Here is a 72,089-nt window from a genome sequence, read left to right as displayed (position 1 = left end):
TTCCTTTTTTTTCTTTCGTCCGGAGTCTCATCTCGACTTGTGGGGGAATCATAGTCTCCATCATCCTTTCCTCACTTGGGAAAATGCTCTAATAATGATGATCATCACACTTTTATTTACTTACAACTCAAGAATTACAATTCAATACTTAGAACAAAATATGACTCGATGTGAATGCCTCCGGCGGTGTACCGGGATATGCAATGAATCAAGAGTGACATGTATGAAAGAATCATGAATGGTGGCTTTTCCACAAATACGATGTCAACTACATGATCACGCAAAGCAATTATGACAATGATGAAGCGTGTCATAGTAAACAAAACGGTGGTAAGTTGCATGGCAATATATCTCGGAATGGCTATGGAAATGCCATGGTAGGTAGGTATGGTGGCTGTTTTGAGGAAGGTATATGGTGGGTGTATTATACCGGCGAAAAGTGCGCGGTATTAGAGAGGCTAGCAATGGTGGAAGGATGAGAGTGTGTATAATCCATGGACTCAACATTAGTCATACATAATTCATATACTTGTTGCAAAAATCTAGAAGTTATCAAAGCAAAGTATTGCGTGCATGCTCCTAGGGGGATAGATTGGTAGGAAAAGACCATCGCTCGTCCCCGACCGCCACTCATAAGGAAGACAATCATAAATAAATCATGCTCTGACTTCATTACATAACGGTTCACCATACGTGCATGCTACGGGAATCACAAACTTTAACACAAGTATTTCTCAAATTCATAACCACTCAACTAGTATGACTCTAATATCACCATCTTCATATCTCAAAACAATTATCAAGCATCAAACTTCTCATAGTATTCAACATACTCATAAGATTTTTTTTACTAATCTTGGATGCCTATCATATTAGGACCAATTTTTATGATTAAACCAAATTACCATGCTGTTTTGTAGGACTCTCAAAATAATATAAGTGAAGCATGAGAGAACAAAAGTTTCTATAAAACAAATCCACCACCGTGATCTAAAAGATATAAGTGAAGCACTAGAGCAAAAACTATATAGCTCAAAAGATATAAGTGAAGCACATAGAGTATTCTAATAAATTCCGAATCATGTGTGTGTCTCTCAAAAGGTGTGTACAGCAACGATGATTGTGGTAAACTAAAAAGCAAAGACTCAAATCATACAAGACGCTCCAAGCAAAACACATATCATGTGGTGAATAAAAATATAGCTCCAAGTAAAGTTACCGATAGACGAAGACGAAAGAGGGGATGCCTTCCGGGGCATCCCCAAGCTTTGGCTTTTTGGTGTCCTTAGATTACCTTGGGGTGCCATGGGCATTCCCAAGCTTAGGCTCTTGCCACTCCTTGTTCCATAATCCATCAAATCTTTACCCAAAACTTGAAAACTTCACAACATAAAACTCAACAGAAAATCTCATGAGCACCGTTAGCGAAAGAAAACAAAACACCACTTCAAGGTACTGTATTGAACTCATTATTTATTTATATTGGTGTTAAACCTACTTTATTCCAACTTATCTATGGTTTATAAACTCTTTTACTAGCCATAGATTCATCAAAATAAGCAAACAACACACGAAAAACAGAATCTGTCAAAAACAGAACAGTCTGTAGTAATCTGTAACTAACGCAAACTTCTGGAACTCAAAAAATTCTATCAAAATAGGACGACCTAGAATATTTGTTTATTGCTCTACTGCAATTGGAATCAGTATTTTATCGCGTTCTGGTGATTTTAAACAATTGTTTTCGTGAACAGAAAGTTTCTGGAATTTTCAGCAAGATCAAATAACTATCATCCAAGAAGATCCTATAGGTTTAACTTGGCACAAACACTAATTAAAACATAAAAAAAAATCTAACCATAGGCTAGATCAAATATTTATTCCTAAACAGAAGTAAAAAGCAAAAAACTAAAATAAAATTGGGTTGCCTCCCAACAAGCGCTATCGTTTAACGCCCTTAGCAAGGCATAAGATTTCAACGATGCTCACACGAAAGACAAGAACTGAAGCACAAAGAGAGCATCATAAAGCATGTGAGAAGCACATATAAGTCTAGCATACTTCCTATGCATAGGCATCTTATAGGCAAACAAATTATCATAGCAAGCAAAAACTAGTATATACAAGGAAGCGAAAAGAAACAATAGCAATCTCAACATAACGAGAGGTAATTTAGTAACATGAAAATTTCTACAATCATATTTTCCTCTCTCATAATAATTACATGTGGGATCATAAGAAAATTCAACAAAATATCTAACACATAAAATATTTTCAACACGATCCACATGCATGCAAAGTTGACACTCTTCCAAAATAGTGGGATTAACATTAACTAAAGTCATGACCTCTCCAAACCCAATTTTATCAAAAATTTCATAAGATTGAACATCCTCCAAATATGTGGGATCTAAAGTTGACACTCTTCCAAACCCACTTTCAATAATATTGCAAACACTATTATTAATCTCATATTCATCATGGGGCTTAAATAAATTTTCAAGATCAAAAGAAGAATCACCCCAATCATGATCATTGCAACAAATAGTAGTCATAGCAAAACTAGCATCCCCAAGCTTAGGGTTTTGCATATTATTAGCACAATTGACATCAAGAGAATTTATAGTAAAATCATTGCAATCGTGCTTTTTATCAAAGGAACTACCAAGTATGGGTGCAATAGCAACGATCTCATGTTTAACATAAGGAACCATAGCAAATTCATCTTCATAAATATTGGCATCATGGCCACAAGAATAGCAAGCATCATGTTCATCAAGGGATATTTCAATCAAATCATCGGAATCATCATTATCTATAGATTCATGCATATCATTATTTTCTTCCAAAGCAACGGTCATACTCTCAATAAATTCCTTAACATAGGCATTATGAGCATAGTTTTCATAGCAATATTTAAGTATGTCGGAATTTTCAGATTTGTAGAGAGTAATATCATACTTTTCAATCAAAGAAGCAACTTCATGAGCACCCTTAAAAATGATAAATTCTCAATTTGTTCGATATCATAGTAACTATAAACACCCTTTCCATAAGAAGACAAGATTTCATTATCATTAAACTCACATAGGTAGGGAAGGTGTTTTTTAGGGTTCTTAGAGCAACAAGTAAAATCATAAATTTCACAAAGATTCCAAGCATAGCATAGCAAACTATTTATTTGATACCATAAGAGCTTCCCCTTTTCAGACAAACAATGACGCACAAAATGAGCATGCTCATCTAAAGATTTCCCATCAACTAGGCTAGTTGGGGTTTCAGCACGAGCGCATAATCCAAGTAGAACACTTTAAGTGGATCCATATCAATAGATTTTTAGCAAGCAAAGATGCAAGCAAATAGAGGGCACATGGTAACACAAGCAAACAATAGATCTGGCAAGAAAAAGGCAAACGAAAAAAGAAGGCGAATAAAACCGCAAGGGTGAAGTGGGGGAGAGGAAAACGAGAGGCAAATGGCAAATAATGTAGTGCAAGGGATAAGAGTTTGTGATGGGTACTTGGTGTGTCTTGACTTGTGCGTAGACTCCTCGGCAACGGCGCCAGAAATCCTTCTTGCTACCTCTTGAGCACTGCGTTGGTTTTCCCTTGAAGAGGAAAGGGTGATGCAGTAAAGTAGCATAAGTATTTCCCTCAGTTTTTGAGAACCAAGGTATCAATCCAGTAGGAGACCATGCACGAGTCCCATGCACCTACACAAACAAATAAGAACCTCGCAACCAACGCGATAAAGGGGTTGCCAATCCCTTCACGGTCACTTATGAGAGTGAGATCTGATAGATATGATAAGATAATATTTTTGGTATTTTTATGATAAAGAGTAAATAAAGATGCAAACTAAAATAAACGGCAATAAAAATAGCTAAGTGTTGGAAGATTAATATGATGGAAGATAGACCCGGGGGCCATAGGTTTCACTAGTGGCTTCTCTCAAGAGCATAAGTATTACGGTGGGTAAACGAATTACTGTCGAGCAATTGATAGAATTGAGCATAGTTATGAGAATATCTAGGTATGATCATGTATATAGGCATCACATCCGCGACAAGTAGACCGAAACGATTCTGCATCTACTACTATTACTCCACACATCGACCGCTATCCAGCATGCATCTAGAGTATTAAGTTCATAAGAATAGAGTAATGCTTTAAGTAAGATGACATGATGTAGAGGGATAAACTCATGCAATATGATATAAACCCCATCTTTTTATCCTTGATGGCAATAATATAATACGTGTCATTTCCCTTTCTGTCACTGGGATCGAGCACCGCAAGATTGAACCCAAAGCTAAGCACTTCTCCCATTGCAAGAAAGATCAATCTAGTAGGCCAAACCAAACTGATAATTCGAAGAGACTTGCAAAGATAACCAATCATACATAAAAGAATTCAGAGGAGATTCAAATATTGTTCATAGATAATCTTGATCATAAACCCACAATTCATCGGATCTCGACAAACACACCGCAAAAAAGAAGAGTTACATTGAATAGATCTCCAAGAAGACCGAGGAGAACATTGTATTGAGATCCAAAGAGAGAGAAGAAGCCATCTAGCTAATAACTATGGACCGAAGGTCTGAGGGTAAACTACTCACACATCATCGGAGAGACTATGGTGTTGATGTAGAAGCCCTCCGTGATCAATGCCCCCTCCGGCGGAGCGCCGGAAAAGGCCCCAAGATGGGATCTCACGAGTACAGAAGGTTGCGGCAATGGAAATAGGGTTTTGCCTCCATATCTGATGTTTCTAGGGTATATGGGTATATATAGGAGGAAGAAGTACGTCGGTGGAGCAACATGGGCCTCATGAGGGTGGAGGGCACGCCTGGGGAGGTGGGCGCGCCCCCCTACCTCGTGCTCTCCTCGTTGATTGCTTTACGTAGACTCCAAGTCATCTGGATCACGTTTGTTCCAAAAATCACGTTCCCGAAGGTTTCATTCCGTTTGGACTCCGTTTGATATCCTTTTCCTTCGAAACACTGAAATAGGCAAAAAACAGCAATTTGGGCCGGGCCTTCGGTTAATAGGTTAGTCCCAAAAGTAATATAAAAGTGTATAATAAAGCCCATTAAACATCCAAAACAGAATATAATATAGCATGGAACAATCAAAAATTACAGATACGTTGGAGACGTATCAATTTGCTCCAGTAATTCTTAAATATTCCATAAAAAATCTCCGTGAAGTTTCAGCTTATTTGGAGCTATGCAGAATGGGTAGCTCTGACGTGGCTTTTTTGGTCCAGAATTCGAGCTGCCGGTATTCTCACTCTTTGTGTAAACCTCGCATATTGTGAGAGAAAAGGCATTGAAATACTCCCAAAAGCGTAATTATGCATAAAAATATTATAAATAACAATTGGAAAACATGATGCAAAATGGACGTATCGGACTACCATTCGGTTGTTGGATGCAGCAGAAGTCGGCCTTATGGCCGAAGCAGGGCGCGTGGTTCTTTGTCTTCTTAACCATAATCTCTCCACCCCGTTGGCCATAGATTAAGATATCACTGTCGAGAACACTCTTGATGTGTGTGTAATCCTTTTTCTATATGTTCTTCGACGAGTCCGAGTTAATTCTATGGGAGAATCAGGGGTAAAGAATGATGAGGACGACGCACCCCTCGTTGCGCAAAGTAAGTACACCTTGGTCCACCGTTGTGACCACCAGTCTTCCGGTGCCGAGCTAGTTTGGGCGTCGTACCCTCTTCGCCTTCGATTCTTTACCAGCTAATTCGCCAGCATCGGTGCCGGTGTCGGTGTTGATGCAACCCTCTAATGTGACACGGGGGCCTGCAACAACCGTTGTTCGTCCAGGTAGTCGAAAAAGTTGTGTGTCGCCTCGTAGACGTCTTGGCAGTAACTAGAACCCTTGCCTTCGTCGTTGTTAGTCATGTTTCCAATAATTAAGTGTGCTCATTTAATTCTAGACCTAATAAAATGAATAATGACATAAAAAGGGCCTATGTTTTGCCGGAATGTTGATTCATTCCCGTTTTGGCAAATCCCGGGCAGTCGATATGTCCTAGTTTCTAACACAAGTCATGCAGAAATCGACGGAAAATTTTGGCATGACCTTTGCTAAAAATTGGACAAATCGAGCACCTAAATTTGCCGGAACAGAAATGAATCAACATTCCGGCAAAACATAGGCCACACATAGTATCCCTGCAAACATCAAAAGGCCACTTGGGCACAATCAACCAATTCAAACTTCCATATAACAGGGCCACTTCAAGAAAATATAAAACTTGGGTCGACAGCAACTCTCTCATACTGTCCTAATTTGCAACTCTCTCATACTATCCTCAAATATATTCAGTTAATTACATTGGGTGCACAACAAGCTTATTTATATATTGAATTTTGCTCCAAACTAATTTTTTTCTCTAAAATGTATTTTTCAAACTTTGGATGAACTCTAATCTTCTGTCCACAGCAACTACAACTACTTGAGAATCTAAACCTACTTAAGCATCTATAACTACTTAAACATTTGATGAACCCTAGCTAATTTGATGAACCCTAAAATTGCATGAACCCTAGAAACCCTAGCTAGGTAGATGTCGGGGAGGAGGAGGAGGTGTAGGTGTGGTCACCTCGGGCGTCGGTGCACGGAGGTAGGGAGGAGGAGGTCGGAGCAGCCAAGGGCGCGACGGAGGTGTGGAGGAGATCATTGGCGCCGGGCATCAGGGCTCGAGCGCGCGGCGTCGGTGTCGGTGCTCAGGCACGTGGCGAGGGAGGGGGCACGATAGCGAAGACGATGGAGCGCCGACGAGGATAGCGGGGGCGCGACGCCAACGACGGCGACAAGGAGGAGTGGGGATTTGGGGGAGAAAGGAGAGGGAAGCCCCCGCGCTGAGGGGGGGTTAAGTCAAAATAGCGGTAGCGCGGGTTCCCAGCCCGCGCTATAGCTAACTTAGCTACAGCACGGGTTTGATACCAGCGCTACCAATGTAAGTAGCTATAGCGCGGGCTTGTAACCAGCGCTACTGCTATTCCTTTCCTTTCTTTGTTTCTTTTTCTTGTTCTTGTTCTTTTCCTTTTCATTTTCCTTTTTCCTTTCTCATTTTTCTTTTCTTTTCTTTTTATTTTTATTTTTCTTTCCATTTTTCCTTTCGCCTTTTTTCTTTTTTTTCTTCACTTATATTTATTAGAGCGTGAGCATGGTATTTTGTATATAGAATTAAACTCTCTTGCTTCACTTATATCTATTTAGAGAGTCAACGTGAATTGGTCATTTGCACGGTTAGTCATAAAATCCTACATAAAACTTGTGGATCACTGAATATGATATGTTTGATTCCTTGCAAGTTTTGCGATATAGAGATGATAATATGTGGGAGGTACTAATGAATGCTTGTGTTTAGTAAGAATATTGGTGTTAAGGTTTGTGATTCCCGAAGCATGCACGTATAGTCTCTGATTACGCTATGAAGTTGGAGCATGATTTATATTGATTGTCTTCCTTTGCGTGGAGGTCGGGGGCGCGCGATGGTTAACTCCTACCAACCTCCCCCCTAGGGGCATGCGTAGTAGTACTTTGCTTCGAGGGCTAATAAAAGTTTGCAATAAATATGTGAGTTCTTTATGACTAATGTGAGTCCATGGATTATACAAACTCTCACCCTTCCGCAATTTGCTAGCCTCTAGCTACGGTACCATGCATTGCCCTTTTCTCACCTCAAGAGTTGATGCAAACTTCGTCGATGCATCCAAACCCCGTTATATGATACGCTCTATCACACATAAGCCTCATTATATCTTTCTCAAAATAGCCACCATACCTACCTATTACGGCATTTCCATAGCCATTCCGAGATATATTGCCATGCAACTTCCATCATCATCATATACATGACTTGAGCATTCATTGTCATATTGATTTGCATGATCGTAAGATAGCTAGGATGATATTTTCATGGCTTGTCCGTTTTTTATATTCTTACTACGCTAGATCATTGCACATCCTGGTACACTGCGAGAAGGCATTCATATAGAATCATATTGTGCTAGGATCGAGTAGTAATTTTTCTGGGTTGTAAGTAAATAGAAGTGTGATGATCAGCATTATTCATTATTAGAGCATGTCCCAGTGAGGAAAGGATGATGGAGAGTATGATTCCCCCACAAGTCGGGATGAGACTCCGGACAAAATTAAAAAAATAGGAAAAAAGAAAGGCCAAAAAGAGCCCAAGAAAGAAAAAAGGAAAAGAAAAAATGAGAGAAGGGGCAATGTTACTATCCTTTACCACACCTGTGCTTCAGTGAAGCACCATGTTTTTTATATAGAGTGTCTCCTATGTTCACTTTCACATACTAGTGGGAATTTTTCATTATAGAACTTGGCTTGTATATTCCGATGATGGGCTTCCTCAAATGCCCGAGGTCTTCGAGCAAGCAAGTTGGATGCACACCCACTTAGTTTCATGTTGAGCTTTCATACACTTATAACTCTTAGTGCATCCGTTGCATGGTAATCCCTACTCCTCGCATTGATATCAATTGATGGGCATCTCCATAGCCCGTTGATCAGCACGTTGATGTGAGACTTTCTTCCTTTTTTGTCTTCTCCATATTAATCTCTACCACCATATTCTATTCCACCCATAGTGCTATATCCATGGTTTGCGCTCATGTATTGCATGGGAGTTGAAAAGCTAAAGCGTGTTAAAAAGTATGAACCAATTGCTTGGCTGACACCGGGGTAGTACATGATAAATACTTCGTGTTAAGAAGATGGAGTATGACAAGACTATATGATTTTGTAGGGACAGCGTTCTTTAGCATTGATATTTTGAAAGACATGATTGTTTGTTGGGATGCCGGAGTATTGATGTCTTTATGTCAAATTATAGACTATTGCTTTGAATCACTCGTGTCTTCATATTCATGCCATGATTATGAAGGAAATATGCCCTAGAGGCAATAATAAAGTTGTTTTTTACATTTCCTTATTCATGATAATGGTTTATTATTCATGCTAGAATTGTATTGATTGAAAACTTAAATACATGTGTGGATACATAAACAAATACCGTGTCCCTAGTAAGCCTCTACTAGACTAGCTCATTGATCAAAGATGGTTAAGGTTTCCTAACCATAGACATGTGTTGTCACTTGATAACGAGATTACATCATTAGGAGAATGATGTGATGGACAAGACCCATCCGTTAGCTTAGCATATGATCGTTCAGTTTATTGCTATTGCTTTCTTAATGTCAAATACATATTCCTTCGACTATGAGATCATGCAACTCTCGGATGCCGGAGGAATACCTTGTGTGCTATCAAATGTCACAACTTAAACGGTTGATCATAAAGATTCTCTACAGGTATCTCTGAAGGTATCTGTTGAGTTGGCATGGATCGAGATTAGGATTTGTCACTCTGTGTATTGGAGAGGTATCTCTGGGTCCTCTCAATAATACACATCACAAGAAGCTTGCATGCAAAATGACTAAAGAGTTAGTTACGAGATGATGTATTACAGAACGAGTAAAGAGACTTGCCGGTAACGAGATTGAACTAGGTATGAAGATACCGACGATCGAATCTCGGGCAAGTAACATACCGACAGACAAAGGGAATTACATATGTTGTCATAACGGTTCGACCGGTAAAGATCTTCATAGAATATGTAGGAACAAATATGGGCATCCAGGCTCCGCTATTGGTTATTGATCGGAGAGGTGTCTCGGTCATGTCTACAAAGTTCTCGAACCCGTAGGGCCCGCACGCTTAATGTTCGTTGACGATATAGTGTTATATGAGTTAGGTGATTTGGTGACCGAATGTTGTTCAGAGTCCTGGATGAGATCAGGACATGACGAGGACCTCCGGAATGGTCCGGAGTTAAAGATTGATATATAGGACGACGCTATTCGGACATAGGAAAGGTTTTGGAGCGTATTGGGTAGTCATCGGATCACCAGAAGGGGTTCCGGGAAGCCCCGGCAGGTTAATGGGCCTTATGGGCCAAGAGGGGGGAACACACCAGCCCACAAGGGGCTGGCGTGCCCCTTCCCTTGGCCGCTGACCCTAGGGATGGAAGGGAGGGAGGGCTAGCCTCTCTTTCCTTCCCTCCACCTAGGAGGAAGGAAAGGGGGGCACCACCTCCTCCTGCCTCCCCCCCTGCGGGCATACAAGGAAAGGGGCGGGGGGCGCCCACCCTTGGGGCGCCTAATATTAGCAGAATAGTTGTTCTGATAACACTTCCGCACTGCACGCTCAACGCAAGTGCACATCATTGTTTGAACCAAGTGTGATGTAGTACTTAGGCGAGTGAACTTCCCGTGCAAAAAAACTGCACACGTTGTTTTTTCGGTACCTTTTTCGCCCTAGTTTTTTAACCGCTTATCGGAACAACGCGTGTAATATACCGTTGAGAAGCTATGGATTAGGCGCATTTTCTCCATGTTGAACACTTTTCCAGATTCATCATAGTTTAAGAGCAGTTTCGAAAATTGTGCGGCTCACAACGAATGACAGCGAGCGTTTTTTTGTGTTTTTTTCAAACCGCTCGTCGGAATGAAGCAAATGATACACCATTGGAAACATATTGTCGAGGCGCATCTTTTTGATATGTATTATTTTCTCTAATTCGCTATGATTTAAGAGCAGATTTAAATTTAGTAAATCGCGGAATTCTGCTTTTTTTGGAAAAAAATTCAATTTTCCTATTGTTTTTGCTCCAGTTTTTTAACCACTTGTCTACGGACGAGACGCAACTTTCATATATTGAAATGTTTTTGAGATTCCTTACGGTTTTTAGTTAATTTTGAAAATCGTGCGGCTGACTATGAGAGGCAGCGGCCGTTTTTCGCGAAATTTTTGCAAACCGCTTGTCGAAATGATTCAAGTTATACGCCGTTCGAAAGATATCATCGAGCCGCAACTTTGTCATGTAGAACACGCTCTCTAATTCCTTACGGTTTAAGAGCAATTTTTAATTTACCGAAACGCGGACACTCTGTTTATCGCGACATCCAAATCGTCGTGTATACTGCATCAGACAGAAAACCGCACTGCTTCGGACTGAAAACCGCACTGCATGATACAGTCAAGTCAACTTCATGATTTCTTTTGTTGGGCGTAAGGCGAGTTTTTGTCTTCTTTTTTTCAAAAAAAAATATGAACGATAGTGGACCGCAGAGACAAGGGCAAATGAACCACGACATATATCGAAGTGAACCGCATTACTTTTTTGTTGTTTTGCTAAACAATTGCACTTCCATGTTGGGCAAGTGAAAATCGTCACTCTCAAAAGTGAACCACATCTGAGGACCAAACACACTGCATGTAATGAGAAGCGAGCTTCTTCTGAGGTGTTTTTGCTTCGCAGTACCGAGTGAACCACAAGGGAGTTTTATAGCGAACTGCGTGAGAGAACAAAGTGAGCTTCAAAACATACATAGCCACTCATTATTTTTACACAACCACACAACCATCCAATACACAACAGAATCAACGACACAATACCCAACCGAACTGCACTAGGCAAAGAGTATACAAAATGACCATCCATTCTTACCACTCTTTCTCTCTACGTTTTTCATAAACAACAAGATGGACTTCAAATGAACATTGATGTTCTCTTGTCTTTTCTTACTGAGTGCACTGCAAATGATTTCTAGAAGAAAAAAAGAGTGAGCTGCAAAATAACGCTCATCAGCGACGATGGACTACAGTATGGTCACCGGCAAAACGCAGGACATGCATGGTTAGCTGGCAAATCACAAGTGCACATAGAGGAGTTGCATGTTTTTGCTAAGTGAAGCTCTTGCTTTTTTACATAGAACTGCTTAGTTTTTTCTACTAAACCGCTTTGCAATCTCACACAAAACTGCACACTCAACTCCATGATGGAGTGTGTATGGCTTTTATTTGTCTTTTTCGTCAACCGGTGAATCACAAGTCACAAACCATCGTCATTTTGCCAACCAGCGCCACCGCACTGCACTCGACGCGCCACCGCACTGCACAGAGAAAAGGAGGATGTGCCGCTGGAACTGAACTGCTAAAAACGGATGGTCAGGAGGATGTGGTGGTTTGCAGGGGCAAAACGGGTGGCTGCCGGCGTTGGGGGTGGAGCCCGTGGCCCCATCAGCGTTCGGATGAGTGGACCGAACTACACACGCCCGTTTGGTCGAGTTGCACGCTCTTGTGGGCAGAACTACACCCCCGTGTGCACCTCGCTGACGTTGTTGGAGGGAGGAAGGAAGGACGCTGCAGTTGTAGGATGCGGTCCAGGTGGTCGACGACGTGGTCGCCGTGGTTCTCACGGGAAGGGAGGTGATGGTCGCCCGCAGCCACACTGGGACAAGGAAGACGCATGGGGATCCAGCCTCCTTGGGCACATGCGGGACCGCCGCCCACTCCCAGCCCGGGATCTGATCTCCACGGCGGTGGTAGGTGAGCCACCCGCCATCCAGCACAGGGCGCTGGTGCAGCCAGAGGTTGGACGGCGGCGCTGGTCAGGAGGGAAGGGGGCGCTGGAGGAAGATGTCAGCAGGGAGGACCGGTCGCGTTCCAGATCTCGGGCGCGTAGCCTTCAGCACCATCGCTGAGCTGTGCCTCCTTGATCTAGCGTTGGGAAGGAGGTTGGTAGCCGGAGAGGGGCGGCACGGTGGGAAGGAGGTGGGGCTCTGTGGAGAAGAAGGATGGGCGGTGTCGGTGGCGCAGAGGCCAATGGTCGCCGGGGAGGCGGATCCGGGCATGAGGATGGGATCATCCTGCGGGCAGGGGCGGCGTCCAGGCCGACGGCGTCGACGCAGGGCGGAGCCCAGCCACCATCGATGCAGGGCATGGGTGGTGCGAGCCCAGGCCGCCGGTGATGCAGAGCAGGGGCGGCGCTAGCCCAGGCCGCCGGCGGGTGGGTAGACGGCCGGCTGGGGGTAGGACGGCGCCTAGCAGACGGTGGGTCGGGGGAGAGAGGTGCGGCCCCGGCGGGGGAAGAAGTGGATCGAGGGTGGGGAGGCGAACCAGCAGAAGGTGCGGTGGGGAGGTGGCGCAGGGAAAGCGGGGGGAGGTGGTGGTGCGGCGGCGGGGGGAGGGGGAGCAGGGGAGTTGGTGGTGCGATGGCGAAGCAGGGGGGTGGTGGTGCGGCGGCGCGGGGGGGAGGTGGCGGGCTAGGAGGGGAGGAGAGAGAGGATCTAGGTGGGTGAGGAGGGGATCCCGGTGAGGAGAAGATAAAGTGGGCTCTTTTGCTGGATTAGTTTGTAGCTATCGGTTGCTCGGTGGTGTTAGCAGAGTAAGGGTTTGGTGTGCCGAATAAGACTCTAGAAGGTGTTATCATAATAGACCCACCCTATATATAGCCGGTCTATTATGCTAATATTAGCAGAATAGTTATTTTGATAACACTTCCGCACTGCACGCTCAACGCAAGTGCACGTCATTATTTGAACCAAGTGTGCTGCAGTACTTAGGCGAGTGAACTTCCCGTCGCAAAAAAACTACACGCGTTGTTTTTTTGGTACCTTTTTCGCTCTAGTTTTTTAACCACATATCGGAACGACACGTGTAATATACCGTTGAGAAGCTATGGATTAGGCGCATTTTCGCCATGTTGAACACTTTTCGAGATTCATCATAGTTTAAGAGCAGTTTCGAAAATTGTGCGGCTCACAACGAATGACAGCGAGCGTTTTTTGCGTTTTTTTTCAAACCGCTCGTCGGAATGAAGCAAATGATACACTGCTTGGAAACATATCGTCGAGGCGCATCTTTTTGATATGTATTATTTCTCTAATTCGCTACGGTTTAAGAACAGTTTTAAATTTAGTAAATCGCGGAATTCTGTTTTTTCGAGAAAAAAATTCAATTTTCGTACTGTTTTTGCTCTAGTTTTTTAACCATTTGCCGAAACGAGGCGTGTGATACGCTGTTGGAAAGCTACGGACGAGACACAACTTTCATATGTTGAAATGTTTTTGAGATTCCTTACGGTTTGTAGTTAATTTTGAAAATCGTTCAGCTGACTATGAGAGGCAGCGGGCATTTTTCGCGAAATTTTTGCAAACCGCTTGTCGAAATGATTCGAGTTATAAGCCGTTGTAAAGATACCGTCGAGACGCAACTTTTTCATGTAGAACACACTCTCTAATTCCTTACGGTTTAAGAGCAATTTTTAATTACCGAAACACGGACACTCTATTTTTCGCGAAACCCAAATCGTCGTGTATACTGCATCAGACAGAAAACCGCACTGCTTCGGACTGAAAACCGCACTGCATGATACAGTCAAGTGAAATTCCTGATTTCTTTTGTCAGGCGTAAGGCGAGTTTTTGTCGTCTTTTTTTCCAAAAAAAATGAACGATAGTGGACTGCAGAGACGAGGGCAAATGAACCACGACATATATCGAAGTGAACTGCATTACTTTTTTGTTGTTTTGCTAAAAAATTGCACTTCCATGTTGGGCGCAAGTGAACATCGTCACCCTCAAAAGTGAACCACATCTGAGGACCAAACACACTACATGTAATGAGAAGCGAGCTTCTTCTGAGGTGTTTTTGTTTCGCAGTACCGAGTGAACCACAAGGGAGTTTTATGATGAACTGCATGAGAGAACAAAGTGAGCTTCAAAACATACATAGCCACCCATTATTTTTAAACAGCCACACAACCATCCAATACACAACAGAATCAATGACATAATACCCAACAGAACTGCACTAGGCAAAGAGTATACAAAATGACCATCCATTCTTACCACTCTTTCTCTCTACGTTTTTCATAAACAACAAAATGGACTTCAAATGAACATTGATGTTCTCTTCTCTTTTCTTATTGAGTGCACTGCAAATGATTTCTAGAAGAAAAAAAGAGTGAGCTGCAAAACAACGCTCATCAGCGACGGTGGACTGCAGTATGGTCATCGGCAAAACGCAGGACATGCATGGTTAGCTGGCAAATCACAAGTGCACAATAGAGGAGTTGCATGTTTTTGTGAAGTGAACCTCTTGCTTTTTTACACATAACCGCTTAGTTTTTTCTAATGAACCACTTTGCAATCTCACACAAAACTGCACACTCAACTCCATGATGGAGTGTGTATGGCTTTTCTTTGTCTTTTTCGTCAACCGGTGAATCACAAGTCACAAACCATCGTCATTTTGCCAACCAGCGCCACGGCACTGCACCTAACGCGCCACCGCACTGCACAGAGAAAAGGAGGATGTGGCGCTGGAACTAAACTGCTAAAAACGGATGGTCAGGAGGATGTGGTGGTTTGTAGGGGCAAAATGGGTGGCCGCCGGCGTTGGGGGTGGAGCCTGTGGCCCCCCATCAGCGTTAGGATGAGTGGACCAAACTGCACACACCCGTTTGGTCGAGTTGCATGCTCTTGTGGGCAGAACTGCACCCCTGTGTGCACCTCGCTAACGTTGTTGGAGGGAGGAAGGAAGGACGCTGCAGTCGTAGGATGTAGTCCAGCTGGCGACAACATGGTCGCCGTGGTGCTCACAGGAGGGGAGGTGATGGTCGCCCGCAGCCACACTGGGACAAGGAAGACGCATGGGGATCCAGCCTCCTTGGGCACATGCGGGACCGCCGCCCACTCCCAGCCGGGGATCCGATCTCCACAGCGGTGATAGGTGAGCCACCCGCCATCCAGCACAGGGCGCTGGTGCGGCCAGAGGTTGGATGCGGCGCCGGTCAGGAGGGAAGGGGGCACCGGAGGAAGATGTCAGCAGGGAGGACCGGTCGCGTTCCAGATCTCGGGTGCGTAGCCTCCAGCTGAAGGAAATATGCCCTAGAGGCAATAATAAAGTTATTATTTATTTCCTTATTTCATGATAAATGTTTATTATTCATGCTAGAATTGTATTAACCGGAAACATAATACTTGTGTGAATACATAGACAAACAGAGTGTCACTAGTATGCCTCTACTTGACTAGCTCGTTGATCAAAGATGGTTATGTTTCCTAGCCATTGACATGAGTTGTCATTTGATTAACGGGATCACATCATTAGGAGAATGATGTGATTGACTTGACCCATTCCGTTAGCTTAGCACTCGATCGTTTAGTATTCTGCTATCGCTTTCTTCATGACTTATACATGTTCCTATGACTATGAGATTATGCAACTCCCATTTACCGGAGGAACACTTTGTGTGCTACCAAACATCACAACGTAACTGGGTGATTATAAAGGTGCTCTACAGGTGTCTCCAAAGGTACTTGTTGGGTTGGCGTATTTCTAGATTAGGATTTGTCACTCCGATTATCGGAGAGGTATCTCTGGGCCCACTCGGTAATGCACATCACTATAAGCCTTGCAAGCATTGCAACTAATGAGTTAGTTGCGGGATGATGTATTATGGAACGAGTAAAGAGACTTGCCGGTAACGAGATTGAACTAGGTATTGAGATACCGACGATCGAATCTCGGGCAAGTAACATACCGATGACATAGGGAACAACGTATGTTGTTATGCGGTCTGACCGATAAAGATCTTCATAGAATATGTAGGAGCCAATATGGGCATCCAGGTCCCGCTATTGGTTATTGACCAGAGAGGTGTCTCGGTCATGTCTACATAGTTCTCGAACCCGTAGGGTCCGCACGCTTAACGTTCGTTGACGATATAGTACTATGAGTTATGTATGTTGGTGACCGAATGTTGTTCGGAGTTTTGGATGAGATCACGAATATGACGAGGAACTCCGGAATGGTCCAGAAGTAAAGATTGATATGTGGATAGTAGTGTTTGATCTCCGGAAAGGTTCCGGAATCCATCGGAAGGGGTTCGGGATGTTTCCTGAAATGTTTGGGCACGAGAACACTTTATCTGGGCCAAAGGGGAAAGCCCACGAGGTTTATGGAAAGCGCAAAAGGAAGTTTTGTGGAGTCCAGGGGCCAAACGCCAGGGTCCCTGGCGTCTTGGTCCAGACGCCGGGAACCCTGGCGTCTGGCCTTGGAGTCCGAGAAGGACTCTTGCCTTTCGGGTGAAACCAACTTTGTGGAGGCTTTTACTCCAAGTTTCGACCCCAAGGCTCAACATATAAATAGAGGGGTAGGGCTAGCACCCAAGACACATCAAGAAACACCAAGCCATGTGCCAGCAACCCCGTCCCCTCTAGTTTATCCTCCGTCATAGTTTTCGTAGTGCTTAGGTGAAGCCCTGCGGAGATTGTTCTTCACCAACACCATCACCACGCCGTCGTGCTGCCGGAACTCATCTACTACTTCGCCCGTCTTACTAGATCGAGAAAGGCGAGGACGTCATTGAGCTGAACGTGTGCAGAACTCAGAGGTGCCGTGCGTTCGGTACTTGGATCGGTCGGATCGTGAAGATGTACGACTACATCAGCCGCGTTGATAAAACGCTTCCGCTTTCGGTCTACGAGGGTACGTAGACAATACTCTCCCCTCTCGTTGCTATGCATCACCATGATCTTGCGTGTGCATAGGAATTTTTTGAAATTACTACGTTCCCCAACAGTGGCATCCGAGCCTGGTTTTATGCGTAGATGTTATAGGCACGAGTAGAACACAAGTGAGTTGTGGGCGATATAAGTCATACTGCTTACCAGCATGTCACACTTTGGTTCGGCGGAATTGTTGGATGAAGCGGCCCGGACCGACATTACGCGTACGCTTATGCGAGACTGGTTTTACCGCCGTGCTATGCACACAGGTGACTAGCGGGTGTCAGTTTCTCCAACTTTAGTTGAACTGAGTGTGGCTACGCCCGGTCCTTGCGAAGGTTAAAACAGCACCAACTTGACAAACTATCGTTGTGGTTTTGATGCGTAGGTAAGAACGGTTCTTGCTCAGCCCGTAGCAGCCACGTAAAACATGCAACAACAAAGTAGAGGACGTCTAACTTGTTTTTGCAGGGCATGTTGTGATGTGATATGGTCAAGGCATGATGCTATATTTTATTGTATGAGATGATCATGTTTTGTAACCGAGTTATCGGCAACTGGCAGGAGCCATATGGTTGTCACTTTATTGTATGCAATGCAATCGCCCTGTAATGCTTTACTTTATCACTAAGCGGTAGCGATAGTCGTAGAAGCATAAGTTGGCGAGACGACAACGATGCTACGATGGAGATCAAGGTGTCGCGCCGGTGATGATGGTGATCATGACGGTGCTTCGAAGATGGAGATCACAAGCACAAGATGATGATGGCCATATCATATCACTTATATTGATTGCATGTGATGTTTATCTTTTATGCATCTTATCTTGCTTTGATTGACGGTAGCATTATAAGATGATCTCTCACTAAATTATCAAGGTATAAGTGTTCTCCCTGAGTATGCACCGTTGCAAAAGTTCTTCGTGCTGAGACACCACGTGATGATCGGGTGTGATAGGCTCTACGTTCAAATACAACTGGTGCAAAACAGTTGCACACGCGGAATACTCAGATTAAACTTGACGAGCCTAGCATATGCAGATATGGCCTCGGAACACGGAGACCGAAAGGTCGAGTGTGAATCATATAGTAGATATGATCAACATAGTGATGTTCACCATTGAAACTACTCCATCTCACGTGATGATCGGACATGGTTTAGTTGATTTGGATCACGTGATCACTTAGAAGATTAAAGGGATGTCTATCTAAGTGGGAGTTCTTAAGTAATGTGATTAATTGAACTTAAATTTATCATGAACTTAGTCCTGGTAGTATTAGCATATCTATGTTGTAGATCGATAGCTCGCGTTTAGTTCCCCTGTTTTATTTTGATATGTTCCTAGAGAAAACTAAGTTGAAAGATGTTAGTAGCAATGATGCGGACTTGGTCCGTGATCTGAGGATTAACCTCATTGCTGCACAGAAGTATTATGTCCTTGATGCACCGCTAGGTGATAGAACTATTGCAGGAGCAGATGCAGACGTTATGAACGTTTTGACAAAAGCTCGGTATGATGACTACTTGATAGTTTAGTGCACCATGCTTTACGGCTTAGAACCGGGACTTCAAAAATGTTTTGAACGCCACGGAGCATATAAGATGTTCTAAGAGTTGAAATTGGTATTTCATACTCATGCCCGTGTCGAGAGGTATGAGACCTCTGACGGTACTTTGCCTACAAGATGGAGGAGAATTGCTCAGCTAGTGAGCATGTGCTCAGAATGTTTGAGCACTACAATCACTTGAATCAAGTGTGAGTTAATCTTCCAGATAAGATAGTGATTGACAGAATTCTCTAGTCACTATCACCCAGTTACTAGAACTTCATGATAAACTATAATATGCGAGGGATAACGGAAACGATTCCCAAGCTCTTCGTGATACTAAAATCGACGAAGGTAGAAATCAAGAAAAACATCAAGTGTTGATGGTTGAGAAGACCACTAGTTTCAAGAAAAAGGGCAAAAGGAAGAAGGGGAACTTCAAGAAGAACGGCAAGCAAGTTGCTGCTCAAGTGAAGAAGCCCAAGTCTGGACCTAAGCCTGAGACTAAGTGCTTCTACTGCAAAGGGACTGGTCACTAGAAATGGAACTGCCCTAGATACTTGGCGGATAAGAAGGATGGCATAGTGAACAAAGGTATATTTGATATACATGTTATTGATGTGTACTTTACTAGTGTTTATAGCAACCCCTTAGTATTTGATACTAGTTCAGTTGCTAAGATTAGTAACTCGAAATGGGAGTTGCAGAATGAATGGAGACTAGTTAAGGGTGAAGTGACGATGTGTGTTGGAAGTAGTTCCAAGATTGATATGATCATCATCGCACACTCCCTATACTTTCGGGATTAGCGTTGAACCTAAATAAGTGTTATTTAGTGTTTGCGTTGAGCATGAATATGATTTGATTATGTTTATTGCAATACGGTTATTCTTTTAAGTTAGAGAATAAATGTTGTTCTGTTTACATGAATAAAACCTTATATGGTCATACACCCAATGAAAATGGTTTGTTGGATCTCGATTGTAGTGATACACATATTCATAATATTGAAGCCAAAAGACGCAAAGTTAATAATGATAGTGCAACTTATTTGTGGCACTGCCGTTTAGGTCATATTGGTGTAAAGCGCATGAAGAAAATCCATGCTGATGGGCTTTTGGAATCACTTGATTATGAATCAGTTGATGCTTGCGAACCATGCCTCATGGGCAAGATGACTAAGACTCCGTTCTCCGGAACAATGGAGCGAACAACAGTTTTGTTGGAAATCATACATACTGATGTATGTGGTCCGATGAATATTGAGGCTCGCGGCGGGTATCATTATTTTCTGACCTTCACAGATGATTTGAGCAGATATGGGTATATCTACTTGATGAAACACAAGTCTGAAACATTTGAAGAGTTCAAAGAATTTCAGAGTGAAGTGGAGAATCATCGTAACAAAAATAAAAGTTTCTACGATATGATCGCAGAGGTAAAATATTTGAGTTACAAGTTTGGCCTTCAGTTAAAACAATGTGAAATAGTTCCACTACTCACGCCACCTGGAACACCACAGTGTAATGGTGTGTCCGAACGTTGTAACCATACTTTATTAGATATGGTGCGATCTATGATGTCTCTTACCGATCTACCACTATCGTTTTAGGGTTATGCATTAGAGACAGCTACATTCACGTTAAAAAGGGCACCATCTAAATCCGTTGAGATGACACCGTATGAGCTGTGGTTTGGCAAGAAACCAAAGTTGTCGTTTCTTAAAGTTTGGGGTTGCGATGCTTATGTGAAAAGGTTTCATCCTAATAAGCTCAAACCCAAATTGGAGAAATGTGTCTTCATAGGATACCCAAAGGATACAGTTGGGTAGACCTTCTATCACAGATCCAAAGGCAAGACATTCGTTTTTAAGAATGGATCCTTTCTAGAGAAGGAGTTTCTCTTGAAAGGAGTGAGTGGGAGGAAAGTAGAACTTGATGAGGTAACTATACCTACTCCCTTATTGGAAAGTAGTTCATCACAGAAATCTGTTCCTGTGACTCCTACACCAATTAGAGAGGAAGCTAATGATGATGATCATGTAACTTCAGACCAAGTTACTACCGAACCTCGTAGGTCAACCAGAGTAAGATCCGCACCAGCGTGATACGGTAATCCTGTTTTGGAGGTCATGTTACTTGACCATGACGAACCTACGAACTATGAGGAAGCGATGATGAGCCCAGATTCCACGAAATGGCTTGAGGCCATGAAATCTGAGATGGGATCCATGTATGAGAACAAAGTGTGGACTTTGGTTGACTTGCCCGATGATCGACAAGCCATAGAAAATAAATGGATCTTCAAGAGGAAGACGGACTCTGATAGTAGTGTTACTATCTACAAAGCTAGACTTGTCGAAAAAGGTTTTTGACAAAGTTCAAGCTGTTGACTACGATGAGATTGTCTCACTCGTAGCGATGCTTAAGTCTGTCCGAATCATGTTAGCAAATTGCCACATTTTATGAAATCTGGCAAATGGATGTCAAAACTACATTCCTTAATGGATTTCTTAAATAAGAGTTGTATATGATGCAACCAGAAGGTTTTGTCGATCCTAAAGGTGCTAACAAAATATGCAAGCTCCAGCAATCCATCTATGGACTAGTGCAAGCATCTTGGAGTTGGAATATACGCTTTGATAAGTTGATCAAAGCATATAGTTTTATACAGACTTGCGGTGAAGCCTGTATTTACAAGAAAGTGAGTGGGAGCACTACAACATTTCTAATAAGTATATGTGAATGACATATTGTTGATCTGAAATAATGTAGAATTATTCTGCAAAGGATAAAGGAGTGTTTGAAAGGAGTTTTTCAAAAAAAGACCTCGGTGAAGCTGCTTACATATTGAGCATCAAGATCTATAGAAATAAATCAAGACGCTTGATAAGTTTTTCCAATGAGTACATACCTCCACAAGATTTTGAAATAGTTCAAAATGGAACAGTCAAAGAAATAGTTCTTGCCTGTGTTACAAGGTGTGAGATTGAGTAAGACTCAAAACCCGACCATGGCAGAAGATAGAAAGAGAATGAAAGTCATTCCCTATGCCTCAGCCATAGGTTCTATAAAGTATGCCATGCTGTGTGCCAGATCTATTGTATACCCTACACTGTGTTTAGCAAGGAAGTACAATAGTGATCTAGGAGTAGATCACTGGACAACGGTCAAAATTATCCTTAGTGGATTAAGGATATGTTTCTCGATTATGGAGGTGACAAAAGGTTCGTCGTAAAGGGTTACGTCGATGCAAGCTTTGACACTGATCCAGATGACTCTAAGTCTTAATCTGGATACATATTGAAAGTGGGAGCAATTAGCTAAAGTAGCTCCGTCTAGAGCATTGTAGACATAGAAATTTGCAAAAAACATACGGATCTGAATGTGGCAGACCCGTTGACTAAACTTCTCTGATATGCAAAACATGATCACACCTTAGTACTCTTTGGGTGTTAATCACATAGCGATGTGAACTAGATTAGTAACTCTAGTAAACCCTTTGGGTGTTAGTCACATAGCGATGTGAACTGATCACATAAAGATGTGAACTATTGGTGTTAAATCACATGACGATGTGAACTAGATTATTGACTCTAGTGCAAGTGGGAGACTGAAGGAAATATGCCCTAGCGGCAATAATAAAGTTATTATTTATTTCCTTATTTCATGATAAATGTTTATTGTTCATGCTAGAATTGTATTAACCGGAAACATAATACTTGTGTGAATGCATAGACAAACAGAGTGTCACTAGTATGCCTCTACTTGACTAGCTCGTTGATCAAAGATGGTTATGTTTCCTAGCCATTGACATGAGTTGTCATTTGATTAACGGGATCACATCATTAGGAGAATGATGTGATTGACTTGACCCATTCCGTTAGCTTAGCACTCGGTTGTTTAGTATTCTGCTATTGCTTTCTTCATGACTTATACATGTTCCTATGACTATGAGATTATGCAACTCTCGTTTACCATAGGAACACTTTGTGTGCTACCAAACGTCACAACGTAACTGGGTGATTATAAAGGTGCTCTATAGGTGTCTCCAAAGGTACTTGTTGGGTTGGCGTATTTCGAGATTAGGATTTGTCACTCCGATTGTCGGAGAGGTATCTCTAGGCCCACTCGTTAATGCACATCACTATAAGCCTTGCAAGCGTTGCAACTAATGAGTTAGTTGCGGGATGATGTATTACGGAACGAGTAAAGAGACTTGCCGGTAATGAGATTGAACTAGGTATTGAGATACCGACGATCGAATCTCGGGCAAGTAACATACCGATGACAAAGGGAACACCGTATGTTGTTATGCGGTCTGACCGATAAAGATCTTCGTAGAATATGTAGGAGCCAATATGGGCATCCAGGTCCCGCTATTGGTTATTGACCAGAGAGGTGTCTCGGTCATGTCTACATTGTTCTCGAACCCGTAGGGTCCGCACGCTTAACGTTCGTTGACGATATAGTACTATGAGTTATGTATGTTGGTGACCGAATGTTGTTCGGAGTTTTGGATGAGATCACGAATATGACGAGGAACTCCGGAATGGTCCGGAAGTAAAGATTGATATGTGGATAGTAGTGTTTGATCTCCGGAAAGGTTCCGGAATCCATCGGAAGGGGTTCCGGATGTTTCCCGAAATGTTTGGGCACGAGAACACTTTATCTGGGCCAAAGGGGAAAGCCCATGAGGTTTTTGGAAAGCGCAAAAGGAAGTTTTGCGGAGTCCAGGGGCCAGACACCAGGGTCCCTAGCGTCTGGGTCCAGACGCCGGGAACCCTGGCGTCTGGCCCTGAAGTGCGAGAAGGACTCTTGCCTTTCGGGTGAAACCGACTTTGTGGAGGCTTTTATTCCAAGTTTCGACCCCAAGGCTCAACATATAAATAGAGGGGTAGGGCTAGCACCCAAGACACATCAAGAAACACCAAGCCGTGTGCTGGCAACCCCGTCCCCTCTAGTTTATCCTCCGTCATAGTTTTCGTAGTGCTTAGGCAAAGCCCTGCGGAGATTGTTCTTCACCAACACCGTCACCACGCCGCCGTGTTGCCGGAACTCATCTACTACTTCGCCCCACTTACTGGATCGAGAAAGGCGAGGACGTCATCGAGCTGAACGTGTGCAGAACTCGGAGGTGCCGTGCGTTCGGTACTTGGATCGGTCGGGTCGTGAAGACGTACGACTACATCAACCGCGTTGATAAAACGCTTCCGCTTTCGGTCTACGAGGGTACGTAGACAATACTCTCCCCTCTCGTTGCTATGCATCACCATGATCTTGCATGTGCGTAGGAATTTTTTTGAAATTACTACGTTCCCCAACACCAGCACCATCGCTGAGTTGTGCCTCCTCGATCTAGCGTTGGGAAGGAGGTTGGTAGACGGAGAGGGGCGGCGCGGTGGGAAGGAGGTGGGGCTCTGTGGAGGAGAAGGATGGGTGGCGTCGGTGGCGCAGAGGTCAACGGTCACCGGGGAGGCGGATCCGGGCATGAGGATGGGATCATCCCGCGAGTAGGGGCGGCGTCCAGGCTGACGGCGTCGACGCAGGGCGGGGCCGCACGAGCCTAGGCCGCCGTCGATGCAGGGTATGGGCGGTGCGAGCCCAGGCCGCCGGTGATGCAGAGCAGGGGCGGCACCAGCCCAGGCCACCGGCGAGTGGGTAGACGGCCGGCTGTGGGTAGGACGGCGCCCAGCAGACAGTGGGTCGGGGGAGAGAGGTGCGGAACTGGCGGGGGGAAGAAGTGGATCGAGGGTGGGGAGGCGAACCAACAGAAGGTGCGGTGGAGAGGTGGCGCGGGGAAAGCGGGGGGGAGGTGGTGGTGCGGCAGCGGGGGAGGGGAGCAGGGGAGGTGGTGGTGCGGTGGCGGCAAAGGCGAAGCAGGGGGATGTGGTGGTGCGGCGGCGCGGGGGGGGGGGGGAGGTGGCGGGCCAGGAGGGGACGAGAGAGAGGATCTGGGTGGGTGAGGAGGGGATCCGGGTGAGGAGAAGATAAAGTGGGCTCTTTTGCTGGATTAGTTTGTAGCTATGGGTCGCTCGGTGGTGTTAGCAGAATAAGGGTTTGGTGTGCAGAATAAGACTCTAGAGGGTGTTATCATAATAGATCCACCCTATATATATATATATATATATATATATATATATATATATATATATATATATATATATATATAGGGAAAATCCATCCTACCACTCGGTGGTAGTTACCCCATATGTCTCATATACTACCATGTGGAACTATATATACTACTTTATCATTTTAAATATATTCGTATACTATATCTAAGATACTTCAAAGCAAGTTACATGAAAAAATTGCATATGAGTCAATAGTTTTTGTTATATTTGTGAAATACGTACGTAAAAAAGAGCATACTCAAAACATGATATATAGTACCTAAAAATTAGTATATATATATACTACCTAATCATTGTTATATACTATATACTACACGTACATACTCTCGATTTCGACGGATACTACATACAACATACAAAATGCAAGTGGTGGTAACTACCACTGCTTGTAGGAAACATTTGTCCTATATAAATATATGAGGGAGGGGGCACCACACAACACCTACGACAATCTCTTAGCCGTGTGCGGCGCCCCTCTCCACAGTTTCGTCCCTCGGTCATATTTTCGTACTGCTTAGGCGAAGCCCTGCGGAGCATCACCACCATCGTCACCATGTTGTCGTTCTGCCGGAACTCATCCACTACTTCGCCCGTCTTGCTGGATCAAGAAGGCGAGGACGTCACCGAGCTGAATGCGTGCTGAACGCAGAGGTGTCGTACGTTCGGTACTTGATCGGTTGGATCGCGAAGAAGTTCGACTACATCAATCGCGTTAATAAACGCTTCCGCTTACGGTCTACGAGGGTACGTAGACACACTCTCCACTCTCATTGCTATGCATCTCCATGGATAGATCTTGCGTGTGCGTACAATTTTTTGTTTTCCATGCAACGTTTCCCAACAGATTAGACTATATGATCAAGATTATGCTAGGTAGCATTTCACATCAAAAATTATCTTTTTTATCATTTACCTACTCGAGGACAAGCATAAATTAAGCTTGGGGATGCTGATACGTCTCTGTCGTATCTATAATTTTTTATTGTTCCAACCCAGTATTCTACAATTTTTACATACTTTTGGCAACAATTTATATGATTTATTGGACTAACATATTGATCCAGTGCCAGTTCCTATTTATTGCATGTTTTTTTGTTTCGCAGAATATCCATAACAAACGAAGTCCAAACGCGATAAAACTTTACGGAGATTTTTTTGGAATATATGTGATTTTTTTAAAGAAGAATCAACGCAAGACTGTGCTCGAGGGGCCCACTAGGCACCAGGGCGCGCCAGGGGGGGCCCTGGCATGCCCTGATGGGTGGTGGGCACCTCGTAAGGCGGTTGTTGCCCTTCTTTCGCCGCAAGAAAGATTATTTATGGATAAAAATCCCCTCAAAATTTCAGCCCAATCAGGGTTACAGATCTCCGGGAATCTATGAAGCGGTGTAACTGAGGGAGTCCTGGACTAAGGGGTCCTCGGGCGTCCGGCCTGTTAGCCATGGGCCGGACTGATGGGCTGTGAAGATACGAAGACCGAAGACTGCCCCCGTGTCCGGATGGGACTCTCCTTGGCGTGGAAGGCAAGCTTGGCGACTGAATATGTAGATTCCTTTCTTTGTAACCGACCTTGTGTAACCCTAGACCTCCCGGTGTCTATATAAACCGGAGGACTTGGTCCGGAAAGGGGGATATTCATTACCATGGTCATACAGGCTAGACTTTTAGGGTTTAGCCATTACGATCTCGTGGTAGATCAACTCTTGTAATACTCATATTCATCAAGATCAATCAAGCAGGAAGTAGGGTATTACCTCCATAGAGAGGGCCCGAACCTGGGTAAACATCGTGTCCCTTGTCTCCTGTTACCATCGACCTTAGACGCACAGTTCGGGACCCCCTACCCGAGATCCGCCGGTTTTGACACCGACAGTAACACCTCTTCTCCCTGCTGTAATCTCTACTTAAACATGGTGCTCAACACTATATATTATTATCCAATGATATATGGTTATCCTATGATGTTTGAGTAGATCTGTTTTGTCCTATGGGTTGATTAATGATCATGACTGGTTTGAGTTGTATATTTTATTTTGGTGTTGTCCTATGGTGCTCTCCGTGTCGCGCAAGCATGAGGGATCCGCGCTGTAGGGTGTTGCAATACATTCATGATTCTCTTATGGTGGGTGGCTATAGTGAGATAAGCTTACGCCCGAGTAAGGGGGTTGTTGCGTATGGGAGTAAAGAAGACTTGATACTTAATGTATGGTTGGGTTTTACCTTAATGATCTTTGGTAGTTGCGGATTCTTGCTAGAGTTCCAATCATAAGTGCATATGATTCAAGTACGGAAAGTATGTTAGCTCATACCTCTCCCTCATATAAAATTACAATAATAATTACCGGTCTAGCTATCGATTGCCTAGGGACAAAATATTTCTCTTGTGTTACAAAAAGCTTTGTACTACACTTGTAAATTTATTATCTTGCAATTTATTTATAGTTTTATTCTCGCAAAGTCTAGTTTTATTCTTGTTCTAGGTAAAGCGAATGTTAAGTATGCGTAGAGTTGTATCGGTGGTCGATAGAACTTGAGGGAATATTTGTTCTACCTTTAGCTCCTCGTTGGTTTCGACACTCTTATTTATCGAAAAAGGCTACAAACGATCCCCTATACTTGTGGGTTATCACGGCGCAATCCTTATCCCCGAGCTCCTCTGTTCAGCGCCGTCCTTTGTCTCGGCGGCAAGCTTCCGAAGCACGCCCGCTTAGCGTCGGCGCCTTCCACTGCCCCTCGACTCTTCCTCTGTACGCCCCCATGGTGGGTTCCTTCTTTACTATTTTTTATGTCGGTGTTTTCGTGGCAATTGAGGCAGCCACACGTGCCATCGGCGTCCATCTCCTATTGTCTTTCTCCTGTGTCTGCCACCATGCCCTTGCAGCTGTAATGTGCATCCGTCCCTGTTTCGTACCTGAGATGCCTCTTTGTTTGACCCTCCCTTGATGGCGAAGGAGATTCGACAGAGATGATCGTGACCCTCCCATTTTGAAAATTTCCGTTTCTGTTTTCATAATTCCTCTTTGTTTTCATTTTTCCTCTGGAAAAGCAGAAAGTTTCCGCTCCACTTTCATCCCACCGCCATCCTGATAGTGATCCTGGGTGATACCGTGTAGCATACAATGTTTGTTGCGTAGCACGTTTCTCTATAGTGGTATCAGAGCAATTCTATGAGTAGATGCAGGTACGATTAGAGCATATGGTGAAATGTGGCATTGCACATAAGTGCGGGGGTGATTAGATGGTTCTAATTACCGGACGTTCATGTTGTAACCCTTATAATCTTGCGAGGTTTTGATATTGACAGCATGTTCGAGTTTTGTTGCAAAGATCTGGCTTGCTAAGGCCCCCCATCCATATTTGCGAGAGCGGAAGAGCAATGCAGATAATGATATACACGAGGGTCACGCGTAATGACAAAGTTTAATATGGGGCTCAATATTTTTAATTAAGTCTCGTGTTTCATACACCTGGAAAGTTAAACTAACAACATGAAGTGTCATGCTTATGGTTTGTAGGAAAGATAAAATTTTGCCAACTTAACCATAGCAGCCACGATAATTAGCAAAGGGACTAGAAGCGTCTAACTCGTTTTTGCAGGAGGTTTGCATGTTGTGGTATAAGCCTTTGTTTCCTCAGTATGTTTGTATGATAAGCGATATGTTGTAATAATTTTATCTTGGCATGCGAGCCATGGTACGACATGATAGCTGGAGCCATATGATTATCGTTTCTCTTATTTGTTGACCTGCGTGTCAACCTCGGTGACTTTTAAGAAGACAATATTTTGCAACGGTGGACCTCGACGCAAAGGGTGGGCGCGGAGAAGGAGTTCTACGGCGCCGGAAGAGGGATGAAGAAGATCACGGAGACGATGCGGACTACTTCATCGGAAAAGGGCTATACCACGTCACTATATTATAAACTGCCTGTGATGTTAATCCCTTTTCATGCACCATGATTGTGCAGTAGTCGTTATTAGGATGATCTCTCACTGAAAATATCAAGTTGATAGTGGTCATCCAATTGTAGCATCGTCCAAATACTAATTACTTCGGTATGCCATGTTGGTGCGTAGGCACTCCCTTAGGTTTTTAGCAACGCTCCCTCAGTGTGTGGCAGGCAGACTTTTTTTGAGAATCTTTGCTTTCTTTAGACACTCTCGCTAAGCTTTATTTATATCTCCAAAATGTTTAAAGGTAAGAGAACTAGCTCTCCCGGTTGGCCTAACCAAACATGCCGGCCAAAACCAAGAGTCAAAGCATGCTTAGCAAGACCGTGAGCCTCAAAACTCGAGTTCCTAAACTCATGAACTATGTTACAAGCCATAAAAGCCCTAGAACTATTTGTCGATGAATTGTTTACATGCCGTTCACCACCGTGTTGCAGTCCTATGCAATTTGCATTTGAGACTCATAGATATCCTCTGCAATGGCTAAACCCTCTCGAACAACTAAGGCTTCAAGTGTAGTTGGTTCCTAGATGAATCTCAAGATGATAGCTGGAGCACACAGAAAATTACCTCCCAGATCACGTCCTACCGCCGCAACCGCACCAAAGGATCCATCGTTAGATCCAACAACGCCAACATTTATCTTGGCAAACTCGGTAGGCGGAGGCTGCCATACGAGTGGCTGAATTCTGGTAATCTTGTTCACGCCTGCTGTCCTCTTCTCGCTGATCAATGTCCCTTAAGAAAAACATGATGAAAGAATGGACAAAAAAAGGACTTTCACATATCTCTTCATGGATAGCCTTTCTTCTCAATCGCCAAAACGCCCATAGTGTAACAACCATGCGAGTGAACTCACCATGTGATTAACTTGTCGTACATCACAAACAACCAAATCTTTACATCCATCGTCGGGTGTTCCATCATGCATTCTAATGTCTCTTTTGTCGAGATAGACCCAAACATCGTGCCACTACACAATCAATAAGCGCATGTTTCCTGTTATCTTGCGTTGCGCAAAGTGCGCAGACCCGTGTAGTGGACATGTTGCGATGATTTAATAGATCAACTATCGCAACGATTCATGGCATAATCTCCATGACTACCCATAGTGGAGTAAATAGGTGGTAACATCACACATCTCTAGGCAAAACCGATGATGTGGCGAGTAATTAATGAGGAAAGAGAGACATGTGATAACATAGCTAGTTACTGTAACATCACACATACCGAAACAAAATGAGTTTACAACCTAATAAATGAAGTGTTACATGACACCACACATATGTTACTCTCCATTATAGAGGTAGTAATATAGACTACTAACATATGCATGTTACTAGTCTAAGTTACTACCCATTGTGACTAGTCTAAGAAAACTCTCAGTTTTGAGTGAACTTTAATATTCCACAACGAGGACCAGTCCCTAGCCTCCTTTGTTGCATCAGATTGGCCCCCAACATCCTCCATTGCAGCCTCTCTCCGTAACTTCAACTTCAGCATTGCCGGAAAAAAGAACCCGTCAACTTCAGTAGAAAACGGCGGGCCTTTTTTGTCGCACCGTGCTGGATCGAAGTCTTGTGTAGCCCATCGCGCACGGAAGCCCGGCCCACCAAAATTCCATCCCAGAAACCGAAAGGCCGAAAGGAAACAATAAAATCCCATGACCGATCCCTCACATACGCACTCTCTCTCTCTCTGCCGTTTCCTCTTCGACCACTCTTCCACTTCCACCGTTCTCTTCCGGCCGTCCATCTCTAGCCGGAACTCGGGGGGCGTCGCCACGTCCGTTCACTTCCGGGCTACGATCTCAGCCGCCGCTGCGCCTGCCACCGTCACACAAGCCGACCGTCGCCGCCGGCCTCCTTACCCAAGCCTCGGGGTCCTAAACCGTACGCAGATCCCTCTTGGAATGGCGAGCCAAGAGAAGCCCATCACGCCGTCGCCAGCTCCTCCGGCGCCGCCCCAACCACCAACGCCCGAGGGAGCCCCCCGCATCCGCGGGTTCGGCGGAGGCGCGGCCGGCGGCGGGTACCCTAACCCTCCTGACGCGGCGCTGCCCGACGCGGCTACGCTGCGGGACCAGTGGCGGTTCGCGGTGCGCCAGTACAGCCGGTGGTACTCCCAAGCCTGGGGCACCGCCATCCTCGCTGGCGGCGCCTTCTTTGCCCTGGGCTGGCTCGTCAAGGGTTCCAACCCCCTTCCCTCCCGCGCCGATCCCCGTCCCCCCAACGACGCCAACGCGGACGAGGATAAAAAGTGACTGGTGAGATCTCACGATACTTGTCTGATTGCCTCCTCGATTTTCTTAAAAAAGAGCTCAAGCTATTGTGAATGCGAAGTTAACGCTGGAATGAGACATGATTGAACCGGTAAAGAGCAAAATTTGTGCAAGGTTTGGGTGTTTGCTTGTGTAAAACCGTAGAAGAGAAGTGTAGGGTGCTAGTTCTTACCTAGTAGTGTAACTTCAAAAAAAAAAGTCCTTTTTGCAGAAACTTCAGTATTTTGTTTAGAATTAATTCTGTTTCTGTAGAGATTATGAACCCTGTTATCAGCTAAAATTTTATAATAAGCTTACATGGGTACGTGAAGAGTGTAGGCCTGCTGCTCAAGTACTTGATACCTCCTCGGGTCATGCAGTTATGCATTGCATAATGTTGTGCTTTCGTCTGACTGAAAATTAGAAAGTTATGTCATATTAAAAAACCTTTCGTCAGATTAAACATAAAGAAACAACTCATTATTCAGACAATTAAAGTATTATTTATTGAATAATTTGAGCAAATAGTTTAAGCGATGAAAAGGATATCTGATAAAACATGCAAGTGTGATATTAAATGAAATAGTTATTTAAAATCCGCAAATTTAATTGGAAATATTTGTTTCAATGTATTGAGTTGTTGATGATTGGAACGACAAACATCAGGAGTCGTTTGATAAGTACGTTCTGAACATTTAGCTGCCAGTACCTCATGTTCAACCAGCAACGTTGATTCTTGAACTTAATTATTTTGAGTATTAAATTAAAATACATTTGAACTTCCAGTTAATTTGAGCATCTGAAAACTTCAAAGGGGAGGTGCTGTAATTGAATCATGAGGTTTGGAGGTGTGAGTATAGTCAAAGCAATTGTGATAGATTGTTTAATGTGACCTCTTGGTTATATACCTAGTTAGGACTTTGTCTACAACATTTATTATTTTCAGTAGATATTCTGGTTTATCATGTAGCTTTGTATACCATGGTGTTTTTCTCTGTTCTTGAGCATTAATGTATCACTAATTACACAAAGTACTATCTATCCCGAAGCACATTTTTCTTGGAAAAATGAGAAAGAATACCTAACATAGTACATAGTGCACTGTGTTCCATAGTTTTCCTGTTATTCTCACAGCTAAATATTTGTAAATATGCATCTCATTGGCAAGGCCAGGATGAAATGTCAAAGCATTTTAGTATATGTAATGTGAAAATAATTCAGTATGGCATGAGGTTTTTATTCTTGGTGAGACTTATGGCCAGAGATGCAATTTCAACTAATAGTGAATTCTAATAACTTGACAAAACTATCAGATAGACTAGATTGTCTAGCACAGGACAGGTAGTAGTTAACATTTTAGTTTATTATGTGAAGCTATGCGAGGCAAAAAAAATTGTAGTACAACAACAAAGGTGCACACTAGCACTTCACTATCTTTTGTTCTCTTCCTTAAGAGTTTATGCATGGCTAACATCACAAAATATTATCTCATCTTTTCAGATTGTCATTAAATCTGAAGATGGGAAATGATACTTTGTCTAGTTAGTATATTATACTAATGCTTAAGAACACAAAAGATACGCCATTGTATAACAAGCTTCGAGATACATTTGAGTTAAAAGCACTCTCTATTTGATTTTGTAAGACGTCTAGTATTTCAGGATTTAATTTTGGCTGACAATTACATTAACAAAGTTGTTTATTCGACAAAGAAATGGTATCATTGGGTTCATACAAAAGTGTTTTCCAATGATATTACCTTTTTTGTCAGGTAAACCATGTTTTATTGATCTAATTTTTGGTCAAACTTAAATCTTGTGATGCATGGCGTCCACATAAAGAAATGGAGGGAGTGAAAAACAACTAACTAGTTTGTTGTTTCTCAAACACCCTTGCAAACAAATAATAAGAGTTTATGCATGGTTAACATCACAAAATATTATCTGTCATATTTCCAATTGTCATTAAATCTGAAGAGGAGAGATGATACTTTGTGTGGTTAGTAATATACTAATGTGTAAGAACAGAACGATACACCATGGTATAACAGGCTATGAAATACATTTGTATATCAAGTGAAAAACACTCACTCGGTTTTCTTTTTGTGAGATTTTTTAGCATTTCATGATTCAAGTTTGGCTGACAATTAGATTAATGAAATGTTGTTTATTTGACAAAGAAAATGATATCATTGGGTTCGCTCTTAAGCGTTTTCCAATGGTATTATCTCTTTGTCATATAATCCACGTTTTATTGATCTAATTGTTGGTCAAACTTGAATCTTGTGATGCATGATATCGTGCTTAAAGAAAGGAGTGGAAAATAACCAACTAGGTTTGTGGCTCAAGAACAAATCCTGATAGTTTCTTATTTCCATTACTAATAAGAAATATTAATTCATTTTCTTTACACGTAAAAAATATTAATTCATTGCTCTCAATGTTTAGTTGAGGTAACAAGATAACAAAACATATATGTAGGACATTACTTCGTTTAGCCAGGTAGAGGAGAATCAATTTCGGAGTGAAGTATTTCTTATGTATTTACCTATGCTACTTATCGAACTGACTGTCTACACTATTTGAATCAGTCATTTTATCAATGGACATGTAGAAACTATATATCTGTGTAAATTTAACACTAAATGAGCAGAGCACATACATTAGACACCAGGATAAGTTATTTACATACTACATTTACAATTACACGGACTAAATACCAAAAGTTAGTCGTTGGTTAACTGCAAAAATATTTCACTAGTATAAGTCAGTAACCAAGTAAATTCAAAAGGTCAGCTCCTTGCTTGTAGCTCTTATACCTAGTTGCCCTGGTTTCTCTGAACTACTCCCTCCGTCCCAAATTTGTCTAAATACGGATGTATCAAGTCACGTTTTAGTATTAGGTACATCCGTATCTAGACAAATCTAAGAAAAGAATTTTGGGACGGAGGGAGTACACTGCAAGAGGTAACACTATATCAGCCAAGGAATTAACCAAACAAATTATGCCGAAGTGAAAAGACTTTGCTATAACATGCAAAAACACTGGGAATTATTTTAATTTAGATATGTTTTCTTTAACATTGACTGCTTGACCTTAATATAAAAAAAGGAAACAACCTATCTGTAGACAGCAAGAGTATGTAGATATTGAACTGCTGTCTTCACACAGCTACGCTTTTCCCCATGGATGTGTGGGATCTACGTAGGTTGGTCAAAATTTGTCCGTACCATGGTTAATGATGTTTGTATTTAAATCTGCTAATTTAATTGTAAATATTTGTTTCAATGTATTGAGTTGTTCATGATTGGAATGGTGCACATCAGGAGTTGTTTGATAAGTACCTTGTGTTCAACCATGAACTCGGTTTCTTGAACTTAATTATTTCGAGTATTAAATGAAAAAACATTTCAACTTCCAGTTAGTTTGAGCATCTGAAAGCTTCGAATGGGAGGTGCTGTAATTGAATCTTGAGTTGTGCTGTGAGGTTTGGAGGGGTTAGTATAGTCAAAGCAATGGTGATAGATTATTTAATGACCTCTTGGTTATGTACCTAGTTAATATTTTGTCTAGAATGTTTATTATTTTCAGTAGATATTCTGGTTAATCATGTAGCTTTGTTATACACTGGTGTGTTTTTTTCTGTTCTTGAGCACTAGTGTACAATAAGTACACAAAGTACTATATATCTGACAAAGAATACCTTGTTTCTATTCTTAGAAAGAGAATAACATAGTACATAGTGCACTGCATACCTTAGCTTTCCTGTTATTCTCACAGGTATCCATACTATGACAAATTTGTGCATATATGCATCTCATAGGCAAGTCCAGGATGAAATATCAAAACATTTTAGTACACGTAATGTGTGATTGAGAAAATAATTCATTAAGGTGTGATGCTTTTATTCTAGGTGAGACTTATTGCCAGAGATGCAATTCTAATAACTTTGTCTAGCACAGGACAGGTAGTAGTTAACATTTTAGTTTTTTGAAAGTATTTGAGGCAAAAAAATAATTATCAGACAACAACAAAGGTGCACACTAGCACTTCGCTTTTTTTTTTGTTCTCTTACGAGTTTATGCATGGCTAACATTACAAAATATTATCTCTCATCTTTCCAGATTATCATTAACTCTGAAGATGGGAGATGATACTTTGTGCAGTTAGTATTATGCTTAAGAACACAAAGATACACCATTGTATAACAAGCTTCAAGATACATTTAAGTTAAAAGCACTCTATTTGATTTTGTAAGACGTCTAGTATTTCAGGATTTAATTTTGGCTGACAATTAGATTAACAAAATGTTGTTTATTCGACAAAGAAATGGTATCATTGGGTTCATACAAAAGTGTTTTCCAATGATATTACCTTTTTTGTCATGTAAACCATGTTTTATTGATCTAATTTTTGGTCAAACTTAAGTCTTGTGATGCATGGCGTCCACATAAAGAAATGGAGGGAGTGAAAAACAACTAACTAGTTTGTTGTTTTTCAAACAAATCCTGGTATTTACTGGTCCCTTGCAAACAAATAGTAAGAGTTTATGCATGGTTAACATTACAAAATATTATCTGTCATATTTCCAGTTGTCATTAAATCTGAAGAGGAGAGATGATACTTTGTGTGGTTAGTAATATACTAATGCGTAAGAACAGAACGATACACCATGGTATAACAGGCTACGAAATACATTTGTATATCAAGTGAAAAACACTCTCTTGGTTTTCTTTTTGTGAGATATTTAGCATTCCATGATTCAAGTTTGGCTGACAATTAGATTAATGAAATGTCGTTTATTTGACAAAGAAAATGATATCATTGGGTTCGCTCTTGAGCGTTTTCCAATGGTATTATCTCTTTGTCATATAACCCACGTTTTATTGATCTAATTGTTGGTCAAACTTGAATCTTGTGATGCATGATGTCTTGCATAAAGAAACGAAGGAAGTGAAAAACAGATAACTTGGTTTGCTGCTCAAGAACAAATCTGGATAGTTTCTTTTGTTCGTTATGAATAATAAATATTAATTCATTGATCTATATGTGTAATTGAGGTGACGAGATAAAACATATATGCAAGACATTACTTTATTTATTACGTGAAGCCGGGTAGAGGAGAATCAATTTCTGAGTGAATTACTTATCTATTCGCTTATGCTGCTTATCGAACTAACTGTCTACAAAATTTTGAAATCAGTCATTTTATCAACTGTGAAAATTTAAAACTAAAATGAGCACATACATTAGACACTAGAATAAGTTCTTTACTTAATACATTTACAATTATATGGACTTCATACCAAAAGTGAATCATGTGGTTAACTGCAAAAATATTTCATTAGTAAGTTAGTAAACAAGTAAATTTAAAAAGTCAGCTCCTTGCTTTGAGCTCTCATACCTAGTTGCCCTGGTTTCGCTGAACTTCACTGCAAGAGGTAACAGTATATTAGCCAAGGTATTAAACCAAACAAAATTATGCCAAGGCGAAAAGACTTTGCTATGACATAAAACACTGGGAATTATTTAATTTAGATATGTTTTTTAACATTGACTGCTTGACCTTAACATAAAGAAGGAAATGAGCTATATCTATAGAAAGCAGGAGTATGTAGATATTGAACTGCTGTCTTCACACAGCTATGTTTTTCCCCACCCCATGGATGTGTCGGATTTGTGTAGGATGTTCAAAATTGGTCCGCAGCATGATTAATGATGTATACTTTTGTATTTTCTCGCATACTGCAATTGCCATACTGTATTTTTCTTGTATTCACATACTCATTGATTCATAAAAATCCTATTAGAAATTTCGTTCTATTGACATCATTGATGTCTTTTTTTACTGAGAATCCTTTTTTTTCACTTGTGCAGAAGCTAGCTGGGAAAGAAACTCCGCGTGTTCCAAACTGACCAGCCATGTGTTCGTAGTACCCTGTAAAAAAATAATGGCGTGTGTTCCAAACTCCGCGTGTCTATTTTGAGTAAGTCAGCAAAATAATGGCGTGTTGTCGTAGTCAAAGCTCAGGACTATCTTGTAAATATGACAGGTGTTTATGATTTCATGCAATAGAGGAGATGTTTTTGAAAGTTCTGTTTCTTTGGAATTTTCCATATTATATGCATGTATTTTGAGTTAAAAAAAAGTGCAACATATGTGATTTGGTGAACACACTGTATCGAGAAATAAGAGATCGAGGCACTCCCGGGCGCTCTCAGCAAATTGGATTCCTGGCCGTTGGATCAGGTGGCTTGATCGAATCTGGGCTGTCGGATTGACCCCTGGAACGACCTCGCTCGTCAGATCGAAGAGGCACTCCTGTAGGAATGAATAGTTTCACCTCGACCGTGCCACCGCACGTAAATAGCTTGTCCCTTGGAGGGCATTTTCGTCATTTCACATGTGGCTATATATTGCAACATCTCCCGTGGAAACCTAGCTGCCGCCCTGCTCCTCCCGCACTCGCTCCTCCATCGCCCCTCCTCTTCCTCCCGCACTCGCGCCGCCCCACTCCCCATCGCACAGCCGTCGCCCCCGCGCTTCCGCCCCTCCTCCTCCCTGTTCCTTTCCCGTCGCCAAGCTCGCCGCCACCACTGCAGTCCCCATCGAGGTCGCCTCTCGCCATCACCGGGAGGAGAGTGACCAGGATCTCGTGCTGAGGTGAGATGCCATCGCATGGGGAAGAGGCACCCGGAGCTGGTCCGGGGCTCGCCAAGGTGCCATGGTGGCCGCTCATTCCCCTGGTGCCCCCGCCCCATCTCCTCTCACACTTCTCGTCACCGAGCTCGAGCTGCAGAGGCGTGCCACTACACGGATGGACGAGAGGATCTTAGGTCGGCCCACCCCCTCACCTTTTCTTGCTTGTACGTCGCCACCTGTGAGAGCCAGGAAGATGAGGAGGAGGCAGCGAAGGACATGGTTCCCTTTGTTTACCCGTCGTTCGTTGATTTGGAATCTCGTTTGGTTGCAGGTCCCCTCGTTCTTCCAGTCTTTTCGCCGGATCTACTGATGTACTCGTCGATCTCTAGGTATTTGTCTATTTTCTCCTGTTCTTGGTGATTGGATGCTGCTAATCCCTATTTTTCCCTTCCTATACCTGCGGTTAGTCCTCTGTGGCTCAATCCCCTGGTCGATGCCTCCTTCGATCTATGCCTGCTCGTCTCCGTTGACTGATCTGCAGGTCAACCCTTCTTCTCCCCATCCTTTATGCTCCCCTTCTTTTCCAGAGCTAGGTACACGGTTGTATGGTGATATGCTGGTTGTGCATAGGCTGGCGAATAAGATCCTTCTATTTCTTGTCTTGTTTCTGATACAACCAAAAGTATCATTCACTTTGTGCACTGGTTTTTTGTGTGGTTGCCTTGCCTTTTGTCCCTTCCTGGTAGGGCCGACACTTGTTCCTTTGTGCATGGAATGTTCATGTTTTTTGTTCTTTTGTGTATGGATAAGAGTATTTGGGGCTTGGCTTAATTAGGAAGGAAATTCTATGTGGATAAATCGTTACTCGGCCAGTTCTGTTGTTGGCCTCATGTTAGATAAATTTCAGGTTTCGTATTCGCTTTATGAGCTTGGAGATGGTCACATGTTCAGTTTTTTACTTTCTGCACTGCTCGATAAATCAATGACTTTTGATTCAATATCTGGCCTAGGTAGCTATTCATCTTGCATCAATTTGTGTGTAGCCAAAGAATGTTGGTTCCATCCATCTTGAGTAGGTTTTCTTGAGCTCAGTAATTAATTTTTATGGAAAGTGTGTTTTGCCGAGTAATAATTATATAGGCTAATGCATGTCCCAATTTAGGATTACTGTTACAATTACACCATTTGCGGTGTTCCTGGATTCTGGTGATGTAGTTTCAGAATATCCTTCTTTTAGTCTGACAAAAGGGGATTTTTCGTTTGTACGTTAGCAAGGTGTCTGAAGATATATATCTCGGCAAAAGATACAAAAAGGGTCGTCATACAGGGAATGGGAACACGATAAGGTTGACTGGTAGATTACTTTGCTTCAGTTTAGGAGGTTCTGATGTGGTGGTCTTGATGTAACTGGAGTATTCAGTGTGAAGTTTGTGGTCTGCACCTCTTTTTTTCTTAAGAGAACACCTATATTTTTTATATCTAAAGAGTTACTGTGACTACCATGGGACTTGAGTATTCGGTCCGTGTACTTCCAAGGTCTACATCTTAACATGAACCAAGCACTAGGACTGACATGTGTCAGTGCATCTAGTGCCCCTTAGTGATTTTGGTGTATTGAAGACTTTTAGGTTAAGGGACTAATGTGTTTATGAGTGTACACAGGTCTATAAGTCTATGAGGAGTTTGGTATTTACAGAGAAAGTCGACCCCTAAAAATGAAGTTCTTCGACTGAAGACTTTGGATTTTTGAAGATTTTCTGAAGACTTTGAAAGTGAAGAAATTGGTGTGACCTTGAAGACTTGGTATTCATTTGTGGAACATGAAGCGTGAAGACTTTTGTTTTCGTAGTTTCATTTTCTTTTTCTTGAGTCATAGGAAACACCGTACTGTTAAAGGGGGTCGAGGAAATACTAAGGAAAAATTTCCATGTGATGCTCAACTCAAAATCATACACCTACCAATCCCTTCGAGTGAAGCCATTGGAAATCTCATACAGTTCAGTCATATTCTTCAGTGACAGAGACGAAGTTATTCTGGTCTCTGAGGAATTTGTTCTGACAGAGGAGTTAGGAATTCGCTAGTGCGGATTGCCTACACAGTGAGGAACATGATAGCCCTGAGGAATTTGATACTCAAATTTCCGACCGTTGCTGTGCTATGCGCCAGCTGTCCCAAAATATCTACCCACCTAACGGTCATATCATTGAAGGGCATTTATGTCTTATCATGTCGGGCTGCTCCCTAGGCTATAAATAGCCGCCCCCTACAACCACTAGCTGGTTGGCTGCTCCGAGAGAAACTGACATTTGCCATTTGAGAGCATCCCATCCTCCGAGGACTTTGAGCGAAAATCATCAAGTGAGGAAAACCCAAACCCAAACACCTACAAACCCAAAGTGATTGAGCATCACTGAAGAGATTGATCCTGCGTGGATCCGACGCTTGTTACCTTTGAAGACTGTGCTTCTTCCAGACGGTTAGGCGTCATGGTCTGGAGCATCCAAGAGGAATTGTGGATCGCCGAGTGACCGAGTTTGTGAAGGTAAGGAAGTCACCTGAAGACTTACCACGAGTGATTGGACGAGGTCTGTGTGACCTTAGCTCAAGGAGAATACGGTGAGGAAGTCTGGTGTGTTCAGGACTGGGTCGGACTGTGTCCTCAGGTTTAAATACCTAGCCGCTCCAACCAGATGTACAACTGAGACAGCAGTTGGAACTGGTCTACCAAATCATTGTCTTCACCAAGCTTACTGGTTCTATTTCCTCAACTCTTTCATTTCCTCATTACTGTGTTGTGTGCTTGTCATATCTGTGTTTGAAGACTTTGACTAAAGACTTTCTCAATTTCCTCAGTTCAATCTCTTCAGTCTGTTTGTCTTCATCCTGTGCTATCCTGTGTTTACGCTTTCTGTACTCTGTGTTTGTCTTCATTTCATCATGATGACCATGCCTATGTTCTGCTATGCTTACTCTTGAGTACTTATTCCGCTGCAAGTAGTTCTTCGCTAAGGAATTTCCTCACCCGCAAATTCCTCAGTGAAGAATTCATAAAAATCGCCTATTCACCCCCCTCTAGTCGATATAACGCACTTTCAATTGGTATCAGAGCAAGGTACTCCCTTGTTCTGTGTGATTTTGGTTTAACCGCCTGGAGTTTTAGTTATGTCGACCGCAGGTATGATCAAGGTCTCTGCTGGGTGTCCTACCTTCGATGGGACGGACTACCCCTACTGGAAGAATAAGATGCGAATGCATCTTGAGGCAATTGATAACGATCTCTGGTATGTTGTGGAAAATGGTGTTCCCTCTGTCTCACCCTCACTGAACGCTACCGATGTGAAGAGATTCAAGCAACTCGATTCTCAAGCGAAGAATATCATATGTGGCCATCTGAGCAAAGGACAGTATGGAAGAGTGAGTGCTTTGGAAACTGCTAAGCTTATCTGGGATAGGCTGTCCAAAGTGAATGAAGGAGTCTCAACTCAGCGTGACTCTCGAGTTGATGTTCTTCGCAATCTCTTCAACCGCTTCAAAAGACTCGACAATGAAAATGTTCAACAAACCTTCGATCGCCTCACTGACATCTCAAATGAGCTTCAAGCGCTTGGTGCCACTGACATCACCGACCATGAGGTGGTGAAGAAATTGTTGAGATCGCTTGATTCCTCATTTGATACTCTGGCATTGATGATACAAGAACGTGCTGATTACAAGTCACTTGATCCCGCTGATATCCTCGAAAGGCTAAATACTCATGAGTTCCAGCTTGCTGAAAAGAGAGACCTCTATGGTTCGAGCTATGGCAGATCACGTGCACTGAAGGCCAAGGCAGTTTCTGAGTCTGAAGATGAAGACTCTGGCAGCAGCCTTGGTGATCCTGAAGAACTGAGCCAGGAACTAGCACTGCTCGTGAAGAAATTTCAAAAGTTCTCAAGACGTGGTCGCTTTGGAAGATCCTCAAGGAGCAATGATTCCTCATCCAGTGACTACAAGAAGAGGCTTTGTCACAAATGCAAGAAACCTGGACACTACATTCAAGATTGTCCTCAGTGGGAAAAGGAATCAAAGAAGAAGAAATACAAGGATTACAGTTCTGATGATGCGAAGAAAAAGAAGAAATCCTCAAAATCTTCATCATCAAAATCCTCAAAGTCTTCATCTCACAAGAAGAGCAGCTCCAAGAAGGCTCGGGCATTCATTGGCAAGGAAATGGACTCTGAAGCTGAATCTGAGGAACATGAGGAAGAGGAGGCATCTGAGGAGTCCGAGTCTGGAGTAGCGAGTCTAGCTCTCGCTACTGCATTCGTCAGCAAGTCTATCTTCAACTCTGAAGAAAATGGCTTCACCAACAAGGCTGATGAAGGCAATGATGACTACGCTCCCACCTATTGCTTCATGGCAAAGGGTGCCAAGGTACTCAAATATACCTCCTCTGAATCTAGTGAGAATGAATCTGATGAAAACCTCAAGCCCAGCTACTCTAAACTTGCTAAGATTGCTGTGAAACAACAAAGGGCTTTTGAAAAGGTTCAAAACATGCTAGACAAAAGTGATGATATGTTGGGTGAAGAAATGGATCGCACTAAAACCTTGACTGAAAATCTTCAGAGACTTCAGACTAGGTTTGACAACCTTCAAGGTCATCATAACACTCTCTTATCTGATCATGAGAAGCTTTCTTATGAATTTCTTCAAAGAAAGCAAGATCTTGAGAAGCTAAGAGTGAGTTATGAAGATCTTCAGAAGGAGCGCGATTCATTACTTGCTCAACAAATCAGCGCTGCTCAGGAAGAATTTGTTCCTCCATGTTTGAAATGCATTGAACGTGAATCTGCTAATTCTTCACCTGAATGTTCAAATGCTTCTAATGCTACAAATTCTTCAACTGTCTCTGCTATCACTAATTCCTCATCTGAGGACATTGCTAGTATCACTGACGATGCAGGGCTGAAGGAATTGTACATGACAGGCATGTACAAAAGCCTCAAAGGGCATCAGACTCTTTGTGATGTGCTTAAAAAGCAGATCCTCAACAGGAACCCTAGGAAAGAGGGTATTGCCTTTGAGAGGAAACTCAATGCTGATGGTACATATTGGAAGCCTGAGCAGTACCCCAAAACCTCATGGGTTGCTGCAAAGGGACCTCCAGTTGATCCATCTAATTTATCTGGCTTTACATGTGAATCTTCTCATTCTTCTGATGAGTCATTTGACTCCAACTATAAACTGTTTAAAAATCAGAATGGTGAAGTATTTGCTAGATATGTTGGCACTAACTGCAGGAACGGTTCTCCTATGAAGAAAATCTGGGTTCCCAAAAGGTGCCTTGAAAGTCTTCAGGTGAATGTCCTCATGACACCACCTGTGAAGAATAGGAACCCCAGATCAAATTCTTCATATGGACCAATTCTTCATATGGATCCAAGTCCTCATACGGATCGAATTCCTCACGTGGATCATATTCCTCAAAAGGATCAAAGTCCTCATATGAACATCATCGTGCTAACAACTCTGTTTCGCAGGGAAGAGCTAAGGGCTATGAATATGAGCATTATTCTTCTAATCATTATGTTCATAAGTCCTCGAAGAATTTCTCTGCTTATTCATATGCTTACCCTAACTCCTCTTATGTGAAACGAAATGGATTGGCTTCTATGCCACCTTTCTCGTATGGAGCTCGCAGAGTGATGAACTCTTTGCCACCCCTTCAGATGTGGGTGGTGAAGAAAAAGGACTAATCTCTTATGCAGGGTCAGGTCTCCAGACGTGCTCAAACGTCTGAAGAATTTGCTGGAGACCTGAAAAGTGCCTGAAAGGACGCAGGCTAATCATGAAGAAATGAACTTTCATTTCTCACGTCCTCATACTGTTTTAACTGTTGCATTGCTTGATGAAATTGGTCTGATGAATTGTGATGTCATATTCTTCACTGATGAAGTATATGAAGTTCGTAAGCTGCACTAATTCATCTGCAGGATGATCAACCCAAAGCCACTGAGTGGGTCCTCGATAGTGGATGTACAAATCACATGACTGGTGACAAGAATCTATTGATGGATGCTCCCTTATCACCATCGCATCTGAAGCATATCATCTTCGCTGACAAAGGCAAAAGTCAGGTATTGGGTCTAGGTAAGGTTGCGATCACAAAGGATCGACACATGGACAAAGTCATGCTTGTCGAGTCCTTAGGATACAACCTCATGTCTGTCTCAATGCTTTGTGATCTTGATATGGTTGTTGTCTTTGGCAAGTATCGTTGTGTTGTGGTTATGGAAGCTGACAATTCCAAAGTCTTCGAAGGCTTTAGGAGAGGAGACTTGTATATTGTTGATTTCTCTACAGGACCGCAACCAGCCGTGTGCCTACTTGCAAAAGCTTCAGAAGGCTGGCTATGGCATCGACGACTTGGTCATGCAGGCATGAGGAATTTGCACACGCTTGCGAAGAAGAAGCACGTCATTGGCATTGAGAATGTCAAATTCCTCAAGGATCACTTATGCGGAGCCTGTGAAGCTGGAAAGATGACCAAGGCTAAGCATCCAGCAAAGACTATCATGACCACTACTCGACCATTTGAATTGCTTCATATGGATCTCTTCGGTCCTAACCATTACTCAGCAGTCACAAATGATGCATCTCTCTATGGCTTTGTTATTGTTGATGATTACTCTCGTTACACTTGGGTACATATTGTCACTTACAAACATGAAGTGCAGGAAGTCTTCAAACGATTTTCCTCGAGGGCTTCAACCAACTTCGGTGTGAAAATCAAGCACATCAGAAGTGACAATGGAACTGAGTTCAAGAATTCTGGTCTTGATGACTATCTTGATGAACTTGGTATTACTCATGAGTTATCTGCTCCTTACACTCCTCAGCAGAATGGCGTCGTGGAGCGCAAGAACAGAACTCTTGTTGAGATGGCTCGCACTATGCTTGATGAGTACAAGACGCCTCGTCACTTCTGGATTGAGGCAATTTATACTGCGTGCCACATCATCAACAGGGTATATCTTCACAAATTCTTCAAGAAGACTGCCTATGAACTCCTCACTGACAAGAAACCCAATGTGAGTTATTTCAAAGTCTTCGGTGCTAAATGTTGGATTAGAGATCCTCATCACAATGCTAAATTTGCACCAAAAGCACATGAAGGTTTTATGCTTGGTTACGGAAAGGACTCGCACACCTACAGAGTCTTCAACAACGTTCTTCACAAGGTTGTTGAAACTGTAGATGTGCGGTTCGATGAAACTAATGGCTCGCAAAGAGAGCACCTACCCTCTGTGATAGATGAACCAGCACCTGAGGAAACTATCAAGTTCAAGGCTACTGAGGATGTCATTCCTACCGAAGAATCTGCTGAAGAATTCATTCCAGAACGTGAAGAACGTCGAGCTAATGCACCTGAAGAAAATGCTGAAGAAAATGGTGCTGAAGAAAATGCTGATCAAATTCCTCGACGACAACCAGCTCATCCTCGCGTTGCAAAAGAAGTGCAAGTTGAAAAGATCATCGATGACATTGAAGCACCAGGTCCTCTCACACGCTCAAAAGCTTCACATTTATCTAACTTTTGTGGGCACTATGCTTTTGTCTCTATCACAGAGCCCACTAAGGTAGATGAAGCATTTCTGGAGCCTGAGTGGATTCAGGCCATGCAAGAAGAATTACATCAATTCGAGCTCAACAACGTCTGGGAACTGGTTAAACGTCCAGATCCTCGCAAGCACAATATCATTGGCACAAAGTGGATCTACCGCAACAAGCAAGATGAAAATGGCCTTGTGGTGAGGAATAAGGCACGGCTTGTAGCTCAAGGCTACACACAGGTTGAAGGAATTGATTTCGATGAAACTTTTGCACCTGTTGCTAGACTTGAAGCTATTCGCATATTACTTGCTTATGCTAACCATCATGATATCACTTTATATCAAATGGATGTGAAAAGTGCATTCCTCAATGGTAAGCTTGAGGAAGAAGTATATGTTGCTCAACCCCCAGGTTTTGAAGATCCAAAGCATCCTGACAAAGTCTTCAGACTCAATAAGGCCCTCTATGGCCTCAAGCAGGCCCCTCGGGCATGGTATGATACTTTGAAGGAATTCCTCATGAAGAAAGGCTTCAAACCCGGTTCACTCGACCCTACTCTTTTCACTAAATCTTATGATGGTGAATTGTTTGTGTGCCAAATATATGTTGATGATATTATCTTTGGCTGTACTGACCAACGTTATAGTGATGAATTTGCCTATATGATGAGTGAAGAATATCAAATGTCTATGATGGGAGAATTGAAATTCTTCTTAGGTCTTCAAATTCGTCAACAGCGCAATGGCATATTCATATCTCAGGAGAAATACCTCAAGGATGTACTGAGGAAATTCGGCATGCAAGATTGCAAAGGCGTCAAAATTCCGATGCCCACAAATGGCCATCTGTGCACTGATGAAAATGGTATTGACTTCGATCAAAAGGTATACCGCTCCATGATTGGTTCTTTATTGTATTTATGTGCATCTAGGCCAGATATTATGCTTAGTGTTTGCATGTGTGCCCGATTTCAAGCTACACCGAAGGAATCACACCATAAGGCTGTGAAGCATATTCTTCGATATCTAGCTCACACACCAACACTTGGATTATGGTACCCCAAGGGCTCGGCTTTTGATCTCATTGGATATTCTGACTCTGACTATGCTGGTGATCGTGTGGACCGCAAGTCAACATCTGGTACATGTCATTTCCTCGGACGATCTTTGGTCTGTTGGTCCTCGAAGAAACAGAACTGCGTATCACTGTCTACTGCTGAAGCTGAGTACATTGCTGCTGGTTCTTGCTGTGCTCAATTGCTGTGGATGAAGCAAACTCTCAAGGACTACGGCGTCAACATGAAGAATGTGCCTCTCTACTGTGACAATGAGAGTGCCATCAAGATTGCTCACAACCCAGTTCAGCACTCGAAGACAAAGCACATTCAGATTCGTCATCATTTTCTTCGTGATCATGTGTTGAAGGGCGACATTTCTATTGAGCATGTGAAGACTGAAGAACAGCTAGCCGATATCTTCACAAAGCCCTTGGATGAGAAGAGATTTAGCAAGTTGCGGGGTGAGCTAAATATCTTAGAATCTTCGATTGTTCTTTGAAAAGGACACTCATCCTAACACTTATGCAAAATTGATGACTTAGATGTGCAACACATGAAGAAACGTTTTTCTTCAATCAATGAAGAATAACACTCTAAGTGTGAAGAAATTAACGAAGAATTTGATTCTCAGAACCCTATGACAATTGTATGCGGTGTCTGAAATCATCATTCTTATAGGGTGGGTCACGCCACCACCAAAAGTTGAAAATCTTCAATTTGAGTTTTTCCTCAGTTTTCAAATTCCTCAGTTGTTCATTTTCTTCAACTTTGCAAAATCTTCACTGTTTCCGTCATTTTTCTTCATTCGCTATATATATATATATATATATATATATATATATATATATATATATATATATATATATATGAGTTTATGTCCTCTACAACATTCACTTATGGCTAATTCTTCAAGTTGGTTTTTCTGCCAAGTGAATGTGATCGGACCCTTCGCCCTCTATGCTATACTCAACCCAATCTATTCACAAATTCTTCATGTGCGTTCTATTTGAAACTCGTTCAAAATCTTCATTGTGTCCTTGTCAGCTGAAGAATTTGCGAACGGAACTTTTAACTTATCTTATCTAAATTTTCGGCTTTGCCGCTCAAACCGTTCCGCATCCCACGAAATACTTATCTATTCATCCACGATCTCCACTTCTCAGTACGTGGGTGACACATGCCAAGCGAATGAGAAGGGTCAGGGGCACGTTCGTCCAAAATCTTCGGGCGAACAGTTTTTCACCGTGGCTATAAATACCCCCTCCCCCCTTCCTCACTTCCTTTACTCCACTTGACCTCTCTCCAGCTCGAGGTTCTCAAACCCTAGCGCCGCCGCTACTTCATCGTCGCCGGTGAGAAAGAGCTTCACTGCCTCGACCTCGTCGCCGCCGTACTCGCGCCGGCCGCGAAAATCTTCACTCCGCCGCCGCCGTAGCCGTCTTCCTCCGCCGAGTTAGGGCGTGGAAGATCTGCACAGACGAACTTCTCATCTCTACCTCACAGTTCGTCGTGTTCTTCGTCCAGGGTAATTAAAAGTTACTTTTACTGCCCTCTTTGATTCAAATGATTTTTACAAAATCTTCAAAGGTGTTTATTCTTCAAATTCTTCACACACTAAACACCTCACAGGTCATCTATTCTTGATTCGTTTCTCTAAGCAATAATTTTTCTTCAAGATTTCTCAATTGTGTGGATCATCGATCTATACAACTCTGGAACCTAAGACAAAGAACGCTTAGTGAAATTCTTCAAGACTCATCTGGTCAAATTCCTCAAACTTGTTCTTTTTGAAAAACCTTCTGAGAACGCATATGACCTCTCCAAATTCCTCGCAACTATACTCTGTTCACAGGTACTCATGTCCGCTGCTGAATCTCTAGGTTCTCATCAACTTAACTCATTTGCAGCGTTCCTCGAAGAAAAGTTGCATACTTCTTCAGAGAATTCAATTGTTCAAATTCGTCATCTGAAGAAAATGGCTGATGGAAAGAAGCCACAGAAAGGAGGAAAGAGGATTGAGGTCAACACTGCATTTGAAATCCCTGAGGACATCTATGCTGGGTACTGCACACCCCTTGAGGAAGATAAAAATCAGCGCAAGGTGCGCATTCAGAAGATAGAGAGGAGATGGGCAAGAGAGTGGAGGGAGTACAGGTATGTGACTCCCAAGTACATGAAGAAATTCGCACTCAATCCTCCATGCCCAAGACCTCCGTTGGCACCTGACCAAGAAGCTGATCCCACCAGCCTCAAGCGTGGTGAGGATTATCCTGATGAATGGGCCAAGCGCCAGGCCAAGCTGGCTAGACAAGCCAGAGAAGCAGTGAGGGAATTCAATGAAGACTCTGCTGCTGCTGCTGCCGCTGAGGCCTCTGTCAAGCCGAAGAAATCCATGGCAAAGAAGCCTGCGCGTAAGCCAAGTGCTTCACCTTCAATTCCCTCACGGCCAGAATCCTCAAAGCCCTCACGGTCGATTCCTCATGCTGCTCCTGCTCCTCCAAAATCCTCAGCTCCTCTGCATAAGTCCTCAGCTGCTCCGACCAAATCCTCAGCACCTGTGCATCTTGCCATGTGCCAAAGGACTACAGGCATCTCTATTGCCTCTGGAGCTTCAGCTAGTTCCTCAGCTGCTCCAAATTCTTCAACAGGACCCTCTCTGCTGAAGACAAAGACCACTACTGGACGAGGTTCTCGCCCAAGTCCTCACAAGAAGCAGGTCGCCTTCCAAGTGCCGTCTGAAGAAGACGAAGCTGATGATGAAGAACTTGCTGAAATCATCAGAGATAGGCAAGTCAGGGCCGCTAGAGCCAAGGGCACAAATGTGCCTCTGTTTTTGGATCCAAAGTTGATCCTCGATTACATTGATCTCTGGCACAAGGACCCAAACACTCCTATGCCTGATTTCAAGTTGACTCCTGGCCAAAATCATATGCTGACTGCCTTCATCCAAGAAGAGAAATGGAAATTTGAGAAGGCCAGGCAGATGAAGAAAGCGCAGTACAGGAAGGAAAAATTCTTGAAGAACAACGTTGTCTCTATGACAACTGATGATCTTGTGAAGACCAGTCTGAAATCAAAGTCCTCAGCGATGATTTCAATGCTTACTATGCTGATTGGCAAGGAGCCAAGGTCAGGTTTGTTAAACTGGCTAAGAAGTTCACCTCCAATGTTGTAGCCCCATCACAACAAGAAATTCCTCAGACTGAAGCATCTTTTCAGCCAACTGAAGAACATGCCAGCACCGCTGATGACGTTCAGGCTGCTGAAGAAAATGTGAGTTCCAGGGCTGATGACTGCATTCCAGCCGCTGATGAAATTGCCGAGGTCAGGGCAACTGCATCAGTTGTGCCTGCAGAAAATCAAACACATTCCTCTGCTCCTCCTGCGCTTACTCCAACTCCAATCCTTCCATCTGCATCAGATGTGAAGAAGACCAAGGCTGCAGAGCGTGGAGCAGTGAAGAAAAGGAAAGCATCAGCTTCTTCAGATTCTTCAGCTCCGAAGAAGATGAAGAAATTGACCAGCTCAGTTGCAAACCCCATTGATGTTGTTCTGATCTCAACCATGCCATCAAAGGACCTTGTTCCTTTTGATGAAGAATATGTGATCCCTAGCGGACCTGATGAAGAAAACCCTTCTGCTGCTTCGTCAGAGCAAATGGATGAAGAAATTGAAGTGGATGAAATCCCATCAACTCCAGCTGTTTCCTCGCCTATGCCTCAGTTTACTGCTGAAGAGGCCGGCATTGAAGAAATAGAAGATGAAGACGTGGACATTGGCTGTACCACACCAGTGATGAATGATGACTTTTGGGAAAGTCAGCACCCCAACTCTCCACTCTTCACACATTTACAGCAAATTCCTCAGTCCCCTGTTGCTACTGAAGTACAAATAGGATATGAAGAACCTCGTGCAACCCCATCTGTCCATGAAGAAATTCTAGCCACTAGTGCTGAAGAAAATGTACATGAAGAATTGAAGACCCAGGCTGTCACTGGAGTAGAAGCTGAAATTCCTCAGCCTAAAGAACCTGAGATTGCGATTCCTGAGGTGATAATGCAATTGACTGACACTCCTCAGCACAAGCCAAAGGATCCATTCTCAAAGAAGCAGAAATTCAAGGCTGATGATTTCTTTGGCGAGCACGTGTTCTTCACTGACTACAATCCCTATGATTCTGCTCGTCTTAGAAGGAAGCGCTTCTGGACCGCCAGCCAGGCCAACTTCTATTCTTCACTGCTCTTCAACAAGGACAAAGTCTTCGACCACGAGCATATTCCTCATGTGGACATGGAATCACTGCCATGCTTCACTCCTGTCCTCAGTGTGCTTCATGACACAGGCCTCCTCAACTTTTGCACAGACATAGTTGATTGGAATGAAGAACTCATTCTTCAATTCTACGCAACTTTGCACATCACAGGAGATCCTGACGATGTGAACTCCTGGGTTTTGGACTGGATGACTGAAAATACTCACTATAAGGCACCGGCCACTGAATTACTTCACGCCCTGCCCATCAGTCCTCCACCTGAAGGAGCTCGTTGCATGTACCAAGAGCCTGAGCTTACTGATCACTATATGCAAGTGCTGATGAAGCCATTGAAACCAGGTCAAGCCTCAAGGACAAAATTCCTCGTGAAGGAATTGCAGTATGTACCAAGGACAGTCTATCGCATTCTGACGAAGACTATGAGTCCAATCAAAGGCCACGACTCATCTGATGAGGAAATTGTTGGCATCATGAAGAATCTGGTTTTCAACATCATTCATGGCATTCCTGTCAATTATCACGATTTCTTCATGAGGACTCTGGCAAATGTTGCACTTTCACCGTTGAGCTGAAGCCTTATGCACCGTGGATTATGAGATTCATCAGAACAAGGTCTTCACTCAACTACAAAGCTGATTTTCAGAATCACCTCAGCTACTTGCCCCCGATTGAAGTCCTCAAGCGGACCTATTCCTCAGCTGACGAAAAGGGCAAGGCACCAGCTGTTATAGATGAAGGCATTCGTCCATTGGATGGTCAATTTCGCAAGGCTGCATCTTATTCCACCAATGATGACTCTGCCACTCATGATTCTGCTGCCCATGCCTCCAAGCCAAATCCTCAAGCTACTGCTCCTCGTGTGATGACTGACCGTGAACTTCTGCTAAGTCTTCACCAGAAGGTGGATCGAAACCATAAATGGGTTAAGCGTCAGTTTGGTTCAATTCTTCACAACATGACTGCTACACATAATGCAGTGAAGAAAAACCATTACTACCTCCATGAAGTCTTCGGTCGCACCTGGGCTGTTCTGTCTCACATTTATAGCGAAGAAGATCTGAAGAACATGGGTCTCAAGGAGGACTTTGACTGGTCTGCACCTCCACCGAAGAAATACAAGAAGGTCAAGGTTCCTTCCTTGGTGGCCAGCTCCTATTCTTCATCGCGCGAAACTGATGAGCATGAAGACTTGGACGACACTGCGGCAGGCCCTACATCAACAAACGACCCCAACAACGCTGGCGCTCCTTCATCAACTTGATATTCTTCAGGGGCGTTAGTCCTCATTTTCGAACCTTTTGGTCATTCGATGACAAAGGGGGAGAAATTTGAGTTAGTCTTCAAGCGGGTCTATCTTTTATGGGCGTTTTTTTCTAAGTTACAACTCTCGTTCTTCTGATGACTTTGTTGGATCGAGTTGTAAACTTAAAACTCTATGGTGGCCTGATACTTTTGCTGTTTCTTCTGCATGCTTATTCCTCGTTAATGTTATTGCACGCATGCTGAATTACATCAGTCACCATATTTCATCATGCATTTCAAATTCTTCATATATTATGTCAAATGCGTGTATGAATTACAAGATATAGGGGGAGATCTCCATGATTCAACTCTTCAAGTGTGCATTGCTTCAAAAGCAAATTCCTCACTATGCACATCTTCAGGGGGAGTTCTTCTATATCTTGCAATCAAATTCCTCAATATCAGTATTTACACTTCATATGTTTATCCCCGTTGAAAACTTAACCTATATTGTCATCAATCACCAAAAAGGGGGAGATTGTAAGTGCATCTAGTGCCCCTTAGTGATTTTGGTGTATTGAAGACTTATAGGTTAAGGGACTAATGTGTTTATGAGTGTACACAGGTCTATAAGTCTATGAGGAGTTTGATATTTACAGAGAAAGTCGACCCCTAAAAATGAAGTTCTTCGACTGAAGACTTTGGATTTCTGAAGACTTTGAAAGTGAAGAAATTGGTGTGACCTTGAAGACTTGGTATTCATTTGTGGAACATGAAGCGTGAAGACTTTTGTTTTTGTAGTTTCATTTTCTCTTTCTTGAGTCATAGGAAACACCGTACTGTTAAAGGGGGTCGAGGAAATACTAAGGAAAAATTTCCATGTGATGCTCAACTCAAAATCCTACACCTACCAATCCCTTCGAGTGAAGCCATTGGAAATCTCATACAGTTCAGTCATATTCTTCAGTGACAGAGACGAAGTTATTCTGGTCTCTGAGGAATTTGTTCTGACCGAGGAGTTAGGAATTCGCTAGTGCGGATTGCCTACACAGTGGGGAACATGATAGCCCTGAGGAATTTGATACTCAAATTTCCGACCGTTGTTGTGCTATGCGCCAGCTGTCCCAAAACATCTACCCACCTAACGGTCATATCATTGAAGGGCATTTATGTCTTATCATGTCGGGTTGCTCCCTAGGCTATAAATAGCCGCCCCCTACAACCACTAGCTGGTTGGCTGCTCCGAGAGAAACTGACACTTGTCATTTGAGAGCATCCCATCCTCCGAGGACTTTGAGCAAAAATCATCAAGTGAGGAAAAACCCAAACACCTACAAACCCAAAGTGATTGAGCATCACTGAAGAGATTGATTCTGCGTGGATCCGACGCTTGTTACCTTTGAAGACTGTGCTTCTTCCAGACGGTTAGGCGTCATGGTCTAGAGCATCCAAGAGGAAATTATGGATCGCCGAGTGACCGAGTTTGTGAAGGTTCGGAAGTCACCTGAAGACTTACCACGAGTGATTGGGCGAGGTCTGTGTGACCTTAGCTCAAGGGGAATACGGTGAGGACTAAGTGTCCTGGACTGCGTGTTCAGGACTGGGTGTCCGGGACTGTGTGTCCTCAGGTTTAAATACCTAGCCGCCCTAACCAGATGTACAACTGAGACAGCAGTTGGAACTGGTATACCAAATCATTGTCTTCACCAAGCTTACTGGTTCTATTTACTCAACTCTTTCATTTCCTCATAACTGTGTTGTGCACCTGTTCATATATGTGTTTGAAGACTTTGACTGAAGACTTTCTCAATTTCCTCAGTTCAATTTCTTCAGTCTGTTTGTCTTCATCCTGTGTTATCCTGTGTTTACGCTTTCTGTACTCTGTGCTTGTCTTCATTTCATCATGATGACCATGCTTGTGTCTACTATGTTTACTTTTGAGTACTTATTTCACTGCAAGTAGTTCTTCGCTAAGGAATTTCCTCACCTGCAAATTCCTAAGTGAAGAATTCATAAAAATCGCCTATTCACCCCCCCTCTAGTCGATATAACGCACTTTCAACATGTAACTTGAGTATTCAGTCTGTGCAAGGAAATGTGATGCTTGGTCTGAAGCCAATAACAATCTTTCTACATGTAAGAAGTTGAGGTAATATATTTGTTTCCATTTGGAAAAGGAATTCTATTGTTCTTGTGGATATATGTTATGTATTCTGTCAAAGCATGTGCGTGTGTAAACTTTGTTTTTTAGTATAGCATGGTTGGGACTGAGGTTCAGAGTTTTATTTGTGTCTAGGTATATATGTACAGGCTTATTTTAGTACCATGTTCTATTTCTCCCCATCTGTAGTGCAACTTTATTGATATTTGTGCATAGACATGGTATTTTTTCCCTTAGGTTTCTTCGGCGATTGTATTTTTATGCTCTGCTTATTTGTGCTGCTATGTAATATTCATGTCAATGCCTACTAGGTACATACTTACCTTGTGCATTTGTTGGTCATGTCTTAAAATCAAGACTGTATTGTATATTCTTCTAACAAACTAAGCGGTAGGATGGTTCGATAGTCCACAATATGAATCTTTTAAATTATAACCGAGTTTTAGTACACCACGTCGATTAACCTGTGTCCGAGGCGAACATGAGAATGTACACCACGTCAATTAACCTGCGTCCGAGTCGAACATGAGAATGATACTCGATATGGTCCCACTTATTTTGGTTCACAAAATGCAGTAGGTAAGGAATTCATTTATTTTAGTTCCTGAATAGATTACTATTTGTAGTGTCAGTGCAAGGCAAGTATGTAGTTGTCGCCCAGCCGAAGGCGAGAAGAAGGGTGCATCATCTGGGGTCATGTATCCGGCTACAGTTCTTATTCTGTGAAATAAGTATGACTTTAAGTTTAGTTGTAGTTTTACCACAATATCCTAGGAGATGATATGCCTTCAGTGTCCAGTTAGTACATGTCTCTCCTTTTCTTTTCTTGATACGATCCATGATAGCACTCTTTTAGGTGGATTTGCTTTGTATTAAACCCTAAGAATAGTTAGTAATAGCTGTGCTTTTGCTCGTGTCATCTATAACGATGCCTATCTCTGTGGATGATTTCCTTTTTCTGGGGTGCATCGATAACGAGGCTTCCTACTGCTAGCGTGTTTATATGTATATTATGATCATGCTATCTCTGCTTGTGTTAAAGGAGCCCTTAATGATACTTAGATCTAAATTTTATATGCTACTTGCTCTTCAATAACTGTATATACTATGAACGGTCTGGTCTTGTTTTGTTCATATAGCTTGCTTCATGATAGAGTTGAATTATGTCTGAAAAAAGGTTATTCCATGTAACACCTTGGCTTTCCTATTCTGCATTATTTATCTCTTGTTTTTGATGAGTATCCTGTCTTCTAATCTTTTCTCCGGAGGCTATCTAATATTTGATGATTGCTATTTCTACAGATGGAGTTCAATCTTGTGTCCCTGCTTCGTCAGGGAAATACCATTTGGCGTATCCGTGTGTATGTCTCACGACTATGGCAGCACCGTGGTGGGATTGATAATGGACCCATTAAGGATACATACCGCCAGCGTACAATCATCCTATCGACTATGTGATTGTCGCCTAGACAGTTCTTTAATGCCCATTCTCACAAATGCTTACACCATAGTTCTTCGACTGCCAGGGTAACCACATGTACGCTGAGGTGCTATAAAAGAATATCAACATCTTCATGGAACATATTGAAGAAGGTGATGTCATCATGACTCCAGCAACTCCCTTACGCCATCCAGCAATCTTGCAGGAAATAGTTCTAATCCATCGGCTTCAGTTGGCATGTTACCTGAGGTAAATTCATTTTCCTCTTTGCCTATCTCTGTAGAGTTGATCGCCATGCCTCTGTGATCACATTACTTCCCATTTTCAGGGTCATACTTCCCATTACAGGCCGACGAGACGGCAGATTCGGTTAGTGAGAAGATCATCCAAAAGAACATCGTCGAGAAAGATAAGGTGACGCAAAGAGGTGATTACTGTTATTCTGCCAGTCGACATTGCTTCCACTGAAAATGTACCCATGTTTATTGTCTGGTATAATTTCCCCCCTTGTGTCCATGGTTTTCAGGTCTGAACCATCTGTTCCTATTATTGCCCCAGTGAGTGCGGGCAAGAAAGGCAGGAAGAAGTAATCCCATCCCTTCGGTTAGGTATTTATCTTCTCTGTTCTACCTTGCTTTGATGTGCATGTTACTATTTCCTTGCTTTCCTGTGTACTGATTGTTCTACTTCATTTGTCCTCCGTTATCATTTTACCTTGTATCAAATCATGGAGTGCTTTGCGCCCTCGCATGATGTGCACCATCCTTTGGAGTGCTTTTGGGCCCATGCATGTACTTGCCAATAGATTTGACTTTATTGCCTTGCCTTGATACAATGGTACTATAGATTTGACTCAGGCAATAAATTGTGGGATTCGGAAACAGTGTGCAGTATAATTGTATCAAATCTATTGGCATTTTTCATTATGCTTATTGATATATCTCCTCCCTCCCTGAACTATTATTGCAGCTGCTCTTGGCCAGGGGCGCAATGTACGTAGAGGTGTTCAATAGAGGGGTCATTCTGCCGCCCTAGAGCATCAGGAAGAGGAACAACAGGACCGGGCCGCCCTACACTATTTAACATTCAGTTTTGTTTTCTCAGTTCTTTGTAGAAGATGACATGAGGCCCCACCCTACACTGGCATACCCAGGCAGGACTGTATCCTTCCACTTGACATTTCCTTCTCAGTTTTGTATGTTTAACTTTTAGAGCCGTGGTTACTATGTAAACTGAGATGTGGAGATTGCAGTATTGATCTTAGTTCAGTTCATTCTATTATGTGGCCTCACTTTGTTATCCATGATTTCCCTCATTAGATTGATTTAACACATGTTCATTGACTAGATTATAGTCTACTTCATTTCTAAGTGATACTTGATTTCTTAGCATTGTTCATTGCCTCGAGCCATGTCTGATACTGAATTTGACCATGATCCTCTTGCAGTTATTATGACTTATTTGCTCACTATTATAATGTTTCTTTTCACATATTGCTAGCTCCTTAGGTGTAATGTTGTTTAAAAGATTTGTCATGGAGCTCCTTTGCTCCTGTTCTTGGTGTAGATAAACCAAAACTGCTCCTTTTAGGCCACCCAAGAGTGTGAAATGACCAACATTGTAATTAGCATATGTGGACATATATCCTACAATTCTCCCAACTATTTTTCAATGATAACTCTTGCTCCAAATTTTGCTTTCCGAGAGGTGGTTGAGGCAGATATTGTTGTGTTGTGGCAGTGCACACTACGGTGCCCGGTTGCATAGGGGCAATGCCCTTTCTTAGTATTCAAATAGCATGTGCTAGTTGAGTTCTCACTTTTTATTGCCTACTCACAGATGTAAGAATGTGGAAATGATGGCCAAGTAGCAGGTTGGAATTATCCCATGAATTATAGGAAATGGGGTTGTGGTTTTACCATCTCCACAACCAATGTGTTTGACTTTTGCTCTCTATGTTTATGTTCTTGGTGCCAAACTTACTGTCAGCTAATTAACTTTTGTAATCTCTTGACTGGTAAAAATATTGGTGACTACACTTTAGTATGTATAAATCTGTTAATTTGCAATGCTAAACACATATGTGACTTACCGTTTAATTACTTCTAGCCCAACTTATGGCTTGGTCTAAATGGTAGTATTACTGATGGTACATACCAAGGTTGCCGGTGACGGGACGCGACCACCGCTGCCGATCCCCGCTATTTTTTTATATTAGATTCTCTCCTGCTTTAGCTAAATCAGATAGAGGCTTTAAGCATATTTTGTTTTACGGGTCGTAAATCTGTACTGGCCTGTTCTGAAAAATGGCCTGCCAGATAGCTTCTGCCACTTTTCGTTATATTCAGGGGTAAATTAATTTGTACTCGTACAGCTCACTTCATAATGCAATCTAGACTCTGTCAATCTTATTTCATGAATAATGATTTGTCTTTGGTTATTTTGTTCAAATACCCCCAACCCAAGATGTATCTGTGTAATCTTACATTCAGAATTCAAAAGCTTATTGTTGAATTTGGCCACTACATTCTGCTGTTTGTTTAGCTTCTCAGTGTGCGACTAATGATCTGATGCATCTTGGGGCGACCCCCTCCTCATTGTCAGTGTATTTTGCTTGTGTCAGTATACTCTGCATAAGATATTTGTGTGGATCGTCTTATATGAATTTATGCAACAGCACTAACTCTTGTGTCTGGCCTGTAGTGTTTGGATGGTTTCTTCTTGTGGAAGCTGGGAAAATCCTTTGAACTTTTGGACTATGCTCTACGAGGTGTCTCTGTTTGAGAGGATACAATGGGATTGCTCCATATGCTAGGTAGTTATTCTTTTCTTTCATTGTCTATATGTACACCGGTAGCCTGTTGTTGATCTTACATAGTTGTTTCATAATTTGTTTTATACGTGCTCGTATGGACAAATTAATGGGTCTGATAGTGATTATTCTTTTGGGTATGATAGTGACTGTACTTTGTTTGTGTGTTGTGATTCGGTGATTTGTTAGTTATTTCTTCATCACCACAGGATGTTTGTTGTTTATTCTTCTAACCCGCGTCGGTATTCCGTTCGTTGTTTGTACTCAAAAGATATATAAGACAAGCCCTGTTAGTAAGCAGAGGCAATCTAACCAGGCTGGAGTATACACTAAAAATATATCTAACCAGGCCAGGCAATCTTTTTTGTCGTATGCAATGCATGTGTACCTATCTTTGTCTGTCATCCTTGCCTTACTAAGTTTGATGTATTTCAACATGCTCTGCTTCTGGATGGGGACTATATGATGATAGTTTTGTTATAAAGGTGAGATGTCACCACCATGTTTCAGTGGCTCATATCTGTCTGTACTCATTAGGCAGAACTTGTGTTGTAGTTTTTGTTCCGCGCTTCTCCAAATTCTCTCCTGGCCATCGTGTATTTCTCCTACATAACTAGCCCGGTGCCATGTCAGTAGCTAAATCAAAACTTTTTAAATGCTTGTGTAGCAAAATGTGTTTGGAGATCTTTCAGTTACTCTGTATGAAGTGTTTCTATTTGGTTTTGGTTACCGGTGATGTCTAATTCTCCAGGCTTTTAAAAATGATGGTTCTGCTCAACCTGCTCATACTAACCAACAATAACAACTCAGTTGTATCCAGCTTTCCTATTCATTGGTTACAATAATTGACTTGTGTGTAGGATTCTTCCAATATATATTATGGGATAAACAATGGTTGGGCAATGCTATTAGTTATTCATGAAAACTTCAAGGATGATTTCCGATATTATTTTATTGTTAATGAGTCATGCCAGTAAGCTTTCTGTGTTTGTTTGCCGTCAGGAGCAATGGGGCAATGCACACTTACCTGTGTGTACTGCTACCTGGTTATTGTTGGTCTTTGTATAAAGGCCTTGCTATCATTATGTATGGTCCTTCTTTAATAATGTGTATTATAAATGGTATTTCGACCTGTCGAATGTATTCCTAATCTTGGTCTATAGAACTGCCTTTTTGAACTTGATGTCTCAGTTGTACTGGACCAAAAGCGCACGGAGGGAGCTCTTCTACGCTACGCCGACGACAGGAACAGGGAAAATTCAGTCCATGTTGCCACCAATGAACAAGGTAAACGCGAGCTGTCGGTCACTTATAAATTCTGTACTTTTGTAGTGTCGATCTAGGGTTCTTGTGAGTAAATCTTACTGTTCCTTGGTCCGTGTATAAAAATACTGCTCGGTTTTTCAGTAGTAGCTGCAGTTCTATTGTTGTGAGAGTCTCATGGTCCATTAGAATACCCTTTTCGGAGAGAATACTCCAGATCTATTGATTGTGATTTAGTTGTGGCATTTATTTTTATTTAGTACGAATACTCACATAATGAATCTATTTACCAATCTAAATATCACCAACTTGCAGATTAGCTTATGCTACTGTTGAATTTTTACTTATCGTGTTATTCTTATTTTTGAGCTTGCAGGCCTGGCACATTCTGTTTCCAAATATATTATACCTATCTAATCATTTGGCGTCTCAGGCACAAGAGCATGAGGTGTTTGCACCAATTGTTTTCTTCACACCAAGGCCATGGCTTTGATCATCGATGGACGTCACCGATCACCTATTCTAACTCTGGCAAGTACCCGATGATACATGATGCCACCAGCTCTTGTGATGTACCGTGTAAACTACCGTGTGATCTCCCTCTTCTTTTGTTAACACGACCTCTTTGGCACATCTATCCATCCTTTTGTATTCAATATCTACCTTGTACCAACATTGCATTCTTTAATTTACCATGTATGAACATTTGCATCCTTTAAATGTGTTTACTATAGTTCTGGTCGCTATGGAGATGTGTTGGTACTATCATTCGGTATCCATTGATGATGTCTTGCTCCTATTATATGTGAATATTTTTTTCGTTATCCCTGCTTGAGAAAAACGTCGGGACCGGCACCCTTGCGCCAAGGTGCGATACCGATCTAGTTCACACTATAGGCAGAAGAATCACCGGCGGGCATGCTGCAAGCTGGTGTTTGCCTTGCCTCTACGTCCTGATGTGCTGCTTATCTCTCAATTCTGCAGTATCTCTGTTTGCTCTGGGCTGTAGCCTGTATCCCTGTGCCTGTTTTCCACCATATCGCTCACCTATTTTCTTGTTGTAGAAAGGCTTTAACGCCATACCATCTCTGGTTGACGGTTCCGTGTTTATATAGCAGGGTCGCGACCTCCCTGATAGCGTACAAGGTTCGGTAGTTGAGATACAACTTGTGCTACAAGGAATAGGATAGAGATAGAGAGAGTTGTTACAAAGATATAAAAGGAAAATACTAACAACCTAATCTATCTCTCCACCGTCGCACCTGATTCCTGTTGTAACCGTGACAACCATCGGGTGTGCTATGTTTAACACCCTCCCTTAATCACAACTCCATGAGATTGAGATTACGTTTGAATTCAGTAAAGTTCCTTGTAGGCAATGCCTTTGTGAAGCCATCTGCAACCTGGTCTCTAGAGTGAACAAAACGAATCTCCAACTGTTGATTAGCAACTAGTTCTCTGACAAAGTGAAAATCGATCTCAATGTGTTTCGTTCTTGCATGGAACACAGGGTTAGCAGACAGATAGGTAGCACCAAGATTATCACACCATAAGCAGGGAACATGTGTGGATTTTAGTCCAAGTTCTTTCAACATAGACTGAACCCAAATGATTTCTGTTGTGGCATTTGCAAGTGCCTTGTACTCAGCTTCTGTACTTGACCTGGACACAGTAGCATGTTTCTTTGCACACCATGATATAAGGTTAGGTCCAAAGAATATTGCAAACCCATCAGTAGAACGTCTGTCATCCAGACATCCTGCCCAGTCTGAATCAGAAAAGGCACTAACAAGAGTAGATGAAGATCTATTGAAGGTCAATCCAAGATTCATGGTACCTTTCACATATCTCACTATACGTTTTGCAGCTGTCCAGTGAACTGTGGTAGGTGCATGGAGAAACTGGCATACTTTGTTAACAGCAAAGGAAATATCAGGCCTTGTCAATGTCAAGTACTGTAGTGCTCCTACTAAACTTCTGTAATTTGTACTATCAACTTAGTTCAAAAGATCTCCTTCTATAAGAGACAATTTTTCTGAGCTGGATAGAGGAGTTGGTGAGGGCTTACATCCTTGAAGGCCGGCTCTTCTCACCAGATCAGTAGCATACTTTTCCTGAGAGAGATGAAGACCATCATCATGTTTCTTGACTTTTCAATCCCTAGGAAGAAATGCAAATCTCCCAAATCCTTGAGGGCAAACTCAGCACTCAAGTCTTTCAATAATCCTGTCACTGCCTTGTCAGATGAGCTTGTGACAATAATATCATCAACATATATGAGAAAAAATATGGATGTATTAGACTTATTGTAAATAAACAGTGACGTGTCAGACTTGGAGAAAACAAAACCAAGTGCCTGCAGCTTCTGACTTAAGCGTGAGTACCATGCTCTAGGGGCCTGCTTGAGTCCATATAAAGCTTTGTCAAGTTTGCACACATGATATGGTGAGCTTTTGTTTACAAACCCAGGAGTTGTCTCATGTACACTTCCTCTTCCAGAACACCATGAAGGAACGCGTTCTGTACATCTAGCTGTCTAAGGCACCATCCCCTGGAAACAGCAATAGACAACACAAGACGGATAGTAGCAGCCTTAACCACAGGACTAAAGGTGTGCTCATAATCTATACCATATCGTTGTTTGAATCCTTTTGCAACGAGTCTGGCTTTATAGCGGTCTATGGTTCCGTCAGATTTCCTTTTAATTCTGAAAACCCACTTGCAATCAATTAAGTTTTTACCTTGCCGTGGGGGAACCAAATGCCATGTTATGTTTTTTTGTAGTGCCATGTATTCTTCTTCCATGGCTTTCTTCCACCGGGGATCTCTAAGGGCTTCTTCAACCGTGTTAGGTTCACCTGAAGAATAAGCAACAAGACCAAATTTGGTTTTATAGTTCATATGCTGGATTACCCCTTTTTGGAGCCGTGTGCGTGGCTGTACAGGAGATGCAGCAGCAGGCCGTGGCGTAGAAGATCCTGTCCTCAATCTCGAAGCAGATCCCCCTGACGCAGGTGCAGCCCCGTCAGGTGCGCCCGGATTCTTTGTGGCGTCAGGACGTGGCGGGTGTGGTAGAGATGGCGCAGAGGATCCCGAGCCAGATCCCGCACCTACCACACCCTCATCATTGCCGGATGATTGCACTGGGCCGGCAGGATCAGCGTCGGATCGCGAGCCCGTGGGCCCAGACGAATCAGCGCCGGTGGACACGCGTGCCGTTTGTCGTCGCTCGTAGCAGCGGGGCCCTCCTGGCGCCCAACGACTCTCAGGCAGCCGCGTGTCGGCCGCGGATTGGTGCGGGTCAGCGCCCGCGCGGGGACGAGTTGGAGTGCGCCGCACGGCAGCCGCTGGTTCGCTGCTGTCACGTCTGGCAGGTGATGCGGTTTCCTGCGCGACGTCGTCTCTGGGCGACGCGGATCCCGGGTCAGATCGCCTGGGCAGATTCTACGGCAGCGATCCCAAGGAGGATCTGTCCCCCAATGGTGAACACATAAAATGTGCCCTTCTGAACTGATCTCCTGACTGTTTCGGCCATTTCCTTCGCCATTTTCTTCGCTGAGTGCATCTGCATCTGTATCACAGCAAAGCTCATGTAGATGGTTATGATGATTAGTCAATGTATGGTCATCACAACTGTTGCCCCCTTGATCTAATCCGCTAAGTTGAGGTGGAAGAAGTTGGATTTCTTGGCGAAGGAGAGCGCTGGCATTTGGATGGAGATCAGCAAATGGAAATTTAGTCTCATCAAAAACCACATCGCGAGAAATATAGACACGGCCGGTGGACACATCAAGACATTTAACGCCTTTGTGCTGGGCACTGTATCCTATGAACACACATTGTTTGGAGCGAAACATAAGCTTGCGGTTATTATAAGGTCGAAGATTCGGCCAGCAAGCGCATCCAAACACACGAAGAGAGGTGTAGTCCGGTTTGATGTTGAGAAGCCGTTCCATGGGGGTTTCATTATTGATAACACGACTGGTAAGCATGTTTATGATGTGAACGGCAGTGAGGTACGCCTCATCCCAAAATTTGAGAGGCATGGAGGCACCCGCAAGGAGAGCTAAACCAACCTCTACAATATGCCGATGCTTACGTTCGGCCGACCCATTCTGTTGATGGGCGTGAGGACAAGACACGTGATGAGAGATTCCAATTTCTTGGAAGAAAGAGTTCAACTTCTCATATTTGCCCCCCAATCAGATTGGAGGGCGATGATTTTTCTATCAAATTTTGGTTCAACGAGTGCTTGGAAATTTCTAAAAACTTGGAACACATCGGATCGTCTTTTTAAGAGATAGATCCAAGAATATTTGCTATAGTCATCTATGAAACTGACATAATACGTGTGTCTACCAACAGAAGAGGGGGCAGGCCCCCATACATCGGAAAAAATGAGTTGTAAAGGTTGAGTAGAAACACTTGTCGAAATTGGATAAGGCAATTGATGACTTTTAGCTCGCTGACAAGAATCACAAATAGTTTCGACATCATGCTCTCCAACATATGGGAGCTTATTTTTCCTAAGCACACGTTGAACTAAAGAAAAAGCTGCATGTCCTAATCGATCATGCCACCGTGTTGAAGACACTTTGGTGGCACTAAAAGCTTGTTTATTGAATCTTCTAATCTCCGGAATCAAAGGGTAGAGCCCACGAACACATCTACCTCGATAGAGCACCTTCTTCGTTGCCTGATCCTTGATCAAAAAGAAGTAAGGGTGAAATTCAAGAAAGACATGATTGTCAAGAGCAATACGATGAACGAAAGAAGACTTTTTGAGGCACTAGGAACATGCAATATTCTTCTAAGATGAATGTTTCTGCTAGGGGTTTTAACAATTGTGTGACCAACATGACGAATCTTCATACCTTCTCCACTTGCAGTGTGGATGTGGTCTTGTCCGCGGTACTTTTCCCTCATGGTCACCTCCTCGAGCTCGCCGGTGATGTGGTTTGTAGCACCACTGTCAACATACCAGTTGGTGTCCACTCCATATGACCCGTCCGCTGCTCCGGCCATCTTCTCATCTTGTGATGAGTCGTCCTCATCTTCTTCATACCTGTACCAACAATCCTTAGCCGAGTGGCCAGGTTTGCAGCAGATCTGACAGCGGATGGCATCTGGACGTGATCTGTTGGAGGAGTTGGAGTTTGTGCGGCGGCCCCTGTTGTTGTTGGAGGAGGGCCTGCCGCCGCCACTGCTGTTGCCGCGGGAGTTGTTGATGTTGGCTTGGCCGCCGGTGTTGCGGCCCCTGCCGCGCGCCGGTCCTCGATGGCAAGAGCTGCCCCCACGACCACGCATGGCTGCGTTGGCCGAGGACTTGAACCCGCTGCCGTGCACGCCCTGATAGAGGGCGACCCTCTGGTCGAAGTTGCTCATCATCGCGAACAGATCGTTGAGGGAGACCGGTTCTGTACAGGCGTCGAGCGCGGAGATGAGCGGCTGGTACTCCATGTCGAGGCCTGCGGTGATGTAGGAGGCCAGCTCGTCGTCACCGAGTGGTTTGCCCGCCGCCGCGAGCTCGTCAGCAAGCGAGCGCATGTGCGCGAAGAAGCTTGCCACAGATTGCGTCCCCTTGCGTGCATTGGCGAGGGCGACGCGTATGTTGTTGACGCGGGACAACGACTGCGACGAGAACATGCTCGACAGCGCTGTCCAGAGATCATGGGCATGGCCGATCGATGTGACCTGCACAAGTACCTCTTTGGAGAGATTATTCAGAAGGTATCCTAGTACCTGTTGATCTTCACGGATCTAGATCGGATGAAGGGGGTTCGGTGTAGACTCCTCCTTCCCGTCCTTGTCCTTCGTGACGATGACTTTGGCCGGCTCCGGCATGCTGCCGTCAACGTAGCCGAAGAAGCCCGCACCTCGGAGCTATGGCGTGATCTACATGCGCCACAGGATGAAGTTGGTGCGGGTCAGCTTTTCGGTGATCTGGCCAGAGAGGCCAGAGTTCGCGACGCTGGAGAAGGCGGCCACGGCGAAAGCTTTTCTGTGGATGGCGATAGGCTAGATGTATTGTGGAAGAGTTAGACTCTGGTTACCATATAGAAAGGCTTTAAACGTCATACCATCTCTGGTTGACGGTTCCGTGTTTATATAGCAGGGTCGCGACCTCCCAATAGCGTACAAGGTTCGGTAGTTGAGATACAACTTGTGCTACAAGGGATAGGATAGAGATAGAGAGAGTTGTTACAAAGAGATAAAAGAAAAATACTAACAACCTAATCTATCTGTCCACTGTCGCACCTGATTCCTGTTGTAACCGCGACAACCATCGGGTGTGCTATGTTTAACACTTGTTACATTTCTTTTCTTTCTGTCTCCCTTGTAAGGATTGCTGCGGTTTCGCTAATGTAACTGGGGAGAAAGAAAATCCCTTTTATCAACAAAAAAACGAAGAGAGAGAAACTCTGGCAACCCGACAAATGGTAAGACCAATGTCGTTCCCATTTTGCATTATACATTTAGACTTTAGAGGTAACTCAGGTCAGGTGTAGGATTTCTTTCTTGCATCATTATTCTAATATGTATGCTTGCTACAAAATGTCCATAGAAAGGCCGGCATTCTGAAGTCCAAGCACAAACCAGGTGCGACCGGTGACAACACAGTTTCACAAGTCCCAACGTACACCTGGTAACATCACTCAAGCCTCTAACTGGGCACCATGAACCCCTGCCAGCAAGAAGAGACACCCCCCCATCCCGCGCCACGTCAAAAAACCAGTTGGCCCGCCCGCCCGATCATGCCGAACGGCGGCGAGTCCTCAGTCCTCGCCCAGCATCTGCATGATGATGTCGTTCCACGCCTCGATCGGACCGGGCAGGCACCAGTGCAGGCAGTCGTTCTGCACCTTGCCGGCGTCGGCCCCCTTGGCGAACGGCTGGTACGCCCGGTACGGCCCGGCGTGGGCGTCGGGCCGCTGCAGCGACATCTCGTACGTGTCCAGCAGCCTCAGGCGGCGTCTCTCCCCGCCGTCGTCCGCGGCCGCCTTGGCGAACTCCGCGCGCTCCACCCGCCACATGAGGTTGTCCAGCGCGCGGTCACCGGCCTCCCGCGGCTTGAACGGGGCCTTCCGGTCGCACCGCCCGCCGCTGAACCACTCGCCGCCCTCGAAGTGCGACGGTGACCAAGTCCGGTAGAACACCACCGGCCGGTGTGCCGATGTCGTGATGAACCGGAAGGCCTCCCGGAGGGCCCTGCGGAAGGAGTAGTCGATGCTCACCTCCCTGAGGCTCTTGTCCTGGCAGAAGTGGCAGCCGATCACCGCCCCCTTCTCCAGGTACACCGCCTTCTTAAAGAACCACTGCCCCGTCGAGATGATCACGTAGTCGAAGGTGGTCCATTGGCTTATCCAGTTGGCGTCGAGCACGTCGAAGGTCAGCCGCGGCTCCGCCGACGAGAATCCGTTCTCGTCCTCGAATACATCCGCCTTGACGAGGAATGGTGCCCACACCAGGGAGAGCGTGAAGTTGTAGGATGGGAAGTGCCATCTCCGGGACTGGTAGGTTTTGTCATGATACACCTCTGTAGGATCTTCAACCTGAAGAAGGTAACAGAATTATTTAATTACATGCTGAAAGATTTTTGGCTTCTGATAAATCCTGTTATGTTGTTACTCCCTCGGTTGTACTAAATCAGCGACACTTATTTTGGGACGAAGGGAGTACAAAATTCAGCCAAGCACAAATGATAGCATCAACTACATGCCATACAGAATAATGTACCACAGAAATCTGAATGTTGGAAAGGGCAAAGATGGATTTCAGAAACTAGAGTTATTACTAGGTGTTAAAATGACACACCGGTAGCTGGGCAATCGGCCTCAACAAGAATATAATCCATCAAAGATTCTTCAGAATTACCTCAATTATATTTGTTACCTCCGGATTTTGACATATCATCAGTGGATTTTTATCAAGTATAAGAACATAAAAAAAATGCACAAGGTCGAATGTCTGATCATAAGGTGATAAATTCACAGTGCGCAAGACCCATCGAAGTTGCAGCGAAAAATGCAGAGGGGGATAAATACCTCTAAGGATCTTTAGTATGTATTTTGTTTTTTTGCGAGCATAGTAAGTTAATATGTCGTCTGATACCCCTTTGCTAACGGAAAGTAATGAAACTGCAAACTATTCATCTTATTAACAAGGACAAAATAAACACATCATTCTTGACCACTTTGTATCCTTCTCTAGTTCTCTTAAGCTTGATACGATTAGTTATTTTTTTGTCGGAATGATACAGTTAGTTATGCGTACTACTAAAGCTTGACACATGCCTAAAACAAATTCTGCGGCAACGAAACACCTACTTAAACAAATGCTTTACATGTGTAAACACTAAATTGTTCATATATGTATGATATGAATCCTTTCTTCATACTAGAGGCGCAAAATACAAAGAAGAACACGCTTTAAAATTCCATGGAATTACCTTGGAAAGAAGGCAGAGCAACGATTGGACATGGTTGCGGAGGATCGAATCCCCGACTAGTGCCCAGTGTTTGCCCCTCATGTCCTCCAGAAACGTCTTGCTCTCAAACGGCGGTACCTCGCAGCCATATGGCTTCCATTTCCAGTACAGATAACCATCGTCAGGCCTTCCATTTGACATACAGTTCTGTGGAGTCTCAATGAACCGGCAGGTTGCATTGGTGTAAGCTGGGCCAGAGGAATCATGGACCCATTCCCCATGGAAGAGATCGCACATCCCTGCACCTGTCAGTGAAAAACAAGAGAACACCATTACCAATCAAGTCACTGGTGGTAGTAGTACCCTGTGGTACCACTGTGACACTGTTCTGAAGGCAACACCGACAGTTCACAGAGGATCTATATATCTAATCGCATCGGTTTGTTTCAGTAAACTAATGATAGGGATGAATGAATCAATCACAATCTTCTTTCACTCCCCCAAAAATTTAATGCAGGTAGCACATGCCGCAGATCAAGCCCGACTGTAGCAAAACATGCATCTAGGGTCAAAGACAGAACAGAATAATAAGCTCATGGAACGAGAGGAGATCCACACGTCCCCCCACGGAACTATAAACTATATTTTAAGTTGAGATTTCTGAACATGATAGCCATACTGCAGAACTTTCTGAGCTTGGAAAGTTTGATCATTTCACCCAAGAAAATTTTACTGTTCTCTTCTCATATATACTTTGTTTTCATTTTTGTTAACCAAGAACTCATATGTGAATCATACACATTGGAGATTCAAGTCATCCCTCACTGGAAAACGCAAATATTCCCCCACACTCACACACAAAAAAAGAAAATATCCCCCTATTGTCCAGCTCCAATCAACTGATGATTTTCAGAAACCTACAAAAGATACCCTTTTATGCTGCATATCCGAGTATAAATTGTGGCCAATAGTACATGCTAAACCCAGAATTAATTGTACTGGAAGCAATGTTAATTTTCCACTAAAAGCTGTAGCTACCCATCCATCCATCTGTCGGTAGTGAAGAGCGAAACAGAAGAGGAAAGCATTTTTTTCAGGGAGCAGAAACGGAAAGTAGAAAATGGCAACGAACGAAGAGCATCCCAAGAACCAGCTGTGCTCACCGCTGGGAGTTACGGGCACCCCGTCCCCGCCGCCGGCCTCCTCCTGCGCCGGCGGCGCCGTCACGGCGAGCGCCGCGGCCTCCTCCGTCCGGGTGGTGGGCGGCAGGAGCCGGGAGGCGCAGCGGTCGGCGAGCAGCCGCATCGCGAGGCCGACGAGGAGCAGGGCTAACAGCAGCTTCAGGGCCGCCCGCCCGCCCGCCGCCGGCTTCTTCGGCGCCGGCTCGTACTCCATCCCCATCCCCCCGAATTCCTCCGAACGACGCCGGCACCCCGCACGCGCGCTCGCGCAGTGAAGTGGAGTGGTGCCGCGTCGGTGGTTGGTGGGTACTAGGTAGGGCAGGAGCTGCTGAGCTGATCTTGATGCCACGGTGAATCGCGGGTGTGTCAGCGCCGGTGTTACCGCTGTGTATCCGCGGCCCTCCGGGGAGACGACGGGAGAGAATATATAAGCGTGTGGACGGGGGTGAAATGACGCCGTGGTGTTCGGGTCATCAGGTGACTGTCGGCGTTGGACTGTTGATCTTGCACAATTTGCAGGAACCACCTCAGGTTTTCGCTGAAAGGTGGCCGTTTGTAGAGGCCCTCCTTTTTGGTATTTTATTTACTTTCCACTTGTATCTATGCCATTTGTTTTCCTTTCTATCCGGGGCTTGTCTTTTCATCTAGTACAGTACAAGAAAAACAATCAGCATTGCGAACAAGTGTAGGGTTTCTGGGGTACATCCCATACTTGACAAGTTCTTTTTTCTTTTCTTTTTGCCGGTTCTCACACTTGACAAGCAACTCACTGACTATAATACTCTTGAACGTGCCACTAATGGAAATGGGTCCACTTGAGATAAAATCTTACTAAACTCCTTACACCCTACTAGTGGAAGGGGTCATAGACAAGACTACGTTAGAGAAATTACAAGAAATTGGGAGTCCGGAAATCCCGGAATATAACACAAGGAGGCAATGCGCTCGACGTCACTATGGACAACTAGATTGATAACGGCTACTTTCCTCTCGACAAAACGGAATCGAGTGTGAGAGTAGCTGGGCAAGAGCCCTAGACCGACAAATTTATGGTCAAGGGGAGTCCCGACAATCGCAGAAGGCGCCAAAAACTTCACCATTATGACGTATGCACCACAGTTGGCATTGTCGTGCACGAAACTAGCCAAATGCAGATACGTGGTATGGAGCACCATTTGGTTGCACCATGATATTTGTGTGCCAAACGTGCATTACACATAAAGTAGAAAGTAATATAAGATCGTCCTCGGGTAGTTGAGGTATATTTATGTGTAATCCTAGTTATAAACTGTAAAAAAATGTCTTAATATTGGTTTACATAGGGTAATATGGTTGAAGGGGTTTGCTTTCCTTTACTTTTTAAGCAATTTCTAAAAACCTCAGGGATGGTGTTCAAAAAGGGTCATCACGGATCAGGAGAACCAAAAGTTGTGTAGCCCTTGGAACTGTGACACCGCAGGAGGGTTCACCATCACCAGCGTGTTTGCTTTTTGTGGGGAAACCTCGCACTGGTAAATTTTCTGGCCCTGGCCCCGGTGCATGCGGCCACCGAGCACACGTGCTCGTGCGTTTGACGTGTGGCGTGCCCTTGCCTACGTGTCCGTTTATATTATACTGTACGCACTATCGTTGTGCACCGTATAGGATGAACGCTGCGGGCTGCGGGTGGAGTCAGTACAACCCGTGCATGCAATTTTGCATCACCATCTATCTCAAAGATACATTTTTCCGTCCTAAAAAGACAAAAGAAGATATATTTTCACGAAAATATTGAATAAAGATATCACGCTTGGATTAGCAAAATGAGCAGCCAGGTGCACGTCATGGGAAAGAGGCACGGAACTGGACACATGTGGTGTTTTAATGTGTGTAGCTGGACAATTGTTGGGAAGGGATTTCCCTTTTATTTATTTTCCATTTCTGACAAAAAAAAACAGCACACTTGTACTCCATGTATTATTTTTTCTATTAATGTTTATGGTACATCTGTACATAAACAATAAATGAAAAGAACTTAGAGCATCTCTAGTAGAGTCCTCAAAAGTCATATTTGAGAAGAACATTTTAGTTTTAAGAAATTAAGCATCGGCTAGTAGATCCCTCAAAATCATTAATCCATAAAATACGACCACCCCCATTCCAAAAATAACAATGGCCACCTCAAATTTAGCCTGCCATTCTCTCCCAGTTGTGCAGCATCCCACTCACCTGCAACTTTTTCACGCGACCCCGCCCCCGTTATCCTCTCCGACGGTCATCCCCGACCTCGATGACCGGTGGAATGGAAATCCCTCCCTCGCCGCACCCCAACGACCCTTACCGATGTCAGAGAGACACCGCCGATAGTGATTTCAGCGCCGCAAGAAGCAAAGTAGTGGCGCCAAGGCAAGAACCTCACTGAGCCATCTCGGTCGTCGATAGTGCTCGCCGCTCACTCTGTCGGCACCACCCTATCGTCTTTGTCCAAGCTGGTTGGCAAGCCGTTTAGGTCATATTGGTCTAAAGCGCATGAAGAAACTCCATGCAGATGGACTTTTGGAATCACTTGGTTATGAATCATTTGATACTTGCAAACCATGCCTCATGGGCAAGATGACTAAAACTCCGTTCTCCGGAACAATGGAGCGAGCCAATGACTTATTGGAAATAAACCATACTGATGTATGCGGTCCAATGAGTGTTGAGGCACGCGGTGG

At 43.4% G+C, this 72,089-nt stretch overlaps 2 protein-coding genes across 2 annotated transcripts; one reads left to right on the top strand and one right to left on the bottom strand.

Moving 5' to 3' along the window:
- The first annotated feature begins 30,717 nt into the window (after positions 1-30,717).
- LOC123167766 (uncharacterized) lies at positions 30,718-37,388 on the top strand. Its single transcript, XM_044585629.1, has 2 exons — positions 30,718-31,301; positions 37,173-37,388. Exon 1 carries the CDS (start codon positions 30,948-30,950, stop codon positions 31,296-31,298), a length of 351 nt encoding a protein of 116 aa, XP_044441564.1. The 5' UTR covers positions 30,718-30,947; the 3' UTR covers positions 31,299-31,301; positions 37,173-37,388.
- Positions 37,389-66,205: 28,817 nt separating this feature from the next.
- On the bottom strand, positions 66,206-69,816 carry LOC123166354 (protein trichome birefringence-like 23). Its single transcript, XM_044584140.1, has 3 exons — positions 69,376-69,816; positions 68,234-68,517; positions 66,206-67,337 (listed from the first exon to the last, which is right to left on the bottom strand). The coding sequence occupies exons 1-3, from the start codon at positions 69,611-69,613 to the stop codon at positions 66,561-66,563; spliced, it is 1,299 nt and encodes a 432-aa protein (XP_044440075.1). The 5' UTR covers positions 69,614-69,816; the 3' UTR covers positions 66,206-66,560.
- Positions 69,817-72,089: the final 2,273 nt, after the last annotated feature.

The sequence above is a fragment of the Triticum aestivum genome, chromosome 7D, assembly GCF_018294505.1.
Source record: "Triticum aestivum cultivar Chinese Spring chromosome 7D, IWGSC CS RefSeq v2.1, whole genome shotgun sequence".
Taxonomy (NCBI): Eukaryota; Viridiplantae; Streptophyta; class Magnoliopsida; order Poales; family Poaceae; genus Triticum; species Triticum aestivum.
The sequence above is the reverse complement of the archived record's forward strand: the minus strand, read 5'-3'. Positions and strand labels throughout refer to the sequence as shown.

Excerpts from the sequence above, each read along its gene's own strand:
- LOC123167766 (XM_044585629.1), top strand. The coding sequence starts at position 30,948 with ATGGCGAGCCAAGAGAAGCCCATCACGCCGTCGCCAGCTCCTCCGGCG.
- LOC123166354 (XM_044584140.1), bottom strand. The coding sequence starts at position 69,613 with ATGGGGATGGAGTACGAGCCGGCGCCGAAGAAGCCGGCGGCGGGCGGG. Across the intron at positions 68,518-69,375 it reads GGTGCCCGTAACTCCCAGCG|GTGCAGGGATGTGCGATCTC; the intron begins GTGAGCACAGCT and ends TTTCACTGACAG. Across the intron at positions 67,338-68,233 it reads TGCTCTGCCTTCTTTCCAAG|GTTGAAGATCCTACAGAGGT; the intron begins GTAATTCCATGG and ends TACCTTCTTCAG.